This window comes from Manis pentadactyla, chromosome 1 (assembly GCF_030020395.1).
Source record: "Manis pentadactyla isolate mManPen7 chromosome 1, mManPen7.hap1, whole genome shotgun sequence".
NCBI lineage: Eukaryota > Metazoa > Chordata > Mammalia > Pholidota > Manidae > Manis > Manis pentadactyla.
In genome coordinates this window covers 65,828,439-65,889,386 of record NC_080019.1, presented here as the reverse complement: position 1 = coordinate 65,889,386, position 60,948 = coordinate 65,828,439, and the positions used below count along the sequence as shown (strand labels likewise).

Here is a 60,948-nt window from a genome sequence, read left to right as displayed (position 1 = left end):
TGGTGTATAGTTATTTGGGTCTCATGGTAGGTTGGGAAAGAATAGGGCTAGCATTATTGCTATGATCATGAGGAAAAGTCCTAGAATATCTTTAGTTGTACAGTATGGGTGGAATGGGATTTTATCTGAGTCGGATACGATTCCTATTGGGTTGTTAGATCCCATTTCGTGTAGGAATAGTAGGTGGACTAATGTTAGACCAAGGATAATAAAGGGAAGAATGAAGTGAAAGGCAAAGAATCGTGTAAGGGTTGCCTTGTCTACTGAAAATCCCCCTCAGATTCATTCTACTAGATTGGACCCAATGTAAGGGATTGCGGACAAAAGGTTTGTAATTACTATTACTCCTCAAAAGGATATTTGTCCTTATGGTAGTACATAGCCTATGAAGGCTGCTGCTATGACTGTAAATAGAAGCAGAATTCCGATATTTCATGTTTCATTGTAGGCAAATGATCCATAGTAGATGCCACGTCCAATGTGCATAAATAAGCAGATGAAAAATATAGATGTTCCGTTGGCATGTATATATCGGATAATTCATCCATAGTTGACGTCTCGGCAGATGTGAGTGACTGACGAGAATGCAGTAGATGTATCTGCTGAATAATGTATGGCTAGGAATAGGCCTGTAAGGATTTGTAGGACTAGGCAGATCCCTAATAGGGATCCAAAGTTTCATCATGCTGAAATATTGGAGGGAGTAAGCAGGTCAATGAAAGAGTTATTAATGATTTTAAGTAGAGGGTGCGTTTTTCAGATGTTTGTCATTGGGTTCTCATAGTTTAATTACAACGATGATTTTTCATGTCACAGGTCATGGTTTAAGTCCATGTGGGAATAATGACATATGTTGTATTTATTTTAAGTATTATTTTTGTGATTAGTTTTTTAGGGTTTTCTTCAAAGCCCTCTCCAATTTATGGGGGTTTTAGTTTGGTTGTAGCAGGTAGAATTGGTTGTGGGATTGTAGTTAATTTTGGTGGGTCTTTTTTAGGTTTGATGGTCGTTTTGATTTATTTTGGGGGAATGTTGGTTGTTTTTGGGTATACAGCGGCTATGGCTATTGAGGAGTACCCTGAGGTTTGGGTATCAAATATAGTTGTGTTCAGTACTTTTACTGTTGGTGTAGTGATAGAGTTAATTTTGGTGTTCTATATGTTAAAGGGTGAGGGATTGAGTGCTGTTCTTTATTTTGATAATCTGGGTGATTGGGTAACATGATATTGGGGGCTCTGAATTTTTTAGCGAGGAAATTGCAGGGATTGCTGCTCTTTATAGTTATGGTGTTTGATTTGTGGTTATAACTGGGTGATCTTTATTGATTTGTGTTATTATTTTTATGGAGATTACTCGGGGTAATTAAGATAGAAGTAGGGCTAGTATAATTGTTATTATGAATGACAGGAAGTAGAGTTTAAGTAGGCCTTTTTGATTTGATGTCAGTAAAGAGGCTTTTATGTGGAAGTGTGAGGTTGATTTTGGTAAAATATTTTCTAATCAGATTAGGTCTAGAAGGAGGGATGCTAATTTTTGGCTTATCGTTAGTATTCACAGGGGTCAAGAGCAGTGAATTATTGTGGGAAAGTAGCCTAATGAATTTGAGAATTTAAACATGTTTGAGGGGTTTTTGTGATGTAGGTTTAGGGATAAATTACATAGTTCTAGGGCTAGAATGAAGCCTAGTACTGTAACAGTTAGGGCGGTAAGTTTTAAATAGTAGGGTATGGTCTTTTGGGGGGTAGATATGGAGGGGATGTTGTTGGACAATAGAAACCCAGTGAAGATACTTCCTAATATTAGGCATTTAATTGGGTTTATTAATGAGGGGGTGTTTTCATTAATGTTGCTCAGAGTTACGAATCAGGGTTGTCCCAGTAGTGCAAAGAAGATGGCTAGAAGAGTAATAAAGAGGGCTCAGGCGTTTGTATATGACATATTAGCAGTTTCGATAATTAGGTCTTTAGAGTAGAAGCGTGTAAGAAAAGGGGTACCTGTTAGAGTGAGGCTGCCAATAATGAGAGCAGAGGTAGAGGTAGGAAGGGTATGGAATAGGCCTCCTATTTTATGAATATCTTGCTCATTATTTAGGCTGTGAATAATTGATCCGGAGCACATAAAGAGTATAGCCTTAAAGAAGGTGTGGGTACAGATGTGTATGAAGGCCGGGTGTGGTTGGTTAATACCAATAGTAACCATCATAAGGCCAAGTTGGCTTGAGGTTGAAAAAGCCACAATTTTTTTAATGTTGTTTTGGGTGAGAGCACAAATGGCTGTGAATAGGGTTGTAATGGCTCCTAAGCATAGAGTTGCTGTTTGAATTGTCTTGTTGTTTTCTATTAGGGGGTGAAATCGGATTAGTAGAAATACTCCAGCGACTACTATTGTGCTGGAGTGGAGTAAAGCTGATACTGGGGTTGGCCCTTCTATAGTGGAGGGGAGTCAAGGGTGTAATCCAAATTGTGCGGATTTTCCAGTTGCTGCTAGTAGTAGGCCTGCTAGGGGGATGTTTGTATTTTTAGGGTCGAGAATAATCTGTTGAAGATCTCATGAATTTAAATTTATGAGAAATCATGCTATTGATATGAGGAATCCAATGTCTCCAATACAATTATATAGGATGGCTTGTGTAGCTGCCGTGTTTGCGTCTGTTCGTCCATATCATCAGCTGATTAGGAGGAAGGATATGATTCCTACACCTTCCCATCTAAAAAAGAGTTGAAATATGTTGTTGGTGGATACTAGGATTATTATTATAATTAGGAAAATTAATAGGTCTTTAAAGAATCGATTAATATAGGGGTCCGATTTTATGTATCATAGGGAAAATTCTATGATAGATCATGTGACAAATAAGGCTACTGGTATAAATATTGTGGAGAAGTAATCCAGTTTAAAACTTATTACTATTTTTATTGTTTGAATTGTTATTCAGTGTCAGTTAAAAACAACTGTTTCTTCATTTGAGTAAACGAATATTATTGCAGGGATTGTGCTGATGACGGAGGCTAGTGTGACTGTATTTTTTACGTGTGAGGGATAGTTCTTGCTTGTGTAAATGTTTGTGGGAGTGATTATAATTGGTATGGCGAGTACTGTTAATGTTATAAGTGAAGAACATGTTCGAGTGTTAATTACTTTTATTTGGAATTGGAATTGCACCCAATTTTTGGTTCCTAAGACCAACGGATATCTGTCATCCTCTAAAAGTTTTAAAAAGCCGTATTTTTATATATGGGGGCATGAATTAGCAGTTCTTGCTAGTGTTAGACCCAAAAAATCATCACTAAGACTGGTGTCAAGCAGCTTACCACCTATGAATTTTCTTCCAGGGGTTTTATGGTTTTAGGTCTTATATTTAAGCTAAATTTCAAAGTCATTTTTCTTTTTGTTACCTTGAACAACTGTTTAAGTCTATTTTTCTGGGGAACTTACCTTTTATAAAGGTTAGCAGACACAAAGAGATTAAGGAGGCAATCATGCAACTTCTGTTTACTTCCCTGCTGCTGAAAAAGCCACGGGAGTTCATCTGCACTTCTCCAAGTTACCTGGTCTTGACTACGAGAAGAGAAGGGACGACATTCAGTGACACCTTCCTACAGTGAAATGGCATCAAAAGGTTTCAGACAAATGTTGAAGGAAGAAAAATGTATTTGACATAGTATCTCGGTCTCTAAGTATAATCTAATATTGAGATGGTCAAAATCAGAAATTTAACAAATTTTAACTATGAAAATAAACAGTCATAAGAGGACCACTGACCAAACTATAAAGATATTTTGCTAAAACTGAACTACTTAAAAAAAAAAACCCTGAGTGGACCCAAATATATATACACAGATATACAGAAACACACATCTATTTTTAAGCTATTTAACTGTAATAAAATAATAAAATGATTCTCTACTGATTTCACTTAAGTTTAAATCTTTTGCATAATATTAAAAAAGACTTACTTATATAATCATCTTTTGTTCTTTTGACATTAACAGAATAGGAAGAGCATTTAATCCTTCTGGTAATAAATATGTAGACATTAAATTATAAGCGAAAAAAAGAGAAGGACACAGAGGTAGAGTGTGTTGCAGAAGTTACAGAAGAAAAATACGGACATTTATAATACCTTAGCTGCTTTGTGAAATAGTTGATTAGCTTTTGCCTATATGCCTAAGAAATAGTGGTGGGACCTTCCATGTACTCTAGTCTCACTGTTTCCCAAGCCTGTGGAGAAAAAAAATATACTGCAGTCTTATTTTCTGTAAGCCACTGTACATATAACAATGAATTTGTAAAAAGAAATTTAGAATCATTTCAATTTTATAGTTGTATAATAGAAAAGGCATAAGAGTATTTTAAAATTCAGGATATATTTACATGATAAACTATTTGAGAATAAAAATTCTTGTAAGAATTCACAACACAATTTAATTCAAACTTTTAATTAATACATTAAAAATATCAGAAATGTGGGTTGGAAAAAGTACTAAAAAGGATATATTATATGTGAGAGGTATACACTAGAGAAGAAAGATAAACCTGTGAAATTACAAACATTTCACACTGACAAATATAATACAGCAATGCAAATTAAGACTTCTTTGCATTTATATACACATATAAATCAACCATGGCACTACAGATAAGAATTATATTAGTCAATATTTCTTAAACATTTATTACTATGTGCTAGATATCATATGTCTAGAACCTCACAAGGATCAGGGACCATCTCAATTCTCTTCACTGCCCTGTGGTAAGCGCGAAAACTCTACCCAAGGCTTAGAAAACTTGCTCAAGGTTATACAGCTACTAAGCTGTGAAGAAACAGACTGTGATCTGAGGCAGACTGACTTACAGACTCTAAGCTCTTAAGACATATATAATTATACAGGTAATTCAATGAAACAAACTTGAAAAATCTTTTTTTCCTTTTAGAAAGAAACGACCTCTTAAAGTATAATAGTTCCCTTTATCTGCAATTCCACTTTCTGTGGATTCAGTTCCCTACAGCCAATGTCAGTCTGGACGTGGATGATCGTCCTGAGGCATCCTCAGGCAGCCAGTCCTGGCCTAACATTATGTCACAGTGCTTGTGTCACTCACCTCACTTCATCTCATCATGTAGGCATTTTATCGTCTTGCATCATCACAAAACGAAGGGTGAGTACAACAGAATAAGATATTTTGAGATAGAATCCACATATACATAACTCATTAGTACACTGTTATAATTGTTCTATTTTATTATTAAGCTCTTACTTTGCTTAATTTATAAATGAAACTTTATCATAGGTATACACTTAAAAGAAAAAACATGGTGTGTGTGTTTGTGTATATATATATATATTTCAGTGTTGTCTGTGGTTTCAGGCATCCATTGGGGGTCTTGGAACATATCCACAGCAGATAAGAGGGAGAGGACTGTAATAGCCATAATATAAAGGTTCTTCATAAAAATATTATCATACAAATTTTAACCTAAAATCTTTGCAAAAAAAATTCATAATGCCAAATTGCAGATTTCAATTTTGTCTCATAATAAAACATTAAAAATATTATGGTCTAGTATAAGATAATACAGTATACAATGATACATTGACATTTATAAATAGAAAAACCTTATTAAAATAACATTTACCAGTTCATGTTGAAATTTGAGCAAGCCACAGCCGTAGTAAGTTAACAAACACATCTTGTGTAAACTGTAATTAAGGGAGGTCAAGACAGCCCAGGACAACTCAGGATAGAGTTCCATCAATTCTGACTCACTCACACCATTGTGACTAACATTTATGAGGCAGAGAATCTAGGTAGAGAAATGAATTAACAATGATCATAAAGCATCTCTAGAAGAAACTAAAAGCTATTAAAATTTCCACAGTTCTCTCAAGCTTATTAACTTCTTATTCAAATCTAGAGTTCAAATGATTTAATAAAGCAAGAAATAGATTTCCCAGACTAAAGCACACTTTCCAAAAGGCACTGATCAAAAATAGTATAGTGTATATACATATATATATATATATATATATATAAATCTAGCATGCCAAAGATAACACACAAATAGAAAAAAATTTAGTGAAAATTAAACTGCAGTAAATGTATTATTAAAACTAATGACAGAATTCGCATTCTGGGAAGATGGTGGGAAAAAATGGCCCTCCTACCATAACCTGTTAATATCAGATAACATATAACAAAGCATTTCTAAAAGCACAGTTGAGCCTGCAAAAAAGAATGGGAATCCCCAGGGTGCTAAAAATGAAGGAAACTGAAAATCAGAGGGCTAAGTGCTGGAGCTATGCCTGGGGGAGTGGGGACAGAGGACAGGTACCAGTGCCACTTACTTAAGGGCTTGGATTTTCACACCCAAGCAGGGACGGAAGACAAGCCTTTAATACTGTGAGGTGAGGACTTGGATCTAGAAAGCTTACCAACACCAGGACCTCCCAAGGGCTGTCCTCTCAGCGAAGGGGTGCATAAGGAGAGAGTATCAGCCCACAGATGTAGACAGAAGACAAGGAAGTATGTGGGCTTGGAGGCAGAACGAGAAGTCAAAACCCCAGGAACACCCACCAAACTGAGAAATTAAAATAAAAATAGATCCAGGTTCAAACAGTAAGAGTTCAGCAAGATTGTCAGATATAAAATAAATTTTCAAAAATCAAAATTGAATATGGCAGCAAACAACTTTAAAAAATGCTACTTTTAACTAGAGTGCTTAGAAACAAATCTAAGGACCTTTGTGGGGAAGAAGATAAAGCATTACTAAAAAAACATGAGAGAAGATGACTAATAGATGGAGAGCTAGTTTTACACAGAGAAGTCTTATATAATTTCCCCCAACTTAACCTCTAAATTTAATGCAATTTCAATTAAAATTCCAAAATGAGTGTCCATGGCACTTGCTGAGCCAATTCTAAAAATACATATAGGAAATTAGCCAAGATATTTGTGAATCATAGTAATAAAAGGGTGCTTGCCAACCAAGTATCAAAGCTTAAAGTTCTAATAGTAAAGACACTGTGGTATTGGCAAGGAATAGGCAAAATTGCAACAGAAGAGCTTAGAAAAAGACTCATGTTCATATGTGAGCTTGATATTTGACAGGTGGTGTTCTGAATCAGTAGAAAATAAAAGTATATTTACTATTTAGTAAAATGAACAATTGGCTAACTATACAAGATTTAAAAGTGGATTGATTCTTTCCTCATACAATAAACTGACATGAGTTAAAGACTTATAAGTGAAGAACAAAACTGTAAAACATTTTGAAAGAAAAATAATATATATGAGAACACTTTTATGATAGCAAAGAAGTTTTAAAATAAGATACAACAGGCATAAACCATTAAAAAAAACTGCTGATAAATCTTACTTCATCAAAATAAAACTATGAATAAAAAAAGATACCAAAAAGTTAAAAGACAAGGAACAAAGAGGGACAAGGCATTAATTTGCAAACTCTGTAACAAAGGATTTGTATTCAGTATGCAGAACACTTAAGAACTCTACAGATCAGTAAGAAAGGATGACTCAATTTAAAATATGAGTAAAGGACTTGAGAAATTCATGTAAGAGGGAACCAGAATAGCCAATGAACATGAAAACAATCTCAGTGATAATCAGGAAAATGCAAATTCCCAGAGATATAATTTCTGGCCATAGGCACACGATGGCAGTGAGTATTCCTGTATTATGCTTGAAACACAGTTGAGGAAAAATTTAAAAGAATTATTGTTTGCTTCAATTCACACAGAAATACAAACTTTTCTAAGTTTTATAAGTTTTTTACACTCTACCTGTTTCATTAGTTCTTTATCCATCTTATGTGCCATGGACTCCTGGATAGACTGCAGAACAAGTCTATATAATGAAATCATATCTTGACACTGGAAACAGTGATGGAGGATTTTGTCTAAATTGCCTGCTCTTCCAGCACTGTTGGAATTGAGAATAGATTTAAATTCTTACAGACTGTCAATATCTGTGAAAAATTCGGGATAGATAAAAATGTGGTCTCTATTTTTTATACTGAAACTGATAATAACAGGAATTCAATAAAACATGACACAGGAAAATGGTAGCTCAATGGGACTGCTAGAGTCATCAAGTTTATTTTAGCATTCCGCTTAATTCAATTCAGTAAACACATGCTGGGACTTAACTACACGTCAAGTAATCACTATGCATTATGGAACATAAAAAGGAGTAAGACATAGTTCTTATCACCTAGAAGCATGCCACTCATATATAAGAAGCAGGAAAATAATTATAAATATGTATTGTTAGTTAATTACCCATGCAGATTACATTTGTTTAGAGCCAGAATTTGGAAAACATCAAGCTAAAGCAAATCAGTAAAAAGGGGGGTTTGTTTTATTAAAGTATTACAAAATATTTACCAGTAGCTTCTTTTTTAAATATAAAGGTATATAGAGAAGAGAACAACTACAACAAAATGGTCCATAGTCCCTCTTAAAATAGCTAATTTCAGTAAATATTACATAACGTAAGGACAGTAACCCACATTCCTGAACTGTAAGCTACTCATGTTCAGAGGTCAGCTGCATTGGCACAACTCTGGGAACTCCGGGGAGAGTGGAAATATCATGGGCAATTCAGTTTTAGAAGGGTTTTTCATTTCAAATTTGGTGCTTAAGATGAGAATGAAGAATTAAGAGACAACAGCACTAGACTCAGTGTCTAAATATGAGTTGTGCTGAATACCAAAAAGGTATTAATCTGTTTTATCTCTAGTTGTGAACAGAGTAAGGGAGGCTATACTGAAGGAGAAATAAAAGTAGTTAAACTCTCTAGTGCTTATCTTAAGGCAAATTACCCAGAGGTATCTAAAACAAGTCTATTTTAGAAGAAAGGCTCATCAGGATTTGAGAATGGAGACAATTAAAAATTCCTCCCTACAACCTACCTACTGATAAGCAAGGAACCTGAAATAACATTTTTATGCCTTAATTGTCTCCTCATTTTCCCAAAGCTTGGGGTCTCAAGCAGGTGACAGCGAGCACCCATGGGCTCTAAATGAGCATGCAGATGGCCTTCTTTTGCAACCCCCAGTAGGGAAGGGGTTAGTGTGATGAAAATTAGACAAATCTATCTGACAAGGTCTGATAATTCGTGGGCTGTTAATCTTCAGTAGTTATGTCACATTCTCATAACATGTTAGTATCACTGTTAGAACACACAAAATCTGAGTGGCTCAGTGTCATAATGATCAGTTCTCAGTTTCACGTGGTGAGGTAACAGTCTGCAACAAACACAAAACATGCAGACAACCACGTAAAATAACCACCACTTACTGTGCAATCATTTTGCTGAAAAGGGTGACATAATGGGCATTGCAGGTTGTAGCAGAACAACAGTGTCGTTCTAGCTGCTTCTCCTGCACCAGTTTACCAAAAAACAAAAGAGAAATATAAAACCACCCTGGAATTAAGAGGTCTTTACTATCAAGCCATCAACAAACATCCCTGAGGAAATGCTTCAGCTCCCAGCATCTCACCAGGGCATCACTGCCACATGGAGATGGGCCACAGAGGTAGTTGGCATGCCTGAGCTTTTTTGCTTTTAAATTACCTGCTTAATATAATATACTCGAGTAAACCTGAAGACTAAAATCTTTTTATTGCTTTTTCTATATCTATTATTAGTTTAAGAGAAAAATGAATTTAACAAAGTAGTTACTGAACTCCACCTTTCCTTATAACAATAGAGAATTCCTATATTGAATTTTAAGTCTCACTTAAGGTATTTTATAGGAAAGTTGATAGAAAGTAAAAGCAGCAAAATTAAAAATACTTACCTGTTCTTTGCTCAATTTAATGTCTACAGAGTGGCATTCTGCAATTACAATAGATTTTGCATCTTTTGGATTTAAGGGATCAAGATGAAGTGTAGGCCACAACCTTTCATTTAAAGAGAAGACAAATGAAATTCTCTTCTAATAATACAACAAAAGCCGTATTCTACCCAAACACAAATCAAAATCTATAAGAATTAAGTTTTTTATATTACCTTTATAAAATAAGCAAAACAAATCTGGTAATCTTAAGTAATACTGTTTCATTTATTCTAACATGTATAGCATTACTTTCAGCAATTAATCACAAAGACTTATAAAATAAATAACATATACATTAGAAAGTAAAGTATGTAAACATTTCTATCTCTATGTTGTAAACTATTGGTAAAACTAGACATAGGTATTAGTAGCTATGAAGAATTGAAGAAGATACAGTCCTTGCCCACAAGTTACTTAAAATCCAATTGGAATTTAATCACTTTACAGCATGCATTCTCAACAGGATAGTGAAAATTGTTTCAGGGTAGGAAGGAAATAATTGACTCTTCTCATGTGTAAAGCTCAAAAATACACATATATCTGTTTCTATACATAAACTGATATACAGTAAATGGATGACATTAAAATTTCTTAGGGGGAGGTAATTAAAAAGACAATGTCTACAAAGGCTCCTTAGGGGGACAAAAATAAGGGGAGAAACACTGCCCTACAGAATTCAACCACCGCATCCCTTTATCGAAGACTGTTCAAGTGAGCTCAAGTTTCAGGGTAACAGGTGTCTGGTCTATCATTCCTAGCCCAGCCTCCCAATTTTTGTCACCTGTAAATTTAACTGCCTGCTAGACATCACTATTTGGAGTTGCAACTGGCAACTCAAAATAACCATGTCCAAAAACATAACTCATGACTTTTTCTCAATAAACCTGCCTGTCCTTTGTGTTCTCTATTTCAGTTCATAGAACCACAATTTACTTAATTTCTCAAGTCAGAAAATTTCTCAAGTCCTAGTCTTCTCCTTCACATCCCAGATCTCACCTTGCACCAAATCCTATGGATCATATATTTTTCTTCAATTCATTCACTTCTTCCCATCCTTACTGTCACTTACATGAAAAACAAACCTGCACCAAAAACCTTTCCTTGTTTGTACTTAACACATTTCAGGTTTTTAATCCAAAAGAGTTAAAGTTAGCATCACACTTCCATGCTGGGGGGCATGTTTCCATGTTCACAGAAACAATGACTCTCATGTTCACGGGAAGTGGATTGATCAGCCATTGCATGTGTTTGTCAACTTGCTTAAAAATACAAAAACAAAATTCAATCTGTTAATTCAAAAATTTCAAAACAACACAATAAAAACTCCCCAAGTAAAATGAAATTCTCAGGAAGTTTCTCATTATTATTAAGGATACAATCTTATTTTTTGGATGATTCATCTCAAAATAGCAAAAGAACAAGTGGTAAGGTACTATTATTGCTGCTATGAATTTTGGACACTGAAGGAAATGTTAAGGCCCTAAAAATGTCAAAATGAATGATCTTTGCTAATTGGTTAATTCGGCTGATCTTTCTCAGCAAGAACTAGTGTCTACTGGCATGGAGCACATTTTCTTATCCCCATGTATCCTCCCCAGAAATTAAGCAAAAATAAAAGAAACAATATAACATTTTCTCCTTACAAACATGTAACTTTACTGCCTACATAGCCATTACTGATATTTTTGTTTCTCTCTGAGAGTATCAGAAGGTTACAAAGTGAAATAGTACCTGAACTTGATCTATAGAATCAATAATGATGATGATGCTGCCTTAATGATGGGCAGATAGTTTTTCCAGCCAATGTGGAAACTCTTCCAGAAGCTTAGCAGGATTCAGTGTCATAGCAGATACTGACCAAGAGTGCTGCATCAACTGCGAGATGAAACCATACACAAATAAGTAGTTACACTTTATCACAGCTGGTGGGAAATATTTCTGTCCTACTCTTTAAACCAAAATTGAGTCACAAAGAGTACCCCACTGAACAGAGCATTGTTTTTACCTATACAAAACCAAAACAAATGGGTAATACTGAAAATTGGTTTATCCTCAATTTCTGTATCTACACAACATAACCCTAACAATTTCTGAATCTACACAAAAATTCTGATGGTTCCAAATGATGGCATACTCTACCTTTAGAGTTAGTCTTTTAATAATCAAGGAAGACTGAGCTGGTTAACATGGACCTCCCCCAAAATGAGAAAGAATTAGCATGTTAGGAGAATTCCTCTGTTGTAATTGAATCCTGAAAGAAGAAGACTTTTTATAAGACTGATGAAGGTCCTTTATTGCCAACAAAAGAAATTCATATTGCATTAAGCATCAAATGCTAACTCTCAGCAGTCACATGGTCAGTCACTTTAGAATAAACATGGTAAATGTCCATTTTTACTCCACTATTAGACCCTTTTAAATAAGCCTTAAAAAATTATAGATTTAATTACAAATTGATAACTAATAAAAACGAAAAGAGTGTACATTTGAAGTTAAGGTATTAGTAAAATGAGCATTAACCTTTAATTAAAAATATATTATTAGAGGAAAAAAGAAGTTTCTTTGTTAAGTACAAAAATATGACTTTCCAAACATAACTTTAAATAAAAGGGCAATAAAAAGGAAACATATGCCAACTCTTCAATGTAAATAATAATGAAAAGGTAAGTAATAATTGTGAAATATTCTTACTACTTGTTTGTAAATAAAATGAATTGAAACAAAAACATTTATTAGCTTATATGAAAGTTAGTTCATAATTTGAAAAACTATTTTGCATTCATAGTAAAGGTTATCCTTTATTTTGATGTTCTTTACAATTTATTTCATTCTAAATAGTCTTTGTCATGTTCCAAATATTTAAAATCCCAATGAAACTTCTAAGATGAAGCCAATAATTGAAAAAAAAAAAAAAGGCACATTCCCCCTATAATTCACCTAATTCCATTCCATGCTGACAGCTCCCTTAGTTCTGACCTGCATAATTAATGTACAAAATCACAACTGCTCACCTTTCCTATTCCCTTCTCATTCTGTATCTTCTAACATCCACATTATATATACTTCAGGGCATGAATATTATTTTACTCCTTTTTTGTTTTTTTAATATTTAGTACAGGCCATGCAGGAAGGCATCCATCAATATTACATTTTGTTGAATTAATTCAGTAACTCAAGTCACGACAACGATAACAATTTAAGTGCACTGCATTGTACCACTTTGAGAAAAGAAGGGACTTCCCAGAACTTGGTCCTCCAGATACAAGAAGGAGTGGAATTGGTGCTGGTGCTGTCACTAGGTCATTAAGGCATTGGTAATACTAAAAACAGAAATGAATTTAAATGTAAAGAAGCGCATGTTTTGAAGAATACTAAAGTCAATTTAGGAGTATCATTTGAAATCACTGGAGAACAGCTGCATGAGAAAATGAAATCTATTTTTAGTCAACAGCACCCTTACAATTGCTTATTTTTATGGGTGGTTAAATAAGCCCAAAGCAGTAAACTAAGAATGGGCTCCCATTTCTTCTACACATAGTACTGCAGTAAATTAATGGATGAGGGGCAACACTTAAGATCCTCATGAGGTTTTGCAATGTTCAGATGTTTTGCAGAATATGTAGCAAGGTCACTGTATTTCTCTGTATGCTGGTAAGCATCCTCAATATCTCCATCAAAGGACAACTAGATGTCATCCAGTTCCCAGGGATTTCTGAGAAAAGGTCCAAACAAAAGCAGGTTTCATCTGAGGCCTTGGAGTCTCCCAGCCTGCTGCAGCGAATCAGGCTAGGCCAGGCCACCTGAGATTTTTCTGAAATTGAGTGACCTCTAGGCAAAGCCCAAGAAGCCATATGGCTCAGGCTTTCCCCACACACCTAAAACTGGTTCAAAGCTGAAAAGCACACACTCAGAAAATGGAAATATCTCAGTATTTATTTGGGAGTTTCCAAAGTTATCTTCAGAGGTGAGATGCTCAGTCAGTGTACAGTGATCTAAGTGATAAGGAATTAAAAGAGTATGTAATAAGTAGTTAGTGGCTAGCTTTAGGGTAGCAGACATTCCCAGCAACTACAATAAATAATTACTTGGTATAATTTTTCAATCAATGATTTTGTCATATCTAAATACAGAATATATTCCCCAGGAACACAAATAATTCTGATGGCAATGACGCTTTTCAAGAAGTAAAGAGCTTTTTGATTTATGACCTTGTAAATCCTAACAGTTCAGTTCATGGTCTCACATAAAACCCATTTATAGACCAATGGTTCCCAAGTTAAGGCCTCTTGCCATAGAAAAAAGGATTTGGAGTCAGAAGACTTAGGTTCAAATCTCAGATCTGCAATCTATTCCCTGTGAGATTTTAGGCAAACCACAATGTGAACCTCAGGTTCCTCATTTATAAAATAACAACAATGTAGCCTTTAATATGTAGCAGGTACTGTGTCAAGTGCTTCATGTGCATTATCTGGCTTAGTCCTTTCAACAACCCTGTGAGGTAGGTACTAGTTGTTAGTCTCATTTTACAGACAAGAGAGTCAAAGTTGAGGGCTAAATAATTTGATCAAAATCCAGTTAGGAAATGGTGGGATGACAACATAAACATTGTCAATTATAAAATTTCTATAAAAATACAGCTGTTAGTGACAGCTATGGTAATATTTTTCAAAATATTAGTTCTTACATTAATTTCTAAATATTATCAAGTGGTTTTTGAACATGGACACTGATTTTTTTGTGCACTTCAAATTCTGCTAATTTGTTTAGATATTTAAGGATGCTGATGAGCCTACTGCATTAACTACTATACTTCATTTTCTGAAAGTTTGATATTTTGATTCTTCCAAGAATTGGAAGAAGACAGTCTTACTGTTTTAATCAAGTTTCTTAGCTATCCTAGTCTTGGTTTGGTGAATTGCTGATGGTAGCATGAAGAACATGTGGTTGATAAATCCTAATCTATAATTAAAAATATTTGATGATCGTAAGTATATTTGAATCTCACAAATCTTTCATATGAGGCAGACCTAAGACATGTCTCCACCTGGACAGTCAAGCAATGAGGGCAAACACAAACACAAACACAATCATTACTCTTGACTATATTTAGTTGAAAACACAGTCATAATAAAGCCTTTTGGTAGTGACTCGTCTTTGTTGGAACAATACTCCAAATGCTTACTTTCTTGAATCCCAACTCATGGGCTGAATTTGTAGCCTGTTGAAAAGCTTCCATTTGCTCTTGTTCATCACGTATGTCCCACAGAACATCACCCAAATCATCTTCTTCTAGAATAGAATCTTCATTGCCCAAATCCTTTGTCTCCAGGTCTGTGTTCTCAAAGCCCAGGCTGTCCTAAACACCAAGAGCAAACGCCCGAAATGAATGAAGAATGGAAAGACCTTGCAGTGTCACCACACAAGGCCTACAGAGGGCTTCGCCTTCCGAGGAGGGCCAGTCCAATCTGTGGCCTTTGTATAGTAACTACAAGATAATTCAAAACTATAAAAATAAAGAAATATTAAAATAATAAAAATAAAGACCTTTCTTTTTTATTAAAAATAAAGTTAGAAGGGTATTTGACTCCTAAGGAATCTGCTTTTTGAGAAATGTTACACAATATCTTTGGTTATATCTAGCTGGTGAGTAATTTTAAAGATTGTGTCAATGCTTAAGAAATATACCACTCTACATTTTTGTAAGAATCAATCCCATTACTAAGATGGGGTTTCTTGATATCAAATCTCTCTGCTATAACATCTATGTTATATCACTGAAAATATGTTATCCTTTGAGCAGTAAAGATGGCAGATATGTCACTTGCTGCCATTTATTCTGCTCAGTTATTTTATCTTGGTCCTGAAATTTGTAAGATTGTTGAGAAGACCAAAATTGATAATGTCAATCTATACTAAAGAACACTAAATACAAATGTGTTGCTTGAAGACATATTACGTTTGGGAGCTCATTCTTTTTCTCTGATAAATTATCTCTGATCATGCAAGTTAATTAGAAAAAGTGAACCCCTTACTTCTCAAATAGAGTCCTAGGGACCCTGGGAGAGGTATCAGCAGGTATGGGCAATCTTGGGCTAAACAAGAGACATCTTCCTATTGTACCCCTTTACTTGTTAACATTTCTGATGATACATAATTTTAAATGATTTTTATATTAAAAATAAACAGGTATAATATCAAGCAGAATATATAACTCACACAAATTCTCAAGATAATACTTGAGACATCATAGGAGCTTTCAGCCCAAGACACCACTATGATCAATGACCTCAGACACTCAGAGGTGTATTCTCCCCCATCTATGCTGTTAGGGATAACAGAGTGGAAAATTATGAGGATTTTTCTAATTTACAAACATTCAAGATGCACATAGAATTTGAGGAGACTCTGCACTGAATAGGATAACCATTTTCCTTTGCTTAAACTTTTTATCCAGCACTTCTGGAATCCATTTTATACTTAACAGGTATTGAAGCATCAAACAGCTTTGTGAGACAGATGAGAGATAAAGATACCTGGTACTAATACTACTATGATAATGCCACAGGATAGATGACCACCAGAAACAATGGTGCTCTCCCTGGGTATTGTTTTCAAAACATTTAAGTGGTTTTCTTTTGAAAACCCAATTTTATGGAAAATAAGTCTTAAAAGATTTTGGCTGGGCATAGAAGCCACAGGGCATAAATATGCAAAGAAGTAAAAAGCTAACCTTTTCAAACGATAAGGCTTCTCTCTCACTTACCAACTTAACATTTCCCTGTATGGCCCCGGAAGATGACTGGTTAGCCAGAGATGGGTAAGATTCCTCAAGGGAGGAACAACCTAAGACAGGCACAGTCGCAGGGGGCCATCTGGTGAGAAAATGGGGAGCAGCAGAGGTGAGGCTTAGAACCTCCCCCCTCATGTTCTGAGAGAAATCTTCTGCATACGTGGATGTTTATTGCCCTCGTCTAGCGTGGATTAACACATAGTCTACAGGCACACACCTGATCATCTACATTTGCTCTCTTACAACACTAAACTCTGTTTTCTACCTTTATCTCGTATCTACCTACCACTTCAGCATTTTATTAAAAATAATACTAATAGAGAAATGTGGTATCCACATATAAATCAGGTTTAAAAATCAAATGAATATTCATATTTGAACTGACTGTGTATAGTTCATAATGCATTAACAAAACCGAAAGTTTCTGTGATGACTGCCCTTGCACTGTTCACCATGTAACTTATTCACTATGTAAGAATTTGTTCTCCATGTAAGAATTTGTTCGTTATGCATCAGAAGATTGGAGACTGACGAAAATTGGGCTTGGGGTGGATTAATGATTGTGCATTGAGTACTGACCCCCCTATACAGAGATTTGTTGTGGTTAACAACTATTTGATCAATAAATATGAGAGATGCCCTCACAATATATATATATATATATAAACACACTTCCAATTTTAAAATAAATAAGTAACCGGGATGTAATGTATAGCATAAGGAATATAGTCAAAATATTGTAACAACTTGGTATGGTGATACCTGGTACCTAGAAATATCATGTATATAAATGTTGAGTCACTGTGTTGTACACCTGAAACTAATGTAATGCAATGCTGTTGTCAACTACCCTTCAATAAAAAAAATTAAAAAAAAAAAAAAAAAAGATTTTGGATGAATCTTATAAGGAATGCATATTTACCTGTTTAATAATTTTTTCTACAGAGATGTAAGTTTTATATACTCCCTCTGTGGGATCTCCTGAGTGCTCAATGATCTGGGGGAAAAAGAGAGACTAACAACATGAAGAAACAATAACTAGAGGAGGTGGCTGGTGGTGGATGCTTTTATAGTGTCTATGTATCAAGAATGGTTCTAACTATTTTACATATATTAACTCACTTATCCTCACAACAATCCAAGAAGGAGACACTACTATTACCTCCATTTTACAGATGAGGAAACTGAGGCAAGCGTTAAGTAACCTGCCCAAGGTCACACAAGGTATTTAGTGTGAACAATGTTGTGATAAAACAAAAAAGTATACTTTTTTTGTTTTTGTGTCCAAACTTTGTCTTAGGTACTTATACCACTCAATATATATGATCTTCAAAATATATCAAAATCAAATTTTTATAATAGTAAAGGTATAAATCTGCAAAAGAAAAATGCAAATGGTATTTTGCTATGTCTTTTGGGTTTGTTTTGAGAAGAATGCCTTATCTGTAATGAATATATGTACTGCCAAGAAAAGGAAATGATTGATATTTGATAAAATTAGAATAAGGCAATGGTTTTAAAAAGCATATCAAGTGAATCAGCATGAAAGTTTATCCTACATTTACATTTTTAATTACGATACATCTTATTTTACTATTTTTTATAAAATAAATTGATCCTTCTAGTGTACTAATTTTGTAATGTGATATTTATATATATATAAGTAGAATAAAGATCAGAAAGATGGGTCAATATCTTCTCTTGTGGGACTTAGTGGACTAGGCTAATACTAGTCCACTAAGCTGATACTAAGATAATTAAATCTTAGAACAAAGAATGAAATAGTTTTGGAGATTATAATCAAAATACACTTTTTTTGTATTAGGCTCTTTCTGTTTAATCTTACGCTGTCTCAAGCTATCTTTTCAATATTACATGATGTAAAGAAAAATACTTGTATTCACATTTGATCTTATTTTCTGGCTGAGCACAGAAATAAAAACTGTGTCAAACATTAATTATGAACATTTTCAAGTTATCTCAGTGTGCAGTAAGGCAAAGCCTATAATCTCTGTTTTAAAAATTATCCTGCCATGCATCTAGGGATGATCAACAAATCTCTGTCCACACTCATCTCTGTGTTTTGCTTTTCCTAATGTTCTTAGGAAAGGTTGCTATGAAAAGATTCTTCCTTAACTGATCCTTACTCAACAAGTAAATAGAAGGATTCTATGCTTGGGGAAAAAAAATGCAAAATAATTGGATTTGTCCACTCACAGACTATATTCTTTTTAGCTTCATATCGCTATTTATTCTTCTCTTTCTCACATAGTCAATAATTACTCTGTTAGGAAACATATTGGCTCTGCTGCCGAAATTTATCCCGAATCCAGTTTCTCATCACCTCCTCTCCCATCACACTTGTCGCAGCCGCCAGCACCTCTCACCTGGATGACTGCAACAGCTCTTGCACTCTGCTCTCCCCACTGCCCTCCAAACCAGCCAGTTCTCCACACAGCAGCCTGAGAAGGTCCTTGTCCCAACGGTATCTCTCCTGCTGCTGACAGTCCCTTGATGGCTCCTCCATCTCACTCCAAGTAACGAAACCAAGGTCTTTAAAATGGTCTCCAAGGTTCTTCAGGGTAGGCCACCATTAACTTCTCCTACTAACCTCCCCTCACTCACTCGGCTCAGCCATGCTGGCTTCCGTCCTCTCCACAAACATCAGGCTTACTCCTACCTCCTGGCCTTTGCTCTAGCACCTCCCTTGGCCATGCACGTTCTTAAAATCAACCTTATGGGATGGAGCTAAAGGGTATTATGCTCAGTGAACTATGTCAGGTAGAGGAAGAAAAATAACAAATGATTTTCCTCATTTTCAAAGTATAACAATGAAGCAAAACTGAAGGAACAAGAGCACCAGACTCATAGACTCCAAGAAGGGACTAGCAGTTACCAAAGGGGAGGGGTGGGGGAGGGAGAAGGGGATTGTTGGGTATCATGATTGGTGTGCATGGTGTGTGTGGGGACACAGGGAAGACAGTGAAGCTCAGAGAAGACAAATAGGGACTCTGTGGCATCTTACTACACTGATGGACAGTGACTGCAATGGGGTATGGGGAGGACTCGATAATAAGGGTGAATGTAATAACCACACTGTTTTTCTTGTGAAACCTTCATAAGAGTGTATATCAATGATACCTTAATAAAAAAAAGAAAAAAAAATTCTTAAACATGAAAAACCCAAAAAACTCAATAGCAACCAAAAAGAAATCCAACTTAAAAATGGAGCTGGACAGTTCAAGATGGTGGCCAAAGACCATCAACTCACCTGCTGCCAGACACACCACAATGAGATATCACCAGTTAGGATGGCCAACATCCAAAAGACAAGGAAGAACAAATGCTGGCGAGGATGCAGAGTAAGAGGAACCCTCCTACACTACTGGTGGGAATGTAAATTAGTTCAACCATAGTGGAGCAATATGGTGGTTCCTCAAAAAAACTAAAAATAGAAATACCATTTGACCCAGGAATTCCACTCCTAGGAATTTACCCAAAGAAAACAACTCAGATTCAAAAAGACATGTGCACCCCTCTGTTTATTGCAGCATTATTTATAATAGCCAAGTTATGGAAGCAACCTAAATGTCCATCAGTAGATGAATGGATAAAGAAGAGGTGATACATATACACAATGGAATACTATTCAGCCATAAGAAACAAATCCTACCATTTGCAACAACATGGATGGAGCTGGAGGATATTATGCTCAGTGAAATAAGCCAGGAGGAGAAAGATAAGTGCCAAATGATTTCCCTCATTTGTGGACTATAACAACAAAGCAAAACTGAAGGAACAAGAGCACCAGACTCATAGACTCCAAGAAGGGACTAGTGGTTACCAAAGGGAAGGGGTGGGGGAGGGTGAGTGGGGAGGGAGGGAGAAGGGGATTAAGGGGTATTATGATTGGTACACATGGTGTGAGGGGGTCACGGGGAAGGCATTGTAGCAGAGAGAAGACAAGTGACTCCATGGCATCTTACTACACTGATGGACAGTGACTTCAATGGAGTATGGGGGGGACTTGATAACATGGGTGAATGTAGTAACCACATTATTTTTCATGTGAAACCTTCATAAGGGTGTATATCAATGATATCTTAATAAAAAAAAAATCAACCTTACAAATTGTACCTTGGCTTTGTTGGTCTTGCTCAGGTTAGAAACTTGATCAATCAGTTGCTGGACAGAGTCAGAACTGACTTTTCCATCCTTCAAACGATGATAAATTAATCGTGGTTTGCCATGGGGGTTTCTCAGAAAAGCTTCTTCACAGTCTTCTGGTAAGAGGCTAGATTGGAAGTCAGTGTTTCTTGTCACTGCACTGTGGCAGCAAACCAATGTACATGTCAGTCGTGGGGCTCCCAGCAATGCCAAGTGGCCACAGAAGGCCAGAGCAGAACAAGTGCAGCTCTCCAAAAATGGAGGTTTTATAACTCTGCTCCAGCTCAGTATTAAAAAGTAATGTGTTCATTAGCAGACAATGAGAATAGGTATAATAAATTGTACACGAAATTAAACAGTGCATACATTAACTTTAATTTTTAAGCCTAATAGAAGGAAGACCTCTCAAAAATACTGTAAACATGGCTCAGGATGGACCAGACTCATGAGACTTTGTAAATAAATGGAAAATCCAATTCCACTTACAAATATGTAATTCCAAGTTAAAGCACAAATACTATCAAGCCTGAGGCTTCAAGATGGTTCCCTTCTCTAGTGCTTTGGACTTTCTCATCCAACAAATGACCAGAATCCATATACCTAATATACATTATGTGAAAGATCCAGTGGCAGATGGGGCAGGTTAGTGGCTAGTAAAAATCTTGACTGAGGTAAAGGGTTAAAAAAAAGAAAGTCTAACTTATCTCAGTGCCTTGCTTGAGGGTTTCGACCCCAGGCAAGGTCACTATAGATTCAGTAAGACCCAGAAATGACAACAGAACGTTCTTGGAGTTTTTATACCTGGATTTATTCTCCCGGTGGTAGGTCAAGCACTACAATCACGTCTCTATCTAGCAATCTGCTGGTCTGTAATCCACCTCCAGCTCTGACTCCACCCAGAGCACTGGGCAGAGTTCTTCATATAGTGACTCAGTCAATAATAGCCTACTACCTATGAGTGTGGAAGCAGTAAGCCTAGCAGTAGGCCAGTTACATCATTAAGTAGTTTAGGGTCACGGGAAGATTCTGGCCATAGGAACTTCTATTTTCCCCACATACATGGTACCACAGAAACAGTTTATACCCTTCCTATTTAAATCCTAGAAAAATCTTAGAATAGATCTACTAGCATCTTCTATACTACAAGGAAAAGTGCAACCAATTCTTCCTAAAAAGCATTAAATGAAAGTTTGTCTAGAGAGGCAAATCAGTGTGTGTGTATGTAGGTAAAAGCAATTACATGATTCAGAAACTGTATAATAAACCAAAATACCAGCTCTAACACAAAACAGAAGAAAACAATGTTCTATATTTTTGTGCTAATCCAATCACTCCAAACCACAGAAGTTTCTACCATTCTAACCTTGTTCTATAGAATTTTGGAATTTCAATGGTTCATATATTATTGCTTTGGGAGAAAAGTCAGTGGCCCACCTGAATACCAAAGAGTGGGCCTTCTGTTAAGGCACATGTTCCTATTTCAAATCCTCTACCTACAAAATGACATATGCAGCTCAGATGAAATATATGGTGTGGATAAAATGAAAGTTGCTGTGGCCAGCATTCTCACCTGGCCCTGGGTGGCTAGCTCACTACACACGTGTGGGCAATACATTGCTACTGACTCTATATAAAGAGCTTCACCCAGTGCTCTGCACGACACAGTGGCAGGGCTGCAAGGCTGCCGGAGAGCAGAGCAGAGGCATTAGTGGTGGCAGCACCAAGGACAGAGCCCAGAGGGCAGCTGTGTGGGCAGAGAGGCCCAGAGCCAGAGACTGGCTTGCTGCGTACAGACTTGCTCTGAGTGAATGAGATTTTAGAGACTGACCTGCCACCATGGAAATAAAGTTGGGTATAACCCTTTCACCTCAAGAACATCCTACTGTCATTTCTTTGGTCCCACTGAATCCACAGTGAACTTGCCCAGGGCTGAAACCCATTGGCAAGACATTTGGAATTTGGTGTTTTGGGATTTGCTGTCACAGTGCAGTACCAAGAAACACTGACTTCCAATCTAGCATCTTATTGGAAGACTGTGAAGAAGGTTTTCTGAAAAACCCTGATGGCAAACCATGATTAAATGGGGGTACTAGGTACTGCTCAGGGGACATGTTCCTAGATTAATATTTTGGGGAGAATGGGGGAGCCATCAGGAAAGATGAAGGAGAGAAAAACTTGGAGAAAAACAGGAAAGAAAAACTTGAGAGAAATAAGGGCTCTACCTGCCCTTGTTTGTGATGTGAAGCCCACCCCTACTACCATGCTCCTTGACAGCCAGGAAAGAAACAAGCAAGGAAATAAAATAATCAGCAAATGGAATACAAAAATTATAGCAAAATAAAGACAAGCAGAGGTTAAGAAAAGATTAAATTTTCTAAATTAATATTCATATTTTGTGGGAAATTGAAGTTCCTATGACCAGGATCCTCACCTGACCCTAAACTACTTGATGATAATTGGCCTACTGCTAAGCTCAAGCTTCCACACCAGTAGGGAATAAGCTATCATTGACGGAGTCACTATATAAAGAGCTCTGCCCAGTGCTCTGGGCGGAGTCAGAGACAAAGGAGGATTACAGACATAATTCTACTGCTTGACCTACCGCCAAGAGAACAAGCTGGGTAAGAAACCCTTTTACCCCAAGAACATTCCATTGTCATTCCTTGGTCTCACTGAATCCATAGTGAACTTGCCTGGGGCTGAAACCCATTGGCAAGACACTTATTAAGAAGAAAGTTTTAAAAATATAAAATTAATAAAACCTTAGTTAAAAGAGATGAACTGAAATCTGCAAAAAAGTAATAAAATATGAAAAATATGAGGGGTAAAAGATTAAGAGGACTTTAAAGTGAGAAAGTTAAAAATAAAGGTTAAAAGTATAAAAACAACATACAGTATCTTATTAACAAAATATGGATATGAGGTAAAGAAAAAACAAGATGGTGTCAAGATTTAAAGAATTAGAGAAAAACAACAGATGACACATATTATCACCTAAGATAAAATACTATCAAGCTATTAAATAGTAAAAAAAGGATATATCCTTAATAAATCTAAAGCAAACAGAAAAAGAAAATGGGGAGGGAAGGAAAAGAACTCCAACTAAAGGCAATCAAGTTGAAGGACTCTGTGGGGAAAATGGAAGTTCCTATGGCCAGAGTCTTCACCAGACCCTAAACTAATCGATGATGTAACTGGCTGGCTGCTAGGCTGCTACTGCTTCCACACCCTAGGCAATAAGCTATTATTGACTGAGTTACTGTATAAGAGCTCTGCCCAGTGCTCTGGGTGGAGACAGAGCTGGAGGTAGATAATGGACCTGCAGACTGCTGAATGCAGGCATGCTTGACCTATAGCCAGGAGAACAAAGCCGGGTATAAACCCTTTTAGACCAAGAACATTCCATTGTAATTTTTCTGGTCTCACCAAATCCATAGTGAATTTGCCCGGGGCTGAAACCACCAGGCAAGACAGGATCCTTAAACCTGTTCTGGGTGAAGGCTCAGTGCCTGGGTTCCATAGCCACCTGGCCTCTGGGCAGAGTTTTAAGGATCAAACAACTATTTTCTGGGCAGAATCTTCAGCTCAATTAAACTGCAGGGTCTCCAGTAAATTAAGTATGTTAGGGCTCTACATACTTCTATACACAGTTCAAGTCAGAGCTGGTCCTCAATAAAAAGAAAAAGTGCTTTGGAAGGGTTAAATCCAATCAGACAGCAAATGCAGAAAGAAAACAACCTCTAATTAAACTTATTTTATCTTCTATCTCTGTATCTAGGTGGCTAAGAAAAAAAAATCTATTTTTAGATTAAGTTCATTGGTGTGGTTATATTCATATTATAAGAAAACTGATCATATTACTGGATTTAAGTAGTAAGCTTCTCAGAGAATTAAAGATTTGATTTAATACCTCTATAAGTGTTTGAGTACCTCTCAATTTGTATTCAAAGCAAGAAAACAATGAAGGTTAATGTTAATTATTGAAATCAGGAGTTGCCAACTTGTTCTGTAAAGGGCTAGCTCATAAAATTTTTTTTATTTTAGGCTTTGCAAGCCACGGAGTCTCTGTAGTAACTACTCAACTCTGCTATTGTTGCTGAAAGCATCTGTAGAAAATACATAAATGAATGAATATAGCTGTGTTCCAATAAAACTTTATTTATAAAAACAGATGGCTGACTGAATTTGAATCAAAGGCCTTAGTTTGCTGACCCTTGATTAAAATGACCTTTACATAAATGATGTTAATCTTAAGACCTATTAAACAAGCCTAACAGTATGAAATTTATAACTTTTATTTAAGTATGAAGTCATGGAAATTTTTTAACTTTATGGATTTTTTTGGTTATAAGAATGAAATTAGAACTTATCTTGAAGTTCATTTGGCAATCTCAATTCTATTTACAACTCCTGTAATAAGTGACGGAATTTTTACTTACCTTGGTAAACTTAAATGAACAAATAAAATAACTAATGAACTCTTCTCAATTTCCCATTTTCTTATAATGAGGTATTGATTTTCAGTATCTAGAGGAAAATATATAGCATGGAAAAAATATCCCATTGTCTCACACATTCTTTTAAGTTTAGGTGAATAGTCCTAAAAAGAAATTAAAACACAATAAAAGCACAACTTATTTAGCTAAAGAGCTCGTCAGGTTCATAATATTTAAAATAAAAAAGCATGCTTTATAACAGGTTATGTTGGATATTTGATGATTTAAAATTTTTTTAAATGTATATACTCATATTTTAAAGAAAATCTTTAAGAGAAAAGGCAAGTTTCTCTATAAAACAAAAATAATAATAGCTCAAAAACTTGGTGGTTTCCTCGCTCAGAAAAAAGTATCCACCATGACACAGAACACTAAAGAAAATAGATATAAATTAAAAATATGTTGGTCTATAATAAATTAAGTTACTAAGTAATGATTATGCATTAAATCGGTAATTCCTTCAATAGCTATTTGGGAATAAATTATACTCAGTTAATGAATGGAAACTTTGGTTTTGAAAATATTTTATCTTTTTACCAAAACTGAATATCAAAAAGGAAAGCTAAATGAATTCATTAATCAATAATCTGGTAGATGTTATACAGCAGGTAGAGCACGGAATATACAGATTTATTTAAAATTCAGTTTCAACAGCAGTGGGCAAACCTTTCCTGTAAAAGGCCAGATGGTAAATATTTTTACAAATTAGTAATACCCAAACAACTTGGGTGTTTTGGAGGAGGTTCTGTGGCCCATTTAGTCTGTCACAATCTATTATACTGTTGTAGTGTGAAGTAGCCAGAGGCAATATATAAATGAATGAGTGTGACCATGTTCCAGTAAAACTTTATTTATAAACACTGAAGTTTGAATTTCATATGATTTTCATGTCACAACGTATTAATTTTTTTTTGTTTTTTTCCAACCATTAAAAAAAGTAAAACCAATTTTGGCTCTGGGTCATAGAAAGTGGGCTGCAGGCCAGATTTGGCCCATGGGCTGTATGTAATTTGCCAGCCCCTGCCTTAAATTAACTGCAGCGGCTGCATTGAAAAATTAAAAATCATAATAAGGATTAAATTTTGTTATTACTTGAAGCAGATTCAAGGGTAGAACTGGCAGATATTAACTAAAGCAGGCACTATCAATGGCGGTCTTAAATACTGTGGAAAATATAATGAAGCATTCAAAAGCATAAAGTTCCAAGGCCTTATTTTGAATACACTGCTAATACAGAGCACGATTTTCTTTTAATCCCAGAATTCCTCCTATTCTTTAAGGCATATAATCTAGTAGGTAGTAAACTAATTGGTTTAGATGTAGCGGCATCAAAAATAGGGCACACATGAACTTGTATTTTAAATCAGTGAATATAGAATTTGTAAATGTCCTCACATTAAGGAAAAGATCCATTTTGGGCTGGGTTTCATCTATATAAATGAGGTAACATCTGACAGTGTTACTCCAGAGAATGTGAAAACAAGGGAGTAACTTGTTAATAAACTAGCTACGGCAATATCCCAGTCATCTGAAAATAGAATTTCTTGTAAGTTCATGAAAAAATTTACCAGAGATATTTGACAAGACAGTATTTTTAAAAGCCTGAAAAAAACAGGTATCACAGAATGGAATCTGATCTCACTTGTTAATTCTGACATAGCTTCTAGAATAACATATTAGAAGAAATCAGTTCCCTAACTTCAAATTCTATCCCTGGACTTAAAGAAATCAATGTTGCCAGTGGTTTTTGCAGGGATACCAGTGGTTCCAGTCAAACGTCATGCACCTATGTTACACGAGCTGTTCAATTCGTTTGCTACTTGAGGAGAGCCTACATTCCAAAACTGGCCTATGGCTTTACCTACTTATCAGTCTTCAGCTATATTTAGTCAAAAAGAGAGTTTAAGAATGGCATAAAATGAAAAGTAACCATATTCTACTTACTGAGAATGAACTTCTTAAGAATACTGGCTACTTCAAAAGGTGTAATTTTAAAAAAATGATTTTCATTTTACTAATAGATAATTTTGTATTTTTTAGAAAAAAGAGTAAGCTACTTATTAACATCTCAGATTTGTACTGCTATTGAAATTACAAACATCTGTTTGTTAAGATCTGGTCTGGACACCAAATTATATAAGAATAATGAAAATATTCTTTTGACTAAGAATACTATATTACATACCTGCAGTTTTGTATTCTACTCTACTGCATGCTCTAACCTTCATCATCATCAAAGACGCAAAGGGAAAGACTAAAAACTACTCTCTCTGATCCACTAAAACACCTAAGAATTCAGACCAGAAGCTCAGTTAGTCAGACTTGGTTGGCCAGTTTGGCCGGGGAGCACCAACTGATCCTGATGTGAATGATGTAACTCCAACGGCTCTGGTTCTTGACAGCACTAGGACATGATGGTTTGACAGTGGAAGACACCCAGAATACAAATCTTATGTTCTAGAGATGGCAGTTCTCCCAGCACAAGATCATATGGTACATGAAATAGTTCCTACCATTAGCCAAGGTAACTGGCAAATGGCAAGTGTTACTTCTGTTGACATTTGCAAAGGGTCCTTCTACATCTATAGAACTGTGGGCGAGCTCAGGGCCTCTGAAGGACTGCTGAAGCTGGATCATACTCCCTATGGAAGGCTCGTTTTCCAAGGCTCCACCAGTCCAATATTCACACGGGGTTCCGGCAGCTGTAAGGCAAGAGATTTTATCTTGTGAAAATCAAATTACTGTATGTTCAAATACTTATGTCATGAACTGAACAGGATCTCTAATTTTTAAAAAAGCTACAATTAAAAAATAGAACAAATATTCAAACTTTAATGATTTTGAAAGCTCTTTGACATGACTTCTGGCAAGTTTGAAGGTGCTAGTGGATAAAATTCCCATTATCATCTCAAATTCAAAGAGAATTAAAAAGAAAAACATTAAAAGAAATGAAGAATACAAAAACCAAAGGAATTATAATAACAGAGAAGTCATAAGCACACCCACACAAAAATTCTAAAAAACATTTCTAACTGTATGGTTTAGGTATCAATGTAAAATATGAGGGAAAGAATTTCAAAGGAAGACTATTACTAGAACATCAGTAATTAATATTTGTAATTTATTAGGATATAAGCTAAGGATGTAAAGAGTACATCTTATCTAACCTCTCAGAGCAACACAATTAATGTCTGAATGAATAGGTATTCATGAACATGTGTTTCTGTAAATTGTATTTGCCAGAATATCTACATGGTATTCTTGATTAAGTAAACTGATATTTGGGTTATATCTCTGGAAAAACTGAGATTATTATTTGCAAGTCTTTGAATTTCAAATGAGTGACATCCCTTGGGCATTCCTTCTTCATGTTTAAATCAAAGTATAAGGAAAGACCTAGGAGGAAATATTAACTTATTTTTATTAAATGGACAAGACAATTATAATAATTTTGAAACTCTGTAACTATTTACATGTCAATATTGACATGTCCATTAACACTAATAAAAGCATCTTGTTAGTTACTCTGTAAGAATCACTTCATTTTTTCCCCTTAAAAGTTATAATAAAAATTACATCCATAGGGTTTGGGGTTGGGGGACAGGCAAAATGGGTGAAGCGGATAAAGAAGTACAAACTTGCAATTATAAATTAAATTAGTCATAGGGATGAGATACAGCATGGGGAATATAGTCAATTAAAAAAAAAGTAATAGAAGTCCTAGGATGCTGGCCATATTCCAATGGTATGAAAATGCAAATTAAGAGGGAATTGTTAGTTGCCACATTTCACTCTAAAATGTATTCATTTGTACAAATATAATAACATTTTTTTTACAATTGGGAGAGTGACTGCATTTTTCCACTGCATTTAAAATAGAATCTTTTCCTCTTTTTAGTATTAGTCACACTTTATTAAAATTTTCTTGGAACACAGTGGACCCTTTCATTCCATGACTTCAGGCTTTTCTGATTTCTAGAAAAAACACATTTTATGTTTAATTATAAAATAAAACTTTTTTGGTACTTCACAAAACTGCACTGGAAATCACTCAATGAAATTCTATGCAGATATTCTAACTGATAGTTGCAAAGACTACATCATTAGGTGGAAAAATAATGTGGCAGAGACTACTAACTATGGCCCAATATCTATTCTCTCCTTCTTCCTTTAATAACAGAATCCCAAACTTTAGGTGGTTACATGGCTTTCCTACTATGATTATTACACTTTCCAATCTTCCTAGGTGTGTTTCTGGCCAATGGGATTTGAGTGGACATAATAGGTATATCTTTCAGAATGTGCTTTCAAAAAGGAAAGGAATGACTGGAGGTCCTAGCCACGGCAATTAGGCAAAGAAATACAAGGAATCCAAATTGGTAAAGAAGAAGTTAAACTGTCACTATTTGCAGATGACATGATATTGTACATAAAAAACCCTAAAGACTCCACTCCAAAACTACTAGAACTGATATTGGAATACAGCAAAGTTGCAGGATACAAAATTAACACACAGAAATCTGTGGCTTTCCTATACACTAACAATGAACTAATAGAAAGAGAAATCAGGAAAACAATTCCATTCACAATTGCATCAAAAAGAATAAAATACTTAGGAATAAACCTTACCAAGGAAGTGAAAGACCTATACCCTGAAAAGTATAAGACACTCTTAAGAGAAATTAAAGAGGACACTAACAGATGGAGACTCATCCCATGCTCTTGGCTAGGAAGAATTAATATCATCAAAATGGCCATCCAGCCCAAAGCAATATACAGATTTGATGCAATCCCTATCAAATTACCAACAACATTCTTCAACGAACTGGAACAAATAGTTCAAAAATTCATATGGAAACACCAAAGACCCCGAATAGCCAAAGCAATCCTGAGAAGGAAGAATAAAGTGGGGGGATCTCACACCCCTACTTCAAGCTCTACTACAAAGCCACAGTAATCAAGACAGTTTGGTACTAGCACAAGAACAGAGCCACAGACCAGTGGAACAGAATAGAGACCCCAGATATTAACCCAAACATATATGGTCAATTAATATATGATAAAGGAGCCATGGACATACAATGGGGAAAGGACAGTCTCTTCAACAGATGGTGCTGGCAAAACTGGACAGTTACATGTAAGATAATGAAACTGGATCACTGTCTAACCCCATACACAAAAGTAAATTCGAAATGGATCAAAGACCTGAATGTAAGTCATGAAACCATAAAACTCTTAGAAAAAAACATAGGCAAAAATCTCTTGGATATAAACATGAGTGACTTCTTCATGAACATATCTCCACGGGCAAGGGAAACAAAAGCAAAAATGAACAAGTGGGACTATATCAAGCTGAAAAGCTTCTGTACAGCAATGGACACCATCAATAAAACAAAAAGGTACCCTACAGTATGGGAGAATATATTCATAAATGACAGATCCGATAAAGAGTTGACATCCAAAATATATAAAGAGCTCACGCACCTCAACAAACAAAAAGTGAATCCAATTAAAAAATGGGCAGAGGAGCTGAACAGACAGTTCTGCAAAGAAGAAATTCAGATGGCCAACAGACACATGAAAAGATGCTCCACATCACTTGTCATCAGAGAAATGCAAATTAAAACCACAATGAGATATCACCTCACACCAGTAAGGATCACCACCATCCAAAAGAAAAACAACAAATGTTGGCGAGGTTGCAGAGAAAGAGGAACCCTCCTACACTGCTGGTGGAAATGCAAATTAGTTCAACCATTGTGGAAAGCACTATGGAGGTTCCTCAAAAAGCTCAAAATAGAAATACCATTTGACCCAGGAATTTCACTTGTAGGAATACCCTAAGAATGCAGCAGCCCCGTTTGAAAAAGACAGATGCACCCCTATGTTTATTGCAGCATTATTTACAATAGCCAAGAAATGGAAGCAACCTAAGTGTCCATCAATAGATGAATGGATAAAGAAGATGTGGTACATATACACAATGGAATATTATTCAGCCATAAGAAGAAAACAAATCCTACCATTTGCAACAACATGGATGGAGCTAGAGGGTATTATGCTCAGTGAAATAAGCAAGGCAGAGAAAGACAAGTACCAAATGACTTCACTCATTTCTGGAGTATAAGAACAAAGGAAAACTGAAGGAACAAAACAGCAGTATCACAGAACCCAAGAATGGACTAACGGTTACCAAAGGGAAAGGGACTGGGCAGGAGGGGTGGGAAGGGAGGGATAAGGGCAGGGAAAAAGAAAGGGGGCCTTACGATTAGCATGTATAATGTGGTGGGGGGGCATAGGGAGGGATGTGCAACACAGAGAAGACAAGTAGTGAGTCTAAAGCATCTTACTACGCTGATGGACAGTGACTGTAATGGGGTTTGTGGGGAGGGACTTGGTGAAGGGAGGAGTCTAGTAACCGTAATGTTCTTCATGTAATTGTAGATTAATGATAATAAAATGGATTTTTTAAAAAAGACACTTAAAAAAAAAAAAAAGCAAAGGAACGTATTTTCTTCCCTCTTCCCTTGGCTTAAATGTAGAGGTGATGGGGAACCTGGAGGAGCTATCAGAACAGAGAGAGAAAAGCTATGAGTTCAGGTTGGCAAAGAAACAAGACAGGAGTTTCAGCAAGGTCATGGACTTTATGGAAAAAAGCTGTCATAACAGCTGAAAAATAAAAAGTGCAACTCTATTTGCAACAGTGATCACTTATAAGCATAAGGATGCAAAGTTGGCTCTACAGTATCATCACACCTATACTGAAAGTTCAAAATATTATATGTAGGAAACAAATTTACCAGTAACATCTGTACAGTTGTCATCTGAGTCAGACTCCCCAGGATCAAACACTGGGATCCCCTGAGCCCGTAGCCTCTGAAGTTTGCTCTCCAACTCTTGCTTAGCCCTCAATAAATCCTGAATTTCATTTTCCTTGGTCTCCCTAAAGATCTTTAAAAGAAGAACTTTAATTTTGAAAACTTTTCCGTTATCAATCTTTCATTCATAAAACCAATATTCATTTGGTCCTTGATCTCCTCTTTTACAGAGCAAATAATCTGAGTACCTTCACTTCACTATTTTGTAATTGGAACCTTCTGGAACGCTGGCAGGATTCATGTCTGCAACGTTGGGGTTACCTTGTGCACCGCATGATGTTTAGAAAATCTGTCCTCTTCCCACTAAATGCCAGTAATGCCCTCCCATACAAAACATCCCCAAACATTTCCAACTGCCTTCTCCCATATAGAAGCACTTTTCTTTTTTTCCCTTCAAAATCCCTATTAAAGTGTTTTATAACTTTCCTTTGAAACTAGACTCAAGTTTACCAGTCCCAACTCAAAAATGTAAAAAGTGCTCTCCTCTAGTTCTTTTAACTTTCAGGATTTCTATATCACTTACTTCTATTTATTCACCACAGCATTACATGAACTTTTCAAACATACTATTTTTATTCTGTATCACTTTGGGGATAAAATGTAAGGAATTTACCTTCAACTGCCTTTTGACTTTATCTCTGCCATGTTCAAATGTAGCTGCTCTCTCCATTGCTTGGTATTTTGCTTCTAAAGCACTTTCCTTTTCCCGAAGCATCTTCTGGTAAATTTTTTGAAGTGCCTGGAATAATTTACCTTGTTATTTCTAACAAAAATAGTATTCCTCTCATATTTTACATTATCTTACATACATATTACATATCCTAGAATTTTAACAATCTGCTTCCTAGTTTATCAAGAATTGCCTAATGCCATTTTATTCAAACACACAGTGAAAAAATGCAAATATGCATAAATGAAGACACTTTAACATTAAGCTTTCAGTGGAAATCAGCACTTTTTCTTAATACTGCACCAGTTTTTGAAGCTTCCCTGCACCTCAGTTTTCCCAAATGTAAGGGAACAAAAGAATAATTCGCAAGGCTTAATTTGAAGGGCAATTAATTCTGTGAGACCCTGTGCTCCCTGGTCCATGTCTTACCCATCTTGCTATCTCCTGACCTCATGGTGCCTGATACACTGCAGGCCTCCAGTAAATATGTGACTGAACGAATTAAATAAATATGTAAGAGCTGTTTTAAATGCCTAGATATGTGAGAAAGGAACCAAAAGGGTTACATAAGGAATCAGGAGGAACCTGGGACTGTGGCACTGTCACCCTTACAACACTGCCCAGGTTGGTCCAGCCTTCTTTTCTACCTCCATCTTACAGTCGTTTCCATTGGATGGTGGCTTGGATGCATGAAATGAGATATCTGAAATATATAAGTCCTTGTTATCCATGCAAGTGCATTAACACTGCCCAGTAGGAAAACTGATAAAACACCAGACAGATGACTGATTAGTTTGTTTTCCCAGATAACAGTGCTGATTATACAACAGCTAATGGGGGACTGAGGGAGGTTTGACTAGAATGCCTACACTAGAAGGAAGAAGGCTTCTTCCTTTCAGAAAGATCTGTCTGAGATATTTATTCAGTTCCTACTGGGATGAGCTCAGGAACATTCGGCTGTCTAGAAGTCTCTTCCACAGTAAACAAGAAGAAACTAAACGAACTACAACCTTCAGAAGGGCCAAAAACTGATGGCACAACGTCTCACAACTTTGCTGATAGAAAAGCAACCATTCGCTTTATACCCAATTTTAACGAGTTAAAGCAGATCCACTACAGGGTGGGCATACAATAATTGTTTTCTAGTAAATTAATCAATTGAATTTGATTAATCCAAGAGAATTTGACTACACCTAGGAAACGTTTTCAACCACAGCAGTTAAGATGATGAAAATCCAGGCTTCCAGAAAAATTCAAGATCATTAAAATTCACGAGCTATGGAACTTCACAAAGGAACAGTGACATAAGCCGCACCCTTTTAGACGGGGGGTCTAAAATTTAAGGGTTGTGTGTGTGTTGGCGGGGGGCTAGTCAAAAATTCTAGGAAGAGTTTTATGAGTTGCTTCAGCAGATGTCACTACAGTCTTTTTTGTGTATGTGTGATTTGAGCCTATTTCCCTGGCCCGACGGAGACTGGCATTTGCTGCTTCAGGGCACTTTGAGGGTAATTGTTTCAAGGTGTCTATTCCTGAATATACCAGAAATAGAAAAGGGGAGGGGTTACTTAAGAAATCAGTTTAAACCTCAAAAGAATACGTCCCCTCAAATTAAAACGCAGAGCAGTTTCTACTCAACTTTCAAAATGACTTGGTTTGGATAGAGACAGGATGGACGAGGGACGGGGCCAGACGTCCATACAACAGCCTGGCACTGCGACCGAGCGGCTGCGCGGCCGTGGGTGGAACCCGGGCCTCTTGCTTCGTGGGTGTCGCGGCCGACCACGCTGCGCACCCAGGTCCGGCGTTACCTGCAGCTCCGCCCGCAGCCGCTGTTTTCCGTGTCCAGCTTGGCCTCGCGGAGGCCCATGGACAGTAACTCTTGGTTCTTGCTGACCCGGAAGATCTCGTACTCCTTCAGGCGATCATACTCGGCCGCCGCGTACTCCAGCTCGGGCACCGACGAGCCGGTAGACTTGAAGCTAGCCCCCAGAAGCCCGCCGCCATCCGCCCCGCGGGACAGTGCCCGGGCCCGGCCCCCGCCGCCGCCGCTCCCGCGCCCCGGCGGAACGAGCTACACAGCAGCTGGGCCTTGGGCTTCACCCCCACTGAGATCTCACAGGCCTCGCCGCCGCCCGCCCCGTACGTGTCCTCGATCACCTCCCCGCCCGCGTGGCTCACAAGCGACGAGGCGATGCCCATGGCACAGGCTGGGGTCCTACTACCGGGCGGAGTATCAGGAGTGGCGTGACCGGGCGAGCAGGAGGGGGCGGGGCGAGCGGCGCTGGCGTAGGGGGCGGGGCGGAACTAGCCGCGCAGCGGCCGCGCTCAGCCTGCCGGGGAGCCTCCGGGCGAGCGCGCGCACGGCTTCCCTCAGCTCGCCCCCCGCGCTCCAGCCCGCCCGAAGCTCCCTGACCTGCGCGTGCCTCTCAGGGAGCACAGGCCTGGGACCACAGTCACCGCACCTCGGCTGCTGCTGTTCTGTCCTAACGCCGCCCTCGCCTAGTGCTCCTCTACGAAGGCAACTGGGACAGCTGAGAAGTTTATTGAGCACCTGCTACGTGCCTCTCCTGTGTCTGTCAGAGGAGTAGTTGGAATGACCAGCAGCACATAGTATCAGCCAAGAAAAAGCTTTCAGGCCTTAAAGCCTGAGACCACCAGGGACAATCCTTAGACAAGGTGAGGTTTTTGACTTTTGAGAACAATGAACACTGAGGACCTCACATTAGAGGACCTGTGGGTCATCTCACCAAATAAAGGGAAAGAGAATATTAGTATTTGGGAGAAGGTTGGGGTGTAGGTGACATGAATACGAAGGGAGATGGAGGTAACTGTTGCAGACTTTAAATCAGGAAAAGGGTAGGGTTGGCATCTTCTCTCTTAATCTGTCTTGGGTTTTTGCTCCTCCGCCTGCTAACTTCTAATCTCTCCAGAGACCTGAGACACAGAGCAAGAAAGGCTTTATTTGGCTGGCACTGCTGTGAGCTGTACATTGGTGCTCTTGAGACTTGGTATACTGTTAAAACTGGCCTTTCTTCTCATAGGTAGTTTTGTAAGTTATTTAGAGACCCTTCTCCCCCTCATAACTGGAAATCTTTAATCTTAAATTCCCTTAACCTGGGCTGGGGCAGCTCTAACCCAGCTGTTGCTCACTCCCTCAGCTGTAAGGAATCCAGTGATGCTTTACGCATCCTCTCTGCTGATGTTTCTTCATCCCTCCAGGGTCCCCTTTGGACAGACCCAAGATAATCCACACCGGTTCACTTGCCCACGTGACCCACATCTACTCCACAGGCGTTACAGGTCAGGTTTCTTGGGAGGCCAACTCTGACATGGAGATAACCATACATGATATTTTTTAAGAGACTGCCCTTAGATCGACACCTATGGACAGGAAGGGGAAAAAGCAAGACTGGGCAGCAGAAGTTGAACTTTCCTACAGTCGCAGCAGAGGCCTCAGCCAAGCAACAGGGAGTTCTGAAGCTGGGATGGCCCTGCAGAGTTGTCCTAAATTGGGGTCTTTATACCCCTAAACCAGCCAGTCATCACCCCTCTTCAACCAAAGCAGTTCCTGTAGGGATTGACCATTGATGGCTATCTGCTGACATCACTTACAGTGGCTAGAGGAACAAATCTTTCAGATGTCACAACGTCTACCACAATAGGAAACACCTTTGCCCCAAAGAACTCTGGAAATGCAGGCCAATCCTAACCCCCTCCTTCACAGTAGCTAGTCCTCTTTTCTCTTATACTTGAGATTTTCTTTAGGAGGAAATCAGACACCAGCCCATTGTGCCTTCAAACTCCAGGAGATACATATTATTCTTCAGGTAGTCCCTGACATAAAAGGAAACATTCCTACCATCACAGCACCCCAAGAACTCTCTCCCTTTTGAAGTCCTTTTTTATCTTGAGTTTCCATGTCTTGTGACCTTAATGTGGATCAGTGGTTTAAGGATCATCCATTAGGTTTCTGACCACCTCCTTTGAAATATCCCACATCTTAGTCTTATACCTCCTTTGGCGTGTGCCTCAGATGAAGATTTCCATTATTATGCTTGCATAATAAAATAAAAAGCCATCACCCATTCCCTCTCAACTAATAACAAACTACACTAACTTCCCGCAGCTTGTGGAGTAAATTCTGATTCTGCAGCCTGTAACCCAGAGCTCCTACTCAATGAATCTCTCCTTTCCCCACCTCTCATCTATCCAGTAATATCTCTGTACCATGTTCCTCCACCCTAGTCAGGCTGATTATCTTCTCCTCATATCAACCTGGTTCTTATTTCCTTTCTGTGTTCTCCATCAACCCTCACTTCTTTCAAAGTCTAGCTGCTTTCTCTAAGAAACTACCTGGATAATCATGTATTTCAAGAATTTGCATATCATTAATTTCAATTCAACGATCCTCAGCTACTATGTGCAAAGTACTGTACTTAACTGTTTTCTGAACTTGTTCGCCTTTATTTGTGTCTACATTCTGTCAGTCTTGTTTTTTTGGTAGTTGTTATTGTTGTTATGCCATTTGTTGCATAATTCATTGCCAGCAACCCTTAATGAACTTCTACTGAAAACATAATGTTCTGATGACCCAGAGATGTCAAATGTGGCCCCAGTTCTCAAAAGTCATATGAACTGTCATTGTCTTCCTTAAAAACCTTGAAATAGTTTTGAAGATGCCCCAAATTACAAATCCAGGTTTGCTGAGATCATGGATGCTTTCCCTTATATGGTGATACTGGCTATCCCTCTCCTCAAAGACAATATGTACAAATTCAGCATGTATACTGACCTTGGGTAACTTGATTAATGCCTAAATGACCTGAGTGAGTGAGCCCAGAGGTGATCACATATAGGGTGCTAACTGATAGTAGAATAATGTGGTTGGTTTTTAGACTGTTTCATAACCCTTAAACATCACAGAATTTAGTCTAATTACAGCCTTAAAACTTGCTTCCTCTCTTTATGATGAATTTAACCCATATATCTCAGTCTGCATTTTGAAAGGATAAGTTTGACTACAGAAATATGGTGAGGAATAAGGTCTCTGGTAGGCAGTTTATGGTTGATTAAAGATGGCTACAAATTTTTTAACACTCCTTCCATTGCACGTGACGTTTATGATGAGGACAAGCTTCATAATTTGTAGGGCCCAGTGCAAAATGAAACTGTAGTGCCATTTGTTCAGAAACTATAAAGAATTTCAAGATGGCAATGGCAGAGCATTAAACCAAGCAGAGGTCACTGGTGATGTAGCTACCCTTGGGGTTCTTCAAGGGGTCACACACCCATGACTCCAGCCTGTTTGTGACTAGTCCTTTTAAATGTGGTTGGGTTCTGTGACTGCTTGGATCAGTAGACTGTGGCAGAGATGACACTGCCAGGTTCTGAGCCCAGGCATTGAGAGAATGTTAGCTTCTACTTCCTGTGTCTTAGAGCACTTGAAAGCCTTGAACTACCATGCAAGGAGAGCTGCTACACCAACTGAGACCACCAGACTGGAGCAGTTAGGTGTAGGCTCCGGGGAACAGTCCTACAGCCATCCTTTTAGCCAGGGCACAGTAAGTGAAGCCATCTGGGACTCTTCCAGCCTGTTTGCTAGCTGGATACCACTAAGTGACTTCAGTCAACACCCAGGGAGATCAGGAGAGTTATCATCTGACCTTTGCCCAAATTCCTGACTCACAAAATCATGAGATACAATATTGTGGTTGGTTCAAGCTACTGAATTTGGGGATAATTTCTTCTCACAACTGGAACGAGAGAAAAATTTCCCCACATTTGGTCAAGGTAACTTGCAACCCATGCTGCTGCCTTTTGAAATACTGTGGTTTGTAGAATGAATTTTATTTGTATAGCTTAGTGTTTGGTCATCAGACTGTGAATCTCATAATTGCTTGGGATGGCTGTTAAAAATTGAGATCTACTGAATTTTAATTTCTGAGACTGAGCATGCACATTTACATGTTTAGTCAGCTCCCAGGTGATGATTATGCACTTCGGGATCTCAGAACCAACGAGACTGCATGAACATTGGCTATTTAGGTGGGCCTGATCCCTTCCCGCTCAGTGTGGTCGACAGCATTCGCATCACGTTAAAGCTTTTTAGGAACCTGTTTCTCAGGTGCTGTTACAGACCCACTGACTCACCGTGTGCAGATTAAGAAAGTGACTTGAATATACTTTAAAATGTGAGAAACACTGTGGTAGAACAATGATTCTTAACCTTGGTTGCAAATCACAATTACTTGGAGAACTTAAAAAAAGTAAATACCGCTACGTAGGCCCCTCCCCAGATCAATTAGATTGGAATCTCCAGGAGTGGTGATCTGGCCATCACTATTTAAAAATTTTTAAATCAGTAGTCAAGGGAGAAAACCAACGGTTTCATACTCACTGTCTCATTATTGCCTACCTGTGTGCAATCCCCCTTTGTAACCATCTTGCCATGTTTGTGTGCATGCAGATTCTATTTAAGCTTTCTTGCCTTTCATTACAGTTCATGATAGTGTACATGTTCGTCTGACCATATTGATACTATGCTTGAATTTTAGAGCTAAACATGGCATCACAAATGGGTAAAAATGTCTCCGACAAAATTTATCACCCTGGGAAAAATCACCTATGTAATTGGAAATACTTCATGGAGTCTTTGAAAAGAAAGGGACTTTACGGAAGGAAGGGATTCTAATTCTCATTAAAATTGCCAACCTTTTCCCAGGCCCTTTACATCTACTCATTTCTACTCACTGAACTCTGATTCCTAAAGTTGGGGTTCCTATGGCCAGGATCCTCACTGAACTTAAACCCCCTGATGGTGTAACTGGCCTGTTGCTGGGCTGCCGCTTCCACACCTGAAGGCAATAAGCTATTATTATGCTATACAGAAAGTTTGGCCCAGTGCTCTGGGCAGAGGCAGAGATGCTAATGTTAGACCTACCACTGGAGAACAAGCCGGGTAATAAACCCTTTCACTCCAAGAACGTTTTGCTGTCGATTTCTTTAGTCACAGTGAATCCATAGCGAACTTGCCCGGGGCTGAAACCCATTGGCAAGACACTCTTGCTACAAGTCTGTAAGTATGATTCGGATTTCAGGAATTAATTAACAATGGTGAACATCTAAATCTGATTAAGCATCTGCAATTTAACATTTCTACCATTGGGGGGCAGTATAGCTCAAGAGAATTAATGTGGCTGGTAATTTGTATATATGAAAAGGATCCACTCTTATGTGAAGATGGAGGTTAAAGAATTCAGTGTAGGTGGTGTTGTTTTCAGTAGTGATCATCTACGCTTTACTTCGTTCCGTCACAAGTAATGATATGACTCTGGAAATTAGTGAGGAAGCAGACAAGAGCAGGGGTCTGCAAACTTTCTCTAAAGGACCAGAGAGTAAATATTTGACTCTCTGTGGGCCATGTGGTCTCTGTCTCAGTCACCTGACTCTGCCATAGTAGCACGAAAACAGTCATACACAACACTAAATGAATGGGCATGTCTGCATTCCCGTTAAACTTTATTTGCAAAAGCAGGAGGCAGGGCAGGTTTGGCTTGAGGGCTGTAATTCGCTGACCCCTGAACTAGAGGGGTAATTTTCAAACCTGGATTATTTTCAGAAGTACCTGGGGAGCTTGCTAAAAATGTAGAGTCCTAGACCCCACATCAAATGTACTGAATCAAAATATCTGTGGATGGGGACCAGGCATCTGAATTTTTAGTTTCCCATATGATTCTGAAAAATAAGAATTTAGTACCATGAGGCCATAATACAGTTAATTGCCCCTTCTGGGAACTATAATATGACATACAATATTGGCATATTATTTTCAGTATCTAACTATCCATTATGCAAAAGTTATAAAAGCAAAGTTTAGGTTCAGATGATCACTGTGGGTACTCTCAAGGCACATCAATGAAGGTCTCATTCATGGGTAAATGTTTCAATAAAGAAGCCACTGGTTTGGGAGCTGTCTTTGTACCATAGCACATCCTGACCTGTCCTAATAGAGGGTGAACTGAATTAGTTTAAACAGGGAAGGGGAGGAGAGTGAAGAAAATGGAAAAAGGGGAAGGAAAAGTTTAGAGAGATGGTGGAATGTTGTGCAGTGCCTCCCCCAATGTCCCAAACTTTCAATTAATGTACAAAACCTTACAAAAAGCCTGCTGTGATTGGATTTTTGATTTTTTTTTTTTTTTTTGCAGAAATTGGTGAAAAGGAGGAGTTTAATGCCTAGGCCAGTACAAGGCAACAAAGGCAACACAGGTGCACTGGGCGACGAAGTTGGGTAAGAATATTTTAAATATGGGGTGTCCATTCCTCTTGACATGTGTTCTCTAAAGAGGGCTGCCCTGGGCTGTTCCACCCTGGACTAAGTACATATGTGGGTGTATAAAGACCATGCTTAAGAAAGAGCTGCAGTGGGTTTTGTTAAGAATATGATAGCACATATATTTGCTTATGGTCCTAAAGCACACATTTTGACATTTGTTTAACAAATAAAGCAGTTGTATTTTTCTAGAGCAGAGGCAGCCTCTGGGATGCAAGAAGCCATTTATTTCTTGCTTATCGAGGAATGTCCTTTTGTCTCTCAAGTTCAGGGCTATTCTCCCCACTCCTACTAGTCTCACTCCCGTTCAGCTGTGAAGTTGAATGTAATCTGAATTATTTATGGAACTACCCATCCCAAATCTCATAGCCAATGTCCACTTCAGGCTTTCATTGGTGACTTATCACTTCCTACCCATACTCATGACTCACATGGTAGGAATTAGGCAAGGAGCCAGATTTAATCAGCTCCCTTGGAGGGGAATTTAAGTCATCTTCTCTACTGTATAAATCTGAGAAAAAAATGTGCCTTTCCTGACTTGTCAAAACCAAGGAGAGTCAGCTGAGATCTGTAGTTGCAAGGAAAATATGAACTATATTTCTCCGCAAGTAATAAATGGGTAAAATTGGCAGGTTTTAACTTTCGAAGTTTACAACATAGTTTATCTTTTAGATAAGATTCATGATTATAAGATTTTTACTAATTCTTATAACACTGATGGGAGTTTTTATATTTGAGTTAAAGCCTCATCTATAAAGGAGTTGTGTTCCAATGGTTAATTTAATAATCTGATATTCAGTATTTGAAGCATATTTACTTATGTTAGACAAGGAGGTTACTGTTTTAGCTCAGCACACAGAATACTACTTATGCTAAGTGCAGAATAAAAGCAGTTCAGGCACCATTGTAACATATAGGACCAGGTTTTCAGCATATTAAGTTAAATTATCTGACATCCACCTTTGGGTTGTGAAATCTTAAGAGATCACCTTTGCTCATATTTATGGCCTGTTAGACACGATAAAGAGGATAACAACAGAAGGAAATAATAAAGAATAGAGCAGAAATAAATGAAATAGAGAGTAGGAAAAAAAATAGAAAAGATCAACCAAATTAAGAGTTGGTTTTTGAAAAGAAACATATTTGACAAACCTTTAGGTAGAAAAGAAAAAGAGAAGACTCTGACAGAGAAAGTTCCTTGACATTGGTTTTGGCAGTGCTTTTTTTGGATATGACACCAAAGGCACAAGCAACAAAAGCAAAAATAAGTGAGAGTATATCAAACTAAAAAGCTACATAGCAAAAACAAAAAACAATTGACAAAATGAAAAGGCAACCTATGGAATGGGAGAAAATATTGCAAACCATATACCTAATAAGTGGTTAATGTTCAAAATATATAAGGAACTCATATATCTCAATAGCAAAAAATCAAATATTCTAATTTAAAAATGGGTAAAGGACCTGAGTAGCCATTTTTCCCAAAGAAAATATATACAAATGGACCAGCAGGTGTATGAAAAGGTTTTCAACATCACTAATCAATGCAAATCAAAACCACAATGAGATACCACTTCACACCACTTCACACCAGTTAGAATGGCTGTTACCAAAAAGATGAGATAGGTGTCTCTAAGGGCATGGAGAAAATGAGACCCTGTGTTGTACCGGGAATGTAAATCAGTACAACCATTATCGAAAACAGTATGGAGGTTCCTCAAAAAATTAAAGGTAGAACTGTAGTCAGAAAATACAATACTGGGAGGTCTTACTGTGTGCAAGGTGAGACCTCAACCCAGGAGTTGATTTTGATCAAGAAGGAATTCAAGAGCAGGTGCAAGCAAAGAGTAGTTTATTAAAGCAAAATACATACTCAAGGAGGGAGTGTGGGTGTGCTCGAGAGGTGAGCAGCTCTGGGGTATATGAGTTGGGTCTCTTATAAGGGATCTAGTCTGCTGTTGGGTGAAATCTCCTTGGAATATTCATGGGTTTGGGTAATGTGCCAAATGGGCTGGGTTGCACATGCCTGGCAAGGGGAAGAGGAAATGTTTTAATAGGAAATTGACTTGGTAGGCAGAATACAAGTCTGTATTTTCGATACATTGTGGTTTTAAGCATCCCATGATTCTCTACTTCCTGATTTGAATCCTGAGCATCCTGTTATTTTGTACCTTTTAAGCATCCTTTTCTTCTATACCTTCTGATTTGAACCCTGAGTCCCTCTGCTCCCTATTCTAGCCTGCCTCTGAACTTCCATATGATCGAGCAATCCCACTTCTGGGGATTTATTTATCTGAATGAAGTGAAATCAGTGTCTTGAAGTATTTGCACCCAATGTTGCAGCATTATTCACAGTAGCCACAATGTGGAAACAACCTAAATGTCCACTGACAGATGAATGGATTAAAAACCTGTGGTGTATATACATAATGGAATATTATTCAGCCTTAAAGAAGAAGGAAATATTGCCATTTGCAACAACATGGATGAACCTCGAAGGCATTATGCTAAGTGAAATAAGCCAGACACAGAAAGACAAATACCACATGATGTCACTATATGTGGAATCTAAAAAAGTTGAATTCATAGAAGCACAGAGTAGAAAGGTGGTTATCAGAGAGTGGAAGAGATGGGAACATTTTGGTTAAAATTTACAAACTTTCTGTTGTAAGATGAATAAGTTCTGAGGATCTAATGTACTGGCATGGTGACTGTAGTTAATGATGTTGTATACTTGAAATTGCTAAGACAGTAGATCTTAGATGTGTTCTCTACACAAAAATTAGTAACTATATGAAGCGAGGGATGTGTTAACTAACTGGTAGTGTAGAAATCATTTCACAAGTATATCAGATCACTTCATGTACCTTAAACTTATACAGTATTGTCAATTATATCTCAATAAAATTGGGAAAAATGTGATTCTACTACATATCCATCCAAACATGAAAATAAAATGAAAAAGAGAAACAATTCTAAGTCTGCAAGGACAAGGATTTGGAGCAACTGCAACTCTCCTACACTGTCTGAGATAGCATAGATTTACATAGCGCACTTTGGAAAATTGTAAGGTAGTATCTCTTTAAAACTGCATTTCCCTTCTTTTCTAGTCTTAGGCATAATCCTTACGGAAATGCATACATACCTTTGCATACCAAAAGATAAATGCGAGAATGTGAAGAGAAGCATTACTCATAACTACCTAAGTTCCCATCAGCAGTAACATGGACAAGTATATGGTGATATAGACACAAAGGATTACTATACAATAATGAAAATGAACAAGTAACATTAATAAGCTACCACATGATTACATTTCACAAATGTCTTAGGTATGTATGCATTTCTGTAAGGTTATGCCTGACAGTTTTACCATGTCATTTAGAGCATGTTTGAAAGCAAGCAAAAGTATTTTATGATGAGACCTCAGAGTAGTGGTTTCCTTTGGCAAGAGAAGATACTGGTAAGGGGAAGAAGTGTTTTAAGAGGAAATTGACTTGGTAGGCAGACTACAAGACTGTATTTTTGATATATTGTGGTTTTAAGCATCCCACCATTCTATACTGGTGCTGGTAGTGTTCTGTTCTTTGATTTGCAAGATAGTAAGGTGGGTTACTCACTCTACAAAAATTAACTGAGATTTGTGTTTAAGATTGTGCATATTTCTCTATGTCTACTGTATTTTTCTATGTCTACTGTATTTACAGTTTACTGTTAGGGACCCCCAAGCACAGGTCAAAGTAGGCTCATCCCATTGGTCTGAGACAGATGCTCCAATGCGGAGGAGACCTGAGGAGAGGATAGGGAATAAGTTGTTATACAGTTTCCATTGTTTAGATTCTTGCAAGATCTTGTGAGAGTTATTCGACTTTTTGCACTTTAGTTTTCTCATTTGAAAATGGACATAATAGTAGTTCATTTCATAGCAGTTGTAGATGGCCAAATGTGTAATCTGGAAGTGTTAGAATTCATTATATTTTGTTCCTCAGGGATACAGAAAACACATTACTTAATTTAGCTTAATTCTTTCTCTAAGTAACTTAGTAGGATGATCTAAAGAAAATTTGACAAGCCTGACATATTTATTTCATTTTCTAAAGGCTGTTTTGATTAACAGTAATACTCAGCCTCCCAAAGATGCAGAAAATACTGGCATATCTGCATCCTCAAGCACACATCACACTGTCTTAAAATTGGTGTCTCTTGACTGCTTTCGTGGCCTTTTCATTTTGAACAAGTCAAACCATTCAAGGAAATGGTCTATTGGATTGAGGTCACAAAGCAGGAAAAGAAAGACTTCTTTTTAGTACCATCTGAGTTGTCTTCCATACATCAGGTTTTCAGATGACAACAGACTCACAAATACTGAACAAGAACAAACCAAACGAAACCAAACCAAAATCCACACACACAAAACACTACCCTGAAAATGAAGAAAAGGGTTAATTTTCACAGTGCAGGAAGCATAACCAGAATAGAATAAGATTTTAGTCTTGACAAAGCATTAGTTGGTAGCTCAAAAACTACAGGGTGTAGCAATAAGGGAATGGTTTGCTTAATCACTTTTTATTACCTATAATTAACATTTTCTCCAGGCCTATTGGACTCAGGGAGTTTCCCAAAACTGTGTTTTTGCCTTTTCTTCCAGTGTGTTTGGTTTTTGAGTGGCCCCATCCTCAGCTGTGAGGTCAGTTGCTGTCTGTGTATAAGTGACATTTAAATCCACCCTCTTGCCCTTGAGCTCCTCCCCTCTGTCTATTTTTACATTGCTTATATTGTGTACTTCTTCCACTTGATGTTCATTTGCTATTCAAATTATACCTGGTGTGAAAGCCCATCTTCTAATCTTTCCCAGAGAAGGGTAGCCATAGTCTTTTTTCTTAACCATTTAATCTTCAAATCAGGCAATTAAGTAATATTTGTGACCTACCAATGGGGCCTTACTTACCACCTTCACAAAGCCATTTATGCAAATCTACAAATTCCCTACCACTAAGAAGTTTCCAGAAATTTGAATCCACTGCCATTGCTTCACCCTATGCCTTCTACAGGTTAATTTTGGTCGTCGGTGATTATCCATAATTTACCTTTAGAGTAATTCAAAAACTCACCAGGAAGAAACTTCAGATTCACTTAAAATCTATTCTTGCTCTTTCTCCTGTATAAACTATTTATTACTCAGGATTGTTCACTTATTCCTTAGAGATTTTAGATATTTATGCCATCTTTTTAATCTCTGTGCAATTTTAGAGCCACAACTCTACTGCTCAGAATGTTGGAACTATTATGTCACCATAGTTCATTCTCTAGCATGGGTCCTTTCCAGCGAATCCCTGAGAGTTTCCAAAGCTTTGGCATAGTGAAAGGAAAAAGAGGAGGCAGTGAGTCACCAAGGTTTGAATCCCAACTCTGCCATTTTCTAGCAGTATGACTTTTGGCAGGTTACTTAACCTTTCTGAACCTGGCTTTTTTCTGTTAGTTTTTTTTTCTTAATAGTAAAATGGAATTGGCAATAGTGCCTCATAGAGTGGCTGTAAGAATTAAATTTGGTATCACAGTGGTGACTGACCTTTATCTAGTATGACCCCTTGCTCGGTTCAATGGTAGCTCACCTCATCCACCATCCTACCCCCTTGTATCTGGGAACTAAATAAGCAAACTTCTTGAATGCATTAAAGGACAGGAGCTGTGGTATGAAACCAAGGGAGAAAGTAGGAAAACCATGAAAGTTAGATAGGAGAATTTTTTTAAAAAGAAGAGTAGCCTAGAATTATTTTAAAAAGGAATTTAGCACTCCTGTAGTCCCTGAGAATATTGTAGGATACTGTAATAATAAATGCCCATAATGATTCCTTAGTTGACAGTGGAAGTATATATTACATTGTTTTTAAAGTATATTAGAAAGTGTACAATAGTTTTAAGAAAAATTTCCATACTAAGTGGTTAATACGTTTTCTTAAAAAAGATGTTGGTGGCACTTCAAGAAATTATTATCTTGAAATTTCAGTATATGAAACATCTGTGATGTCAGTTACTTCCACTCATGCGTGTATGCATGTGTGTATGAACATAATTCACTTAAAAAAATTTTTGCTATAAAATATATTCATGTAAAAACATCTTTGCAATCTACATTGGGAGATTTAGTTACTAAGAGTACAAAAATCCTTAATTCTAGGATGGCTTCACAGAACCTTGCTGCAGTGAAGTCTCAGAAGATGGAATCACATCTCTCAGATACGATTTCCTTGAATTATAAACAAACATCCTTGGAGTAAATTAGATCCTTCTTCACCATAAAAATAAAATTTCAGGCTTCTCATCATTTCCTTAAAAGTAATTTTGTCACTCTTCCTTCTACATTAAATTATTCTGAATGTTTCAGCCTCTTACAGTAAATTGGCTTTTCCAGAACTACCAGTGTTTTTAAAATTACTTTTTTTTCCTTACAAGTAATTTCTATGTATTATTGAACTCTATCACAAAGTTTCTATCCTGAGTTATTTTTCTTTAGTAACTTCATGGATTTTAAAAATAGTAGTTATAAAAGTCGCATATGAATTGACAATATTTGTTGCCAATACTCATGATTTGATTTTTTTCCTTTTCTTTTTTTTTTCTCAAACCAAAGACCTGTATCCAACAGATGCTGGAATTTTACTTCTATTTAAAATAAAATTATCTATATCTATCTATCTATCTATCTATCTATCTATCTATCTATCTATCTATCTATCTAATCTATCTATGTATGTATACATATATTACCTTCATTTAAATAATCAAGTATTTTAAACTATTATTCTCTCTCTCTGTAAGCTTCTTATGTAGGTATTTCTATATTAATCCTCCAGTGATTGCTCTAAGTATTTTAACATGTATCCTTGGCCTATTAGTGTTTATCATGAATTAAAATTTTGGCATTTCTCATTTATGCAAGAATTTAAAACTCAAACATTTACACCCCTTGAACATAATTTTTTGTCATGTATTTTATTTATATATATATTTAAAATTCTATAAGGCATAATTATTTTTTTTTATTAAGGTATCACTGATATGATGCACTCTTATGAACGTTTCCCAAGAAAAACAATGTGGTTATTATATTCACCCTTATTATCAAGTCCCCCCCATATACCATTGCAGTCACTGTCCATCAGTGTAGTAAGATGCCACAGAATCCCTACAAGACATAATTGTTTTTATGTAGTCAATACTTATTAATATCTATGCCCTATTATAAGAAAGAGACAAATCCTACCATTTGCAACAACATGGATGGAGCTAGAGGATATTATGCTCAGTGAAATAAGTCCAGCAGAGAAAGACAAATACCAAATGATTTCCCTCATTTATGGAGTATAACAATGAAGCAAAACTGAAGGAACAAAATAGCAGCAGACTCACAGACTCCAAGAAGGGACTAGCAGTTACCAAAGGGAAGGGGTGAAGGAAGGTGGGTGGGGAGGGAGGGAGAAGGTGATTGAGGGGTATCATGATTAGTGCACATGGTGTGTGGAGGATCATGGGGAAGACAGTGTATCACAGAGAAGACAAGTAATGACTCCGTGGCATCTTACTACACTGATGGACAGTGACTGCAATGGGGTATGGGGCGGGGGACTCAATAATAAGGGTGAATGTAATAACCACATTGTTTTTCTTGTGATACCTTCATAAGATTATATATCAATGGTACCTTAATAAAAATAAAAGACGAAAAAAATCTATGCCCTATTGACCCTTCTTGTTGCCCTTCATTCCTTGCTATATTCTCTTCTATCTGGGATCATTTTCATTCACTTGAAAATTTTCTTTTAGTATTTTGTTTTAGTCTGCTGGTGACAAATTCCATTTTTGTTTATCTTAAGGCATCTTTATTTCATTTTCTTTTGGAGTGATATTTTTATTGTGTATAAAATTCTAGGTTGACAGCTTTTTCTTCAGCTTTTTATGAGTCATTCCTTCCTTTCTTTTCTAGCTTTCATTGCTTGTGTTTGGTAGCCAACTCTTAAGTCTCACTGTTGAACACTTGAAGATAATGTCCTTCCTGCCTTTGCCCCACAAGTCTGCTTTTTTATTTTCTCTTTATATTTCATTTGAATATATATATTTTTTGCATGCTCTTGGATATTATAGTTTCTTGAGCCTAAGGCTTGATATCTTATGATGATTATTTCTACAAATCCTCAACCAGTCATTCTTTGATTCAAATATTGTTTTTACCCAAATCTCTCTCTCTTCTTATTCTGGTTCTTTGAGTAGAGGTATGTTTGACCTTTTCACCTTATATGTGTCTTATCTGTTTTCTATATTTTCCATTTAAAAAATTTTCACTGTACTCCAGTATGGATATTTTATACCAAACTATCTTCAGTTTCACTTGTACTGAAATTAATCTGCCTTTAGAATCATATGTTTAATTCTCATATTCTATTTACTCATTTAATTATATTTGCTTATTTTTACTAGAATTTTAATTTAATTCCTCTAAATGGAGTTCAGTCATTTCATAAAATCTCCATATTGTCCTTTATTTTAATTTTTTTAGCAACTCAATGAATATTGAATGAATAAAATAAATGGATGAAAAGAAAGAAAGGAATGAATATCATATTCTGGTCATTGGCTGCATAATACCATAATGTATTATGTACCTAATACACATAATAATATGTGCTTATATTCTGATTTACTTAACTCTTTGGATTGTTGGATTTTTTTTAATTGAAGTGTTTTTGATGTACAATCTTATACTAGTTTCAAGTATACAACACAGTTGTTCAGCAGTTACTCATATTATTAAATCCTCAACCCAACTATTGCAGTTACTATCTGTCAACATAGGAAGATGTTACAAAATCATTGGCTGTATTCTCCATGCTGTACTACCATCCCTGTGACCAACTTATATTATGATTGAGAATTTTTGTGCCCCTTTATCCCCTTCATACTCCCCACTCACCCACCCAATCCCTCCCCCATGGTAACCACCAGTCACTTCTCAGGGTCTATGAATCTACTGCTTTTTTGTTCATTTTGTTTTGTTTTCATATTCCACAAATAAGTGAAACCATATAGTATTTGTCTTTCTCTACCAGGCTCATTTCACTGAGCATATTATCGTCTAGGTACATCCATGTCATAATGGCAGGATTTCTTTCTTTTTATAGCAGAGTAATATTCCATTGTGTATATATACATCACATCTTCTGTATCTATGCATCTACTGATAAACACTTAGTTCTCTTTCATAACTTAGCTTTTGTAAATAATGTGGCGATAAACATAGGGGTGCATATGTCTTTTTGAATCAGGGATTTTGTTTGCTTTCAGTATTCCTAGAATTACTGAGTCGTATGGTATTTCTATTTTTAGTTTTTTGGTACAGTGGTTGCACCAATATACATTCCCACCAACAGTATAGGAGGGTTCCCTTTTCTCCACATCCATACAACACTTGTTATTTCTTGACTTTTGGATAGTGGCCATTCTGACAGGTGTGAGGTGACATCTCATTGTGGTTTTGATTTGCATTTCCCTGATGATTAGCAGTGTGGAGCATCTTTTCATGTGCCTGTTGGCTATTTGTATTCTTCTTTGGAAAAATTTCTGTTCAGTCCCTCTGCCCATTTTATAATCAGGTTATTTGTTTTTTTGGTTTGAGTTGTATGAGCTCTTTATGTATTTTGGATGTTAACTCCCTATCAGATAAATTGTTTATGAATATATTCTCTCATACTGTAGGATGCCGTTTTGTTCTGTTGGTGGTGTCCTTTGCTGTACAGAAGCTTTTTAGTTTGATGTAGTCCCCCTTGTTCATTTTTTATTTTGTTTCCCTTGCCTGAGGAGATGTGTCCAGGAAAATTTGCTCATGCCTATGTTCAAGAGATTTTTGCCTGTGTTTTCTTCTAAGAGTTTTATAGTTTCATGTCTTACATTTAGGCCTTTGATCCACTCTGAGTTTACTTTTGTGTATGGCATTAGACAGTAATCCAGTTTCATTCTCTTACATGTTACTCTCCAATTTTGCCAACACCATTTGTTGAAGAGGCTGTTTTTCCTCATTGTATATCCATGGTTCCTTTATCATATATTAATTTACTATATATATGTGGGTTTTTATCTAGGCTCTCTGTTCTGTTCAGTTGCTACATGGGACTGTTCTTGTGCCAGTACCATACTGTTTAGATTACAGTAGCTTTGTAGTATAACCCAAAGTCAGGGATTATAATACTGCGAACTTTGTCCTTCTTTCTCAGGATTGCTTTGGCTAGTCTGTATTCATTGAATCTGTAAATTGCTTTGGGCAAGAAGACCATTTTGACAATATTAATTCTTCCTATCCATGAGCATGGGATATATTTCCATTCACTTGTGTCTTCTCTAATTTCTGTCATGAGTATCATAGTTTTCAGGGTACAGGTCTTTTACCTCCTTGTTGAGGTTTAGTCCTAGGTATTTTATTCTTTTTAATGCAATCATAAATGGAGTTGTTTTCCTGATTTTTCTTTTTGCTAGTTCATTTTTAGGATATACAAATGCAACAGATTTCTGTGTATTAATTTTGTATCCTAAAACTTCACTGAATTTAGCTTTTAATAGTTTTCTGGTGGAGTCTAGGGTTTTCTATGTATAATATCATGTCTGCAAACAGTGACAACTTAACTTCTTCCTTACCAATTTGGATGTGTTTTATTTCTTTGTGTTGTCTGATTGCCGTGGCTAGGACCTCCAGTGCTATGTTGAATAAAAATGGTGAGAGTGGGCATCCTTGTCTTGTTCCCAATCTTAGAGGAAAAGCTATCACCTTTTTGCTTTTGAGTATGATGTTAGCTGTGGGTTTGTCATATGTGGCCTTTATTATGTTGAAGTATGTTCCCTCTATACCTATTTTGTTGAGAGTTTTTATCATGAATGGATATCCAGTTTTGTCAAATACTTTTTCAGGATCTATTGAGATGATCATGTGGTTTTTATTCTTCTTTTTGTTAATGTGGTGTGTGATATTGAATGATTTATGAACATTTTACCATCCTTGCATCCCTGGAATAAATCGCACATGGTTGTGATGGATGATCCTTCAGATGTGTTTTTTAATTCAGTTTGCTAATATTTTGTTGAAGATTTTGCATATATATTCATCAGTGTTATTGGTCTATAACCTTTTTTTGTAGCATCTTTGCTTTTGTTATTACAATGATGTTGGCCTCATAGGATGAATTTGGAAGTATTCCCTCCTTTTCTACTTTTTGGATTGCTTTGAGAAGGATGGTGTGGTGTAAATGACAGAATTCCCAGGAACTCCCACCTAGCCTTAGTTCATTTATATATCAATAGGTTTTTACCACTGCAGAGCCTATTGTTGATTTTGGGCAAGGGTTGGAGAGAAAATGGCTATTCTCTTCTCCCCTCTGTTTCTGTCACATAATTGGTCTGGCATCTGCCAGTCACCAAGAACCCGCCAATAGAGTTCCTCCAGGAAGCAGTTGGTAGGAAGTAGAGAGCACACCATGGCTGCAGAGCCTGAGCAGCAGCTGGAGGAGAAGGACAGGCCAGGACTTACCAGCAAATTCAAGCAAGCTGTAAGCAATAAAAAACAGTTTCTCCCAAACTACCCTTTCCCTTGACTTATTTTGGTTTCCTCAGTTTCATGGGGGATTCACCCCAGCTGGAAACATTAGCTCTTTTTAAAAATTTGGTAGATTTCACCTGCGAAGCTATCTGGTCCTGCACTTTTGTTTATTGGGAGTTTTTTGATTACCAATTCAATTTTGTTACTGATAATTAGTTCAGATTTTCTTTCTTCCTGGTTCAGTCTTGAAAGGCTCTATTTTCCTAGGAATTTGTCCATTTCTTCTAGATTGTCCAATTTATTGGCATGTAATTTTTATAGAATTCTATAATCATTCTTTGTTTCTGTGGTGTCAGTTGTGACTATTCCTTTTTTTTTTGTTTTGATTTTGTTTATTTGTGCTCTCTCTTTTTTTCTTGAGAAGTCTGGCTAGGGGTTTGTCTACTTTGTTTATTTTCTTAAAGAACCAGCTCTTAGTTTCATTGATTTTTTTTTCTGTAATTTTATTCTTTTTTGTTCTATTTCTGCTCTTCTCTCTATTATGTCCTTCCTTCTGCTTACTTTGGTTTCATTTATTCTTTTTCTAGTTTCTTTAGTTGTGTGTTTAGACTGTTTATTTGGGATTCTTGCTTGTTGAGGTAGGCCTGTATTGCTATATACTTCCCTCTTAGAACTACCTTTGTGGCATCCCACAAATTTTGGACTGTTGAATTTTTGTTTTCATTTGTCTCTATGTATTGCTTGATTTTTACTTTGATTTGTTCACTGATCCATTGATTATTTAGAAGCATTTTGTTTTGCCTCCATGTGTTTGTGGGGTTTTTTTTGTTTTCCTCATGTAATTAATTTGTGTTTCATACCATTGTAGTCTGAAAAGGTGCTTGATGCAATTTCAGTCTTTTTGAATTTATTGAGGCTTTTTTGTGTCCTAATATGTGATCTCCTTTGGAGAACATTCCATATGCACTTGAGAAAAATACATATTCTGCTGCTTTTGGGTGGAATGTTCTATATATATCTGTTAAGTCCATCTGATCTAATGTATAGTTTAGTGCCTCAGTTTCCTTATTTGCTTTCTGTCTGGTTGCTCTGTCCATTGATGTAAGTGTTGTGTTAAGATCCCCTAATATGATTGACCTGTAATGTATTTCTCCCTTTAGTTCTGTTAGTATTTGTTTTACACACTTATGTGCTCCTATGTTGGTTGCATAGATATTTATAATGGTTACATCCTCTTGTTGGACTGATCCCATTTATCATTATGTGATGTCCTCCTTTGTCTCTTGTTACTTTTTTCTGAAGTCTATTCTGTCTAAGTACTGCTACTCCTGCTTTTTATTTGCATGAAATATCTTTTTCCATCCCTCATTTTTAATCTGTACATGTTTTAGTGTCTGAAGTGAATCTCTTGTAGACAGCATATAGGTGGGTCTTGTTTCTTATGCATCCTGCCACTTTATGTCTTTCAATTGATGTGTTCAGTCCATTTACATTTAAGGTATTTGTTGATAGGTATGTACTAATTTCCATTTTATTAGTTGTTTTTTGGTTGTTTTTGTAATTCATCTCTGTTCCTAGCATCCTCTCTTATAGTCTTGTTATTTGATAGTTTTCTTTAGTGTTGTGATTGGATTTCTTTTACCAAATTTTCTGTGTATGTATTATAGAGTTTAGGTTTGTGTTTACCATAATGTTCACGGATAGTTTCCTAATATGTAACGGTCTATATTAAGTTATGATTGCTCCATTTCAAACACAATCTAAGAGTACTTCTTTTTTATTCTTCTTCGTCCTCCACACTTCATGTGTTAGATGTCATAATCTGCATTTTTTTGTATTTCCTTTACTGAATTTGTGTACAGTTGTTTTAATGCTTTTTTTTGTTTTGACTTTGTACTTATTGGGTGAGTAATTGATCTACTACCCTTACTTTGGGTTTGTTTTCACTGGTGAGAAATATTTAACCTTAGGAACATTTCCATCTACAGAAATTCCTTTAATATATCCTGTAAGGGTGGGTTAGTCATGGTGAATTCCTTTAACTTTTGTTTACTTGGGGAACTTGTAGTCTTTCTTTCAATTTTGAATGATAACCTTTCTGAGCAGAGAATTCTTGGCCGAGAGTCCTTCTGTTTCAGTACATTAAATATTTTATGCCATTCCCTTCTGTCCTGTAAAGTTTCTGCTGAGACAGGTGCTGACAGCCTTGTCGGATTTTCCTCATAAGAAATTTTTTGCCTCTCTGACTTCTTTCAATATTCTATCCTTATCCTTATCCTTTGTCATTTTAATTATTATATATGTTGGTGTTTTCTTCCTGGGATTCCTTTGTTAGGGCTCTCTACACTTCCAGGGCCTGGGTTTCTATTTCCTTTCCCAGTTGGGGTAATTTTCAGCAATTATTTTTTCACAGAGACTTTCTATCCTTTGTCTCTTTCTTCTCCTTCTGATACCCCAATTATGCAAATATTGTTTCATTTGGAGTTATCACACAGTTCTCTTAGCATATTCTCATGTCTAGAGATTCTTTTCCCTCTCTGTTTCTCAGCTTTTTTTCCCTGTTCTCTAATTTCCATCTCATTGATTATCTCCTCTACTTGTAACAATCTATTATTCATTCCCTCTATTGTATTTTTCATTTCAGTTATGTATCCTCACCTTTGAATGGCTTTTTCAACTCTGCTATCTCTTTGTTGAAGTCCTCCCTGAGATCATCAATATTTTCCTGCAGATCAGTGAGCTCATTTATAACTGTTACTTTGAAATCTTTATTAAGAAGATTGGTGATTTCCACTTTATTTAGCCATCTTTCTGGTGTCTTCTCCTGTTCTTTTTTTTGGAACATATTCCTCTGCCTTCTCATTTTTTTAGGGTTTCTGTGTTTCTTCCTTTGTCTTAGATAGATCCACTGTGCCTCCTGGTCTAAAGATTAATGGCTTTATGAAGAAGGTATCCTGTGGTGTCCAGAATCTCAAAACTCTTTACTAACCATGCCTGGTTCTCCTTTGCAATAGAGCCCCAGTGGGGCTACTTTCTACTTGTCTGCTGGCAGTGGCTGATCTCAGTACATGGCTGTCACCTCACCTTTTGTGAGCCAAGCAGTGGTGCTTTTGCTGGGATTGTTCTGGGCAGGGACACCCTCAGCCTGCCCTGCAGTGATGGCAGCACTGCTGGGCTGATGGGATAGGCAGGGCAGGTGCACAGGGGAGTGGGCCACCTTCAAAGAGGAAGGAGATTTTGGCGCTGGCTCCTGCACATGCCTCCCCAGCTGTGATGAGAAAGGACCAAGAAAGCTGGAGAAATGTCCCTTTGCCTGCTAGGCAGCAATGTTTCCCTCTGCCAGGCGGCAGGTGGATGGACTGTGCAAAGGTAAGCACCTTGGGGCTGAGCCACTAGTGAGGGGGATGGAGTATTCAGGGCTCCCACCAGCACCTGACCAATTGGACTGAGGGAGGGCTGGTGAAGTGTCCACCTGCCTTTTCTCCTGTGGAGAGAGCTGTGTCCAACCTTTGCCCCTCCAGCACCCTTCCCACTGCTGGCAAGTCTTTCAAGCTGCTGCCTCTGTATTAGGTCTCAGCAGCACCTATGGAGCATGCCTGTCTTACACTAGTGGCAGGAGTCTCTGCCTCCCCGGTGCCCCAAGTCTCCCTGTTGTCCAGCACCATCAGTCACCAAAGCCGAATGCAATGTGGACTCATGTTTCCAGAGCACATTTTCCAGGACAGGTGTGCAGAGTTCCTGAGCACTTATATGCCCTCCCGCCCCTGGCATCGTCTATTTTTTTGAATATATTAATCTTCTGGGACTCTCATTAGACCTAAAGACTTTAGTATAAAATAAATCTGCTGAAAGATTACTGCTGCACTGGCTTACCAAATCTCATCTCTACAAGTAGGAACAATAAACACAAGATATAAAGGCTAAAAGTAATGAGAATTATTTGTAGCAAAAGAGAGGGTGACCTACATTTATGGCATAAAAATAGTTATAGAATTAAAATGCTGAATAGGACTCTGGTGATGTCAGCTAAACCCACCATAGTGCCTAGTGTCTTGTACTTAGTAAGTCTATATAATGAATGCATTCTCTAGATGAGTAGATCAAGCCCAGATGATGGCCCGCCCAAGAAACACAATACGAGCATAGCCAAGATGGAGCCCAGGAGAATGTCACAGACTCTTCATCTCTACAAAGTATCTTCCATTGACATGTCATTCTCCTTTGTTGATTAGACTTTTTGTTATAAAAATTTTAAACACATACAAATAGAATGATTTACTTATATAGATAGTATAATGAATCCCTATGTACATATCACCAAAGTTCAAAATTGCCTAACACTCTATTTCATGTAATTATTGTTTCATCTATTCCCTTACCAATTCTAAATCCCCAATTTATAATTTCTTTTACAAAAATTTTAAGATAGTATTTATAAACATTGAAAAAATAAATCATAACTGCACAATATTGGCAAGTGGATCTAATCTTATAACCATACTGTTATGAACTGAATTGTATCCCCCTGAAATTAATAATTTGAAGCCCTAATCACCAATGTGACTGTATTTGGAAATAGGGCCAATAGGGGGTAATAAATGTAAAGTGAGGTGATTAGGGTGGGGTCTTAATCTGATAGAGCTGGTGTCCTTATAAAAAGAGTAAGAGACACCAGAGATCTCTCTCTCTCTCTGCACACACAAGGGAACAGCTGAATACACAGCAGGATGGTGGCCACCTAGAAGTCAGAAGAAGAGGCCTCAGAATGACACAACTTGTCAGCACCTCAATCTTGGATTTTCAGTTCCCGGAACTGAGAAATACCAGTTGTTTAAGCCTCCCAGTCTGTGGTATTTTCTTATGGCAGCCCTAGCAGACCTATACATATACCCTAGCATGATAAAGAACATTTTAATCTACCCAGAAAATTCCTTCATGTCTCTTTCCAGATTATCCTTAATGCTCTTCTTCCTAGGCTTGAGACAGTTTCAATTTTTATTTCTACCTTATATTCATTGTTTTAGAATTCATATAAGTGAAATAATTCAGTATGTTGTCTTTTGTTTTCTTTTTCTCAATATTACGTCTGTGACATTCATCCATGTTATTGTGTGAATAAGTAGTTAATTCCTTTTCATTGTTAAGTAGGATATTCCATTTTATGACTGTATCACTATCTGTTCTCATGGTGAAGGACAGTTGAGTTGATTCCTGTTTTTGGCAACTATAAATAGAGCTCATATATATTCTTGTGCAAGCCTTTTTGTGGATGTAAGTTTTGATTTATCTCGGATAAATGGCTAGGAGTGGCACTGCTGGATCAAGAAATATGTGTTTAATTTTATAAGAAACCACCAAGCCTTTTCCCAAAGTGGTTGTATCATTTTACATTCTTACTAGGAATCTACAAATCTGGTTGCCCTGCCAACATTGGTATTTTCAGTCTTTTTAATTTCAGCCATTCTAGTAGATTAGTAGTGGTATCTCATTGGGATTTTAGTTCACATATCTCTAAGTATAAATGATGCGGAACACTTTTCTTAATGTGCTTATTGGGCATTTGTATATTTTCCTTTGTATTTACTCTGTGTGTGCCTATTGTCAGTCATTTATGATGATGGTGATGAAGATGATGAAGATGGTGTTAATGTCGTAGTGGTAATTATATGTTCTGGATGTAATTCCTTTGTCAGACATATGACTTGTAGATATTTTCTGTAAGTCTGTGGCTTGCCTATTTTTTTTCTTAAAGTTGTCTTTTGATGAGCCTAAGTTTTAAATTTTGATGAAGTCTAGTTTCTCAAAATTTTTTTCTATGGTTATCACTTTCTACATTCTGCCTAAAAATGTCTTTGCCTCTCTTTGGTTATGAAAATATTCTGTTTTCTTTGAAAGGCATTATGGTTTTATTTTTATATTTAGGCCTATGATCTATTTTAACTATTAACATGCTCGAGGTCACACTGTGTATATAGCTTTGTAACTTGCTCCCCCTTCTAGTTCATCAACTTTTTCACATGTCATTGAAAATACTTTATGAATAATATTAGGGCTGTATAACTTTCAATGCTATGGATGTGCCATAATTTATTTAAGTATTCCTGTATTTTTAGACATTTAGTTTGTTCTCTCTCTTTTTCTGTTATAAATAATATTTGCAGTGAAAATGGGTTTGTTTTATAGGGGTTCTTTTTTTGGCATATATATATGTGTATTTTGGATGATTTCTTTTGGGTACATGCCTAGAAGGGGAACTACTGGGACCAACAATATAGAACATCTTTAAAACTCTTAATACACACTGTATTCTCACATTGCTTTCCAGAAAATAATGTGGCACCTTAAATTACCCTTCAGCAGCATTAGAGAATAGTTATCTCATCATCATATACTCTCATTGAGTACTAGCCCTCTGTAAGTCTCTTTCCTTTGACATGTAAAAGAAGCTATTTCTTGCTGTGTCAATTTATATTTATTTTACTATTAATGAGTTTGAACTTTTAAAATATATTCATTTAACTTGTTTTCCTCATATTTTAATGGCCAGTTCATATCCTGTACTCACTTGTTCATGACTTATTTGTAGGGGTCCTACCATTATTTCCTATCACTTTGTTCCAGAAATTTATATAAAAAAGATTTTAGTCTCTTGTAATAAAACCATAAAATAAATTCTAGTCATGTTATTCCCAATTTTTGCTTGTGATTTTTGCTTATAATTTTTTATGTTTAGTGGCTCTAGTCAAAATTTTTGTCAGTGCTATTAATATATTTAGAAATGTGCCAATTATGAAATTTCAAGGGGGAAGGTAGTAGTGGTGAGCTAAGCATAATGGCTTCTTTCACTGGGATAGTGGAATAAGGATATTCATTTTTGAGCTGCTTGTAGATTACTGTGTATTCATAAGTAGGTCTGTTTATCCTCTGCCTGTTTCCCCATGTATAAAATACAAATATCACTTCATACCTATGGATAAATACTAAAAATTTATGTGACTCCTGGATGTTAGTATAATTTAATGCAAAGTATGCCTATAAGTGGTTTAGCTTACATATCATGTGCTAGGTAGAGACCCATTTTCTTTCTTTTCATATATTTGTAGGAGATGATAATGTAATAAAAATACACATATCATTTCACTTTTATGATAAAAGTAAATTTATTATATTTAAGATAAACAATTCCCTAACAGAAAAGATATAATGTTGAATGCAGATTCAATTGTTATTGTATGTAATACCCTAGGAAAATTGAGGAAGAATGAAAAGAATTAATGGAGAGGATGCACTCTAAAGACACACTTTATTATCAGACACAGTTTTGCTTTCTGAAACCCTGCCAGGTCAGCTCCTCCCCTTGGTAGTTAATTCCAGAATTCACTAATATTCCTTAAGGACTCAAGCCTCTTACTTATGCCAAATTACCTCCTTTAGATTATGAAACCGTAGACTCATGGAGTTGCAGACCTGGGACATTGGAAGACTGTCTTGTTTAGTTTTACTGTGAGAACTGAGGCCCAAAGAGTTGTATAATTTTCTCAAGAACTAGTACTTCCTAAAAACTAATGCTAGGGCTCAGAGCAGACATGAAGCCTCTTGCTTTCTTTCTACTCTGAATTCTTTTCATAGCTCTACACTGAGTAAATAGTAAATAAATTTTAAAAAGCACAGTTACCTCAAAATGAAAAACAAGGCACTTCAAAATTTGTACTTTTTAACATAAATTCCATTAGTCCAAGAACCACATGCTGTCTTGTTCTAAAGCAATGACTTTATTGTATTTCTACTATAACAGGAAATAAACTACCAAACCCTAGCATGTGGAAAAGTGTGTGTTTAAAAAGAAGTGCAAATTATGATTTTCAGAGTTTGCTATTTGCTTGTAGAGTGGATCCTGCTTTACAAGGCTTTCTGCTAGATGTCAGAAGGTGAAATTTTGGGCAGTATTTTCTGTTTGCTACTTAAGAAAAAATATATCTGAAAACTTGTTTTAAATTTACTTCAAAGGAAAAAAAATCTGCTGCAAAGAGTCTTCACCTTATTTGTGAAAAATTAATTGTCATTCACTTGAGAACAAGGTAAGCAAGACAATAAAAAGCATTGCTAAAACTGTCAGAGATGCATACAGATTTTAAATCAGAAGGAAAGCTCACTGCTGCCTTTTAAGCCGGTGCTTTG

The 60,948-nt window shown here is 36.8% G+C and overlaps 1 protein-coding gene across 1 annotated transcript; it reads right to left on the bottom strand.

Annotated features, from left to right (window-relative positions):
- Positions 1–3,157: 3,157 nt before the first annotated feature.
- Positions 3,158–35,113, bottom strand: NPHP3 (nephrocystin 3). Its single transcript, XM_057497987.1, is given in 23 exon segments — positions 3,158–3,558; positions 4,124–4,221; positions 5,639–5,806; positions 7,803–7,941; positions 9,321–9,403; positions 9,824–9,926; positions 11,024–11,121; positions 11,594–11,737; positions 12,002–12,113; positions 13,079–13,182; positions 15,045–15,218; positions 17,575–17,649; positions 20,790–20,946; positions 25,259–25,419; positions 26,711–26,786; positions 26,788–26,810; positions 26,812–26,843; positions 27,865–28,017; positions 32,116–32,266; positions 32,807–32,932; positions 34,672–34,694; positions 34,697–34,885; positions 34,888–35,113. Coding segments are annotated over 23 exon segments (2,691 nt in total). The 5' UTR covers positions 35,063–35,113; the 3' UTR covers positions 3,158–3,431.
- Between the last annotated feature and the right edge of the window lie 25,835 nt (positions 35,114–60,948).